The sequence below is a fragment of the Chrysoperla carnea genome, chromosome 1, assembly GCF_905475395.1.
Source record: "Chrysoperla carnea chromosome 1, inChrCarn1.1, whole genome shotgun sequence".
NCBI lineage: Eukaryota > Metazoa > Arthropoda > Insecta > Neuroptera > Chrysopidae > Chrysoperla > Chrysoperla carnea.
In genome coordinates this window covers 4,724,348-4,796,436 of record NC_058337.1, presented here as the reverse complement: position 1 = coordinate 4,796,436, position 72,089 = coordinate 4,724,348, and the positions used below count along the sequence as shown (strand labels likewise).

The 72,089-nt window shown below is 29.9% G+C and overlaps 6 protein-coding genes across 7 annotated transcripts in view; 2 read left to right on the top strand and 4 right to left on the bottom strand.

The window, feature by feature from the left end:
- Window positions 1–4,204, bottom strand: part of LOC123290558 (nose resistant to fluoxetine protein 6-like) — a 6,205-nt gene extending 2,001 nt beyond the window's left edge. The window contains exons 1-5 of the mRNA XM_044870784.1: window positions 3,916–4,204; window positions 2,236–2,659; window positions 1,198–1,274; window positions 611–738; window positions 145–305 (exon numbers count right to left, since the gene is read on the bottom strand). Of these exons, the coding sequence (XP_044726719.1) occupies window positions 145–305; window positions 611–738; window positions 1,198–1,274; window positions 2,236–2,659; window positions 3,916–4,204 (1,079 nt within the window). The remainder of the gene's footprint in view (window positions 1–144; window positions 306–610; window positions 739–1,197; window positions 1,275–2,235; window positions 2,660–3,915) is intronic.
- Window positions 4,205–28,592: 24,388 nt separating this feature from the next.
- Window positions 28,593–36,166, top strand: LOC123290836. Of its 2 annotated transcripts, none has more exons than XM_044871180.1 (11): window positions 28,593–28,774; window positions 29,049–29,137; window positions 29,209–29,407; window positions 29,584–29,795; window positions 30,756–30,914; window positions 30,998–31,762; window positions 31,996–32,642; window positions 33,167–33,544; window positions 34,039–34,171; window positions 34,650–34,905; window positions 35,270–36,166. In XM_044871180.1, exons 2-11 carry the CDS (start codon window positions 29,056–29,058, stop codon window positions 35,970–35,972), a joined length of 3,534 nt encoding a protein of 1,177 aa, XP_044727115.1. In that variant the 5' UTR covers window positions 28,593–28,774; window positions 29,049–29,055; the 3' UTR covers window positions 35,973–36,166. The 2 variants fall into 2 exon arrangements, with proteins under 2 accessions (XP_044727115.1, XP_044727114.1); XM_044871179.1 differs by having other exon boundaries at window positions 30,753–30,914.
- A 2,374-nt stretch (window positions 36,167–38,540) lies between these two features.
- LOC123300832 (transcription initiation factor TFIID subunit 5) lies at window positions 38,541–43,013 on the bottom strand. The gene is made up of 7 exons (XM_044883483.1): window positions 42,952–43,013; window positions 42,087–42,883; window positions 41,368–41,771; window positions 40,461–40,654; window positions 39,974–40,265; window positions 39,679–39,895; window positions 38,541–38,969 (listed from the first exon to the last, which is right to left on the bottom strand). The coding sequence occupies exons 1-6, from the start codon at window positions 43,009–43,011 to the stop codon at window positions 39,684–39,686; spliced, it is 1,959 nt and encodes a 652-aa protein (XP_044739418.1). The 5' UTR covers window positions 43,012–43,013; the 3' UTR covers window positions 38,541–38,969; window positions 39,679–39,683.
- Window positions 43,014–44,067: 1,054 nt separating this feature from the next.
- On the bottom strand, window positions 44,068–46,528 carry LOC123300843 (GDP-fucose transporter 1). Its single transcript, XM_044883494.1, has 5 exons — window positions 46,289–46,528; window positions 45,909–46,113; window positions 45,615–45,840; window positions 44,447–44,739; window positions 44,068–44,314 (listed from the first exon to the last, which is right to left on the bottom strand). Exons 1-5 carry the CDS (start codon window positions 46,360–46,362, stop codon window positions 44,114–44,116), a joined length of 999 nt encoding a protein of 332 aa, XP_044739429.1. The 5' UTR covers window positions 46,363–46,528; the 3' UTR covers window positions 44,068–44,113.
- A 13,361-nt stretch (window positions 46,529–59,889) lies between these two features.
- On the top strand, window positions 59,890–63,276 carry LOC123299744 (porphobilinogen deaminase). The gene is made up of 5 exons (XM_044882076.1): window positions 59,890–60,106; window positions 60,181–60,253; window positions 60,321–60,507; window positions 61,237–61,319; window positions 61,794–63,276. The coding sequence occupies exons 1-5, from the start codon at window positions 60,059–60,061 to the stop codon at window positions 62,951–62,953; spliced, it is 1,551 nt and encodes a 516-aa protein (XP_044738011.1). The 5' UTR covers window positions 59,890–60,058; the 3' UTR covers window positions 62,954–63,276.
- Window positions 63,277–67,246: 3,970 nt separating this feature from the next.
- Window positions 67,247–71,286, bottom strand: LOC123305385 (formylglycine-generating enzyme). Its single transcript, XM_044887086.1, has 4 exons — window positions 70,499–71,286; window positions 69,565–69,736; window positions 69,217–69,379; window positions 67,247–69,029 (listed from the first exon to the last, which is right to left on the bottom strand). Exons 1-4 carry the CDS (start codon window positions 71,058–71,060, stop codon window positions 68,889–68,891), a joined length of 1,038 nt encoding a protein of 345 aa, XP_044743021.1. The 5' UTR covers window positions 71,061–71,286; the 3' UTR covers window positions 67,247–68,888.
- Between the last annotated feature and the right edge of the window lie 803 nt (window positions 71,287–72,089).

Below are 72,089 nucleotides of genomic sequence, written 5' to 3'. Positions count from 1 at the left end.
ATATCGAAGATGATTTGAAGGTAGAAGGTTTTGAATAAATAATATTGGACTAAGAATTTAGTCCAATCTTCCAACCAGACACCTAGCTAGGTCACTTAGCGATGTAAATTTAGCATAATAAAAATTCTTGTGAATAAGACTTACCGTAAATAACGGTGTACATAAAATGAAAATAGATTAACTTTATTGTCACGATCCATTGCTTTAAAAAATGACATTAAAACTAGCATCCCACTGATTGTAAAAAATGTATCAACAGCTACGGTTGCGCCTTGAATAATCGTACTATGCATTTGTCTAATCCACTACAAGTATAAAATAAAGGAAATACTAGCGATGTAACTTAAAAAAATAAGCATGATTTGCTTTCTTTATTAAATATCTCAAAATATCAAATATAAATTATGAAACTGTTCAGGGGAATCCCGGAATAGTTTCAATTAATTATTTACAAGGGACCATAGATATGGTAAACTGGAAGAATTTGTAATTATCAGATGTTTACTTTGCATCTTATATGAACGTATTCTTTGGGCAGACGAAAAACCACGAGGGGAGAAAACTTTGAAGAAAGAATAATTTTTAATAGAATCCTATAAATTTTACTTACATCTTGTAAATCAACCGAATTAATGTTTGGTAAAAACATCATAACAAAAAATCGATGAAAAATTATTACCCAAGTAGTACTCAAAAATCGAATACCATTTAATACTTTCATACTTGCATTTCCTCCCTCTGTGTTTAAAAACATTCGTGTATTTTCAAAAATTGAAAAAGCTTTCATTAATTTATTCGATTTTTCTAAAAAAATATTTTTACTTTAATAAACAGTTTTATAACAGTTTATACATTAGTCATTATTTTAACAACAAATTTCTGACAAATACATTTTTGATTTTTATTATTTTTGCTGTGCAAGGGAAAAATGTTGTTTTGTTGATTTGAATGGCATTATCGAGAATAAAAAATTGAGTAAAAATTTCGATGTAGACATCATCAGTATTTAAATTTTTTGCCCCAATTACCCAGATCAATTTAGGTATTATATAGGTAAGTACGTAGTTCGATTTCGATGTAGACATCATCAGTATGATTTAGTTGAAACAATGGACTTGGATAAAGGACCTTTCAAAAAATTCAACCAAATACACTTACAAAAAATTTACCAAATAGACAGAAGGTAGTAATAATTACCTGGATCTTTATTTTGAGTAAACAAATCATACGAACTACTAAATATAACCACAATCACAATTGTAATACAGAACATGCTGAAAAAAAATATATATGTACCAATTATTTTATGTTCGATTCTAACTCGAAAAAAAGCGGTTTTTTCATATCCGAATCAAAGACGAACGAGGCACCCAGACTCCAAGCAAATAAAAGCGAGCTTTATCTCCACATTCTAGTGATTACTTATGTAATTCAGTAGCTATTGTGGGTTGTATAAAGCATTGCTATTCAAAAGTTCTTTTTTTTTTGTTCTGAATTTGAAAAATTGATTTATACGTTACCCTTATATCTGATTTCCCCAGAAAAATAACAAAATAGATACCAAGAAATGACCATAATCCATACTAATATTATAAATGCGAAAGTAACTCTGTCTGTCTGTCTGTCTGTCTGTTACTCTTTCACGCCTAAACGGCTGAACGGATTTTGATGAAATTTGGTATGGTGATAGATGATAACCTAGAAATGGTCATAGGCTATAAATAATCACGCCATCGTTCTTAGGGGGTAGGCAGTAGGCAGAAAACTGAATTGAGTTAGTGATTTTTTTATGGTTTTTGCTGGGAGTTTTGCTCTATCATGCCTAAACGGCTGAACGGATTTTGATGAAATTTAGTTAGGTGATAGATAGTAACCTAGAAAAGGATATGGAATATGGGGGGAGGGGTGAAAGTGGGAATGTTGCCCAGCAAAGCGGGTAGTTCACAGCTAGTGTAACATATAAATACAAATGTAAAACTTTATGCGTTTGCGATGCGCACGCAGTCGTCGAACGGCTATGACTAGAAGTAAGTAGTAAGGCGAGAGTGTGGTGGTGAATGTTTCGCTTTGGCTAACTTTGATGAGTATACTCGACGAGGATACTTCTCGAGAGTGTCGATCAGAGGTTATAGGAGTACTGAGCGACGAAGGGCATAGCACATCGTTTTTGAGCTCTTATTTCCACTGTAACAGGGCACTCGTTCATCCTTTAAAAAAAACCAATAAAAATCTTACATTGCCATCCAATCACTTGATCGTAACTTCAAATAAACATCTTTTCTCGTATTACATTTCGATTCTTTCACTTCAATCATTAATTCATTATGATTAATATTAATCATTGATGGTATATAATTTTGTAAATGTGTTTGTATATCATTTGCTTGACATGAATCTGGTACACAAATTGACCATGTAATACCAAAATCACCAGGACGTGATGATATATTTGCAATTCTATCCGATGGTAATGATAATGCTGATTGTATACGTTGTAATGTTTTATTAAATGGTTGTATCGATACAAAACAATGTTTACCATAAATTATATCATCTTTTAATTCTTGATTGATGATTTTAATACATTCATCAAAACTACCAAAATCAATTAGATTACCGAGTAAAATACCTGATTGTAATTTTGATGAGGCATCCATCACTAAAATCGTTTAAAAAATAAGCAAAATTAAAAACTAACATCCTCTTGTCAGCTTAGATCGGCGAAAGAAAGAAACTAGATCATCTACTTTAATTAATTTTGCTCTATCACATCCAAATTTTATCCAATTTAGATAAACCAAGTATGCAATCCTACTAAATTTGGGTCATACTTTTCAAATTTGTGGTCAAAATTAATCTAGCTATAAAAGATTTCAAGAATGTGAAGTCCTCGTCCCGGAATTAAGAACATAAGTGATAGCTAGCAAAAAACTAGCATCACAGCTGAAAAGAATGGCCCAAAATTAGTGGGTTTAAAAAAAAATTCCAATAAAATCGGATCAAATTTGACTGTGTTATCAAAAAAATCAAATTTTTCAACTTTATGACGTCATCAGAATCCAAAAAAATTAATTTTGCTCGATCACACCTAAATTTTATCCAATTTTGATAAACCAAGTATGTAATTCTACTAAATTTGAGCCATACTTTTCAAATTTGTGGTCAAAATTAACATAGCTCTAATAGGTTTCACGAATGCGGAGTCCTGGTCTCGGAATTAAGTATATAAGTGATAGCTAGCCAAAAACTGACATCACAGCTGAAAAGAATAACCCAAAAATAGTGGGTTTCAAAAAAAATTCCAATAAAATCAGATCAAATTTGCCTGTGTTATCAAAAAAATCAAAATTTTGAACTTTATGACGTCATCAAAATCCAAAAAATTTAATTTTGCTCTATCAAATCCAAATTTTATCGAATTTTGATAAACCAAGTATGTAATCCTACTAAATTTGGGTCATACTTTTCAAATGTGTGATCAAAAATAACCTAGCTCTAGTAGGTTTCAAGAATGTGAAGTCCTGGTCCCGGAATCAAGCACATTAGTGATACCTTGCGAAAAACTGACATGGCAAATAAAAAGAATTATCCAAAATTACTGGGTTTGATAAAAATTCCGATAAGATCGAAAAAAAATTTATGACGTCCTCAGAATCGGCCAGTAATCCTACTACTGGCCTCACCAGAGACTTACAGTTTCACTTGCTTATCCAACAGCACCTTTTACTACCGGTAGACATCTGAAACTCAAGATGCTCTCAAAGAAAATCAAAATGTTCTATATTTTTTATGGGAGATGTCTATGTACAAGGAGTTTCAAAACATTCCAAGGGCCTATATATTCTTATTTATTTATTTTTTTTTAATTTGCTTGATGAATTTGTTTAGTAAATAAAACATAGATAATTTGATTACTTTGAATTGCCCATGGTTTTCCATTTTGAAAATCTTGATAATAACGTGATGCATGATTTTTACATTTATCATTTAATTGAATTACATTATTATCATTGTCACCATTATCATTCTGTTGTAATGTATATAATTGAACAATTGTTTTTGATATATCATTATTCATGATAATTTTCTGATGATCATCATTTCGTATAAATTCACCAGAACTGATACATAAACAGCAATAATAAAATATATAAATTTGTATTATTAAATTATAACGGTTTACTGTTGTTGCAATAATCGACATTTTTTTATTTCAGGTTTTTTAAGCTTTTTATTATTTGTCAATTGTACGGAAAATTATAATAAAATAAACCAATAAATGACCGTGTAATTGTTTTATTTATAGCGAATTTTTTATTAAAAATATATGTTTTTTTTTTGTACTAAATATATTTCATAAATAATAATGTGAAAAGAGTAAAATATGTTTTTTTTATTAATAAATTTATTAAAAATGTATATTTTATGCAAGTAGGTGGAGCTGAACTATTTTTGTAAACTAGAGTTCGCTATAAGACTTCAAAACTGAGAAAAAGAGCGCCTGAACAGTATTCAGCCAATCAATTAAATAGCTAAGTACATAGATCAACATAGACTGAACATCGTCTATCTTTCCGTACAGTAAGATGTGTGCTCTGAGGTAATTGCTTGGGTCAACTAGGGACATTCATCAAAAGAATATAGAAACATTTATCCAAAAAAAATACATTGAATGTTAAATTTTCATATCACAAAATGTTTTACATAAAACATCGTGATTACACTGAACTTTTTCGCTCTTTGACTTAAAAAAATACTTATCACGAATAACTTTACATTTTTTTTTACGAATCTGCAATGACAAGTATGACAACAACACTTTGTTTGGAAATTTCTATATCGCCGCCATGATGGATTTGACCCAAATAATTACCTCAGATGTTGACATCCCTGATACAAAAAGGGTATTAATAAATTCGAATATTCGAATTAATAAATTCGATTTGAAAGCGATACAATTCGATTCATTAAAATTACAAATTTTTAAATTTTAGATTAACTAAAACTTAAAAAAAAGTTGGAGTTCTTAAAAATAAACCGAATTCAGGCTTCAATGCGAAAATAATTCGAAAAAATATTCAAACTTTTTTTAAAAATTTGACCTAAAATAAGACTTATATGCAATTTGTACATGTATATATGTTGTTACTGTTGCCTAGATATAGAGTAAACGAAACTAAAAAAATTAATACAATCCTTTTTACAAAATTTTGGCTAATTTTAAGACATAAAATAATATTTTTATGCAATTTGCACATGTTTATATGTTGTTATTGTTGCCTAGATATAGAGGAAGAGGAAATGTAAAGAAATGATACAATCCTTTGTACAAAATCTTGACTTTTTTTAAGACATAAAATAATATTTTTATGCAATTTGCACATGTTTATATGGTGTTTCTGTTGTCTAGATGAAGAGTCAAGAACCAAGCTATGAAAAATTTTCGATTAAATGACTTTGAAAGCGATTCAATAATGCAAACCTTTTATAAAGATCTACTTCCATTCAAAACGTAAAACAATTTTTTTATACAAAGAGAACATATCTATATGTTGTTAATGTTGGCTAGACGTAGAAGAAATTAAAATACTCTGTCTGCGAGAGAAATATAATAATTTTTAGCTTTGTGAGGGGATAAACCAAGAAAATCTTCCCATTCACCTCTCTAGAACTCTATGCTATACAAAACATTCTAACTGTTGTGGGAGAAATAAATTTAAAAATAGTTCTAAAATTTTAACCGTATGAGCATTTTAGGTGGATTTGTTTCAGTTAATTAGTGTTTAAGAAAATAAAATATTTTACTACAGTTGTATCATGCTTTATGACAGCACGTTCATTTCTTTCATTTTAGTAATTTATAACAATGTTGCATTTTATTTAAAAACTTCCCTCATATGCTGGAATAAAAGAAACTCCGGGAATGAGTAACTAATTATTCTTAAGCTAATTTCGTACAGGACTTGGGTAAAATATTACGCTAAATTTTCTTTACAATTATTTTATTAATACTGTTTTTATACATTCATAATAAATTTACATACTTAACACAATAAATTACATAAATTTTATAAATCAATTTTCAAAAATAATATAAATTTAAAATTAAGTTTTATTGAATAGACCGCTTAATACTAATTTTAATAATTAAAAGTAATAATTTATTTGGACTTGTTTTTGCTAAAATAATTAAAAACACATAATATTTAAAAAAAATCTTTTATTCAAATGAATATAAATCGCCTCTTTTCCCAAAATGAATTAATACCGTTTATTTCAAAAGCCAACTTGGACTATTTCTTAATCGTAGGACTTAAATCGAAGTAACTCTAAGAAAATGGATATTATAAAAAAAAAAAAAAAAAAAAAAAACAAAACAAAACAAATATTTACAACACTTATACAATTTTTGCTATTTGAAAACAATTTAATAGAATGTATGGTGAGAATGTATAAACATAAATCAGTAGATTCGGACACCTAATAAAAATTGATGTTAAATTTATTGTAATTAGTATTTTATTTCTATTATTGTACAATCTTAATGTCGTTTGTATTATTATTAATAATTAGTTATTTTATGGAAAATGTCAATGTCCAAACCCAAATGCAAGAACTGGCTACATATCTCAGGAGCATTTTACGGTTTAGTATTAACAAATTACATAATCGAAATTAATAAATATATACAAACATTAAAGATTCGTCAATTAATATGAAATAAAATTATAAATATTACTGAAACATTTAAAAATCATTGCACCATTGCGAAAATTCTCAATAATTTGACAAATTTTGAATCAGACAGCCAACAGACGGGTAGAGATAGCTATCACAAAGTTTTGATTATGACTACAAAATGACTATAAAAAAAAATTGCTATAATTAAAAAACTAATAAAAGTTGTGATAATTAAAAATTATTTTTAAACTGTAGTTTCGCCGAACACATACGAAAATTTACCATGACATATTTATTTATATAGATACTTTTTTTTCTATCATTGTACAATCTTAATGTCGTTTGTATTATTATTAACAATTAGTTACTTTATGGAAAAAATGTCTTTTTATTTCTTAATCATAGGACTTAAATCGAAGTAACTCTAAGAAAATGTATATTATTAACAAAAAAAAAAAAAAACAAAAAACAAATATTTACAACACTAATACAATTTTTGCTATTTGAAAACAATTTAATAGAATGTATAAGCATAAATCAGTAGATTCGGACACCTAATAAAAATTGATGTTAAATTTATTATAATTAGTATTTTATTTCTATTATTGTACAATCTTAATTTCGTTTATATTATTATTAATTGTCAATGATTTTATGCAAAATTGTTAAAATCAGTTTAAGATCCCGGACCTGACGACAGCAATGCGCTGATTTGTATCACTCGTAGCCAAATTGTACATTTTAAGAGGTCCTGAAACTATGACATTAACACTCCTCGTTTATTATGTATGCCATAAAGGCTGATTATAAACGACAATGTACGTTTGTCGGAGTTCATGACAGGTACCAGTATGCAAGAGAGCATTTTACATCGAACTGTTAACCATTTACATCAAAATCAAAATTAGTAAATATATATAAACATTTAAGATTCATCAATAAAAACGAAAGAAAATCATAAATACTACAAAAGTAACAAAATCATTGCACCGCTATGTATTTTCAGTTGTTTTTAACAAATTTTTAATGAAACAGACCGTAAACGGGTTGACAAAGTTATAATAAATTTTTGGTTAGTCCTGCAAATTTAATTGCAATGGCACATTTGTAAATAAACTTTTTATTTCTATCATTGTACAATCTTAATGTCGTTTGTATTATTATTAATAATTAGTTATTTTATGGAAAATGTCAATGTCCAAACCCAAATGCAAGAACTGGCTACATATCTCAGGAGCATTTTACGGTTTAGTATTAACAAATTACATAATCGAAATTAATAAATATATACAAACATTAAAGATTCGTCAATTAATATGAAATAAAATTATAAATATTACTGAAACATTTAAAAATCATTGCACCATTGCGAATATTTTCAATAATTTGACAAATTTTGGATCAGACAGCCAACAGACGGGTAGAGATAGCTATCACAAAGTTTTGATTATGACTACAAAATGACTATAAAAAAATTGCTATAATTAAAAAACTAATACAAGTTGTGATAATTAAAAATTATTTAAAACTGTAGTTTCGTCGAACACATACGAAAATTTACAATGACATCTTTTTTAATATAAATTCTTTTTATTTCTATCATTGTACAATCTTAATGTCGTTTGTATTATTATTAATAATTAGTTATTTTATGGAAAATGTCAATGTCCAAACCCAAATGCAAGAACTGGCTACATATCTCAGGAGCATTTTACGGTTTAGTATTAACAATTTACATAATCGAAATTAATAAATATATACAAACATTAAAGATTCGTCAATTAATATGAAATAAAATTATAAATATTACTGAAACATTTAAAAAATCATTGCACCATTGCGAATATTTTCAATAATTTGACAAATTTTGGATCAGACAGCCAACAGACGGGTAGAGATAGCTATCACAAAGTTTTGATTATGACTACAAAATGACTATAAAAAAATTGCTATAATTAAAAAACTAATACAAGTTGTGATAATTAAAAATTATTTAAAACTGTAGTTTCGTCGAACACATACGAAAATTTACAATGACATCTTTTTTAATATAAATTCTTTTTATTTCTATCATTGTACAATCTTAATGTCGTTTGTATTATTATTAATAATTAGTTATTTTATGGAAAATGTCAATGTCCAAACCCAAATGCAAGAACTGGCTACATATCTCAGGAGCATTTTACGGTTTAGTATTAACAAATTACATAATCGAAATTAATAAATATATACAAACATTAAAGATTCGTCAATTAATATGAAATAAAATTATAAATATTACTGAAACATTTAAAAATCATTGCACCATTGCGAATATTTTCAATAATTTGACAAATTTTGGATCAGACAGCCAACAGACGGGTAGAGATAGCTATCACAAAGTTTTGATAATGACTACAAAATGACTATAAAAAAATTGCTATAATTAAAAAACTAATACAAGTTGTGATAATTAAAAATTATTTAAAACTGTAGTTTCGTCGAACACATACGAAAATTTACAATGACATCTTTTTTAATATAAATTCTTTTTATTTCTATCATTGTACAATCTTAATGTCGTTTGTATTATTATTAATAATTAGTTATTTTATGGAAAATGTCAATGTCCAAACCCAAATGCAAGAACTGGCTACATATCTCAGGAGCATTTTACGGTTTAGTATTAACAAATTACATAATCGAAATTAATAAATATATACAAACATTAAAGATTCGTCAATTAATATGAAATAAAATTATAAATATTACTGAAACATTTAAAAATCATTGCACCATTGCGAATATTTTCAATAATTTGACAAATTTTGGATCAGACAGCCAACAGACGGGTAGAGATAGCTATCACAAAGTTTTGATAATGACTACAAAATGACTATAAAAAAATTGCTATAATTAAAAAACTAATACAAGTTGTGATAATTAAAAATTATTTAAAACTGTAGTTTCGTCGAACACATACGAAAATTTACAATGACATCTTTTTTAATATAAATTCTTTTTATTTCTATCATTGTACAATCTTAATGTCGTTTGTATTATTATTAATAATTAGTTATTTTATGGAAAATGTCAATGTCCAAACCCAAATGCAAGAACTGGCTACATATCTCAGGAGCATTTTACGGTTTAGTATTAACAATTTACATAATCGAAATTAATAAATATATACAAACATTAAAGATTCGTCAATTAATATGAAATAAAATTATAAATATTACTGAAACATTTAAAAATCATTGCACCATTGCGAATATTTTCAATAATTTGACAAATTTTGGATCAGACAGCCAACAGACGGGTAGAGATAGCTATCACAAAGTTTTGATTATGACTACAAAATGACTATAAAAAAAAATTGCTATAATTAAAAAACTAATAAAAGTTGTGATAATTAAAAATTATTTTTAAACTGTAGTTTCGCCGAACACATACGAAAATTTACCATGACATATTTATTTATATAGATACTTTTTTTTCTATCATTGTACAATCTTAATGTCGTTTGTATTATTATTAACAATTAGTTACTTTATGGAAAAAATGTCTTTTTATTTCTTAATCATAGGACTTAAATCGAAGTAACTCTAAGAAAATGTATATTATTAACAAAAAAAAAAAAAACAAAAAACAAATATTTACAACACTAATACAATTTTTGCTATTTGAAAACAATTTAATAGAATGTATAAGCATAAATCAGTAGATTCGGACACCTAATAAAAATTGATGTTAAATTTATTATAATTAGTATTTTATTTCTATTATTGTACAATCTTAATTTCGTTTATATTATTATTAATTGTCAATGATTTTATGCAAAATTGTTAAAATCAGTTTAAGATCCCGGACCTGACGACAGCAATGCGCTGATTTGTATCACTCGTAGCCAAATTGTACATTTTAAGAGGTCCTGAAACTATGACATTAACACTCCTCGTTTATTATGTATGCCATAAAGGCTGATTATAAACGACAATGTACGTTTGTCGGAGTTCATGACAGGTACCAGTATGCAAGAGAGCATTTTACATCGAACTGTTAACCATTTACATCAAAATCAAAATTAGTAAATATATATAAACATTTAAGATTCATCAATAAAAACGAAAGAAAATCATAAATACTACAAAAGTAACAAAATCATTGCACCGCTATGTATTTTCAGTTGTTTTTAACAAATTTTTAATGAAACAGACCGTAAACGGGTTGACAAAGTTATAATAAATTTTTGGTTAGTCCTGCAAATTTAATTGCAATGGCACATTTGTAAATAAACTTTTTATTTCTATCATTGTACAATCTTAATGTCGTTTGTATTATTATTAATAATTAGTTATTTTATGGAAAATGTCAATGTCCAAACCCAAATGCAAGAACTGGCTACATATCTCAGGAGCATTTTACGGTTTAGTATTAACAAATTACATAATCGAAATTAATAAATATATACAAACATTAAAGATTCGTCAATTAATATGAAATAAAATTATAAATATTACTGAAACATTTAAAAATCATTGCACCATTGCGAATATTTTCAATAATTTGACAAATTTTGGATCAGACAGCCAACAGACGGGTAGAGATAGCTATCACAAAGTTTTGATTATGACTACAAAATGACTATAAAAAAATTGCTATAATTAAAAAACTAATACAAGTTGTGATAATTAAAAATTATTTAAAACTGTAGTTTCGTCGAACACATACGAAAATTTACAATGACATCTTTTTTAATATAAATTCTTTTTATTTCTATCATTGTACAATCTTAATGTCGTTTGTATTATTATTAATAATTAGTTATTTTATGGAAAATGTCAATGTCCAAACCCAAATGCAAGAACTGGCTACATATCTCAGGAGCATTTTACGGTTTAGTATTAACAAATTACATAATCGAAATTAATAAATATATACAAACATTAAAGATTCGTCAATTAATATGAAATAAAATTATAAATATTACTGAAACATTTAAAAAATCATTGCACCATTGCGAATATTTTCAATAATTTGACAAATTTTGGATCAGACAGCCAACAGACGGGTAGAGATAGCTATCACAAAGTTTTGATTATGACTACAAAATGACTATAAAAAAATTGCTATAATTAAAAAACTAATACAAGTTGTGATAATTAAAAATTATTTAAAACTGTAGTTTCGTCGAACACATACGAAAATTTACAATGACATCTTTTTTAATATAAATTCTTTTTATTTCTATCATTGTACAATCTTAATGTCGTTTGTATTATTATTAATAATTAGTTATTTTATGGAAAATGTCAATGTCCAAACCCAAATGCAAGAACTGGCTACATATCTCAGGAGCATTTTACGGTTTAGTATTAACAAATTACATAATCGAAATTAATAAATATATACAAACATTAAAGATTCGTCAATTAATATGAAATAAAATTATAAATATTACTGAAACATTTAAAAATCATTGCACCATTGCGAATATTTTCAATAATTTGACAAATTTTGGATCAGACAGCCAACAGACGGGTAGAGATAGCTATCACAAAGTTTTGATAATGACTACAAAATGACTATAAAAAAATTGCTATAATTAAAAAACTAATACAAGTTGTGATAATTAAAAATTATTTAAAACTGTAGTTTCGTCGAACACATACGAAAATTTACAATGACATCTTTTTTAATATAAATTCTTTTTATTTCTATCATTGTACAATCTTAATGTCGTTTGTATTATTATTAATAATTAGTTATTTTATGGAAAATGTCAATGTCCAAACCCAAATGCAAGAACTGGCTACATATCTCAGGAGCATTTTACGGTTTAGTATTAACAATTTACATAATCGAAATTAATAAATATATACAAACATTAAAGATTCGTCAATTAATATGAAATAAAATTATAAATATTACTGAAACATTTAAAAATCATTGCACCATTGCGAATATTTTCAATAATTTGACAAATTTTGGATCAGACAGCCAACAGACGGGTAGAGATAGCTATCACAAAGTTTTGATAATGACTACAAAATGACTATAAAAAAATTGCTATAATTAAAAAACTAATACAAGTTGTGATAATTAAAAATTATTTAAAACTGTAGTTTCGTCGAACACATACGAAAATTTACAATGACATCTTTTTTAATATAAATTCTTTTTATTTCTATCATTGTACAATCTTAATGTCGTTTGTATTATTATTAATAATTAGTTATTTTATGGAAAATGTCAATGTCCAAACCCAAATGCAAGAACTGGCTACATATCTCAGGAGCATTTTACGGTTTAGTATTAACAAATTACATAATCGAAATTAATAAATATATACAAACATTAAAGATTCGTCAATTAATATGAAATAAAATTATAAATATTACTGAAACATTTAAAAATCATTGCACCATTGCGAATATTTTCAATAATTTGACAAATTTTGGATCAGACAGCCAACAGACGGGTAGAGATAGTTATCACAAATTTTTGATTACTCCTATATTAAATAAAATAAAATGGATATTATTTAAAATTATAATAAATTACGCCGATCTTTTAACCATTTACATAATCGAAATTACTATAGACATTTATCAATTAGTGATCCAAATCATAAATAATAGTCAAAAATTAAAGAGTCATTGCACCAATATGTATTTTCAGCTGTTGAACTAATTTTGGACGACTCAAGACGACATATACACATATATGAAAAATTATAACAAATTGTGGATTCTATCATTAATATTTCTATTTCTAAGTTTAGACTCAATTTAATTTAAAATTAATTTCAAAATTGTTTACCAAATTTTTTTTTATATTCTAATATATATTCAATATTAGTTAAGATAGATCTTTTATTGTCAGTATCAAGTTTATTTACTATATGTTATATGGGAATAACCCACTGGGAATAACCTGATCGCAATTATAGTATGTATACTATAAATACCTAGTTGAAATTATAGGAAACTACGTAATTATAAATCTTAAATTAAGTACACTCTGTCAGTTAAGCCTGTTTATGGTTTCACAGACTGTCTAAACATTGATCACTTTAACGTTTTGATCACTGGATGGCGAAATTTCTTCACGTTCTGTGGACACCATGATACTACGGTGAATGGCGTGATTACGCACAATACATACCACGGAGATTCACAATTTTTTATTGCACTTTTGATTGATACCGTTGAAGAATTTCGATGTTACTGTTGCAAGCACTTCCCCATAGTTGGATACCACCATAGGCCTAGCGAGTTTTGTGAAATTTTAATTCATTTGTTTTCTCTTGGATCAGATATGATTGCAAAAAAAAAATTAAAATGATACTTTTAATATAGCATCTGTACTGTTTCCATTTTCACGACCAATTTTATCTGGAAAAAAATTACCATTTAGTAATTAATTATTAAATAATTTGTAAGATATATTCATTGAAAATTTTCCAAAATTTAAGCAGAGTTATTTTCGACAAAAAATAGAAACTGACATTATTTTTAACATTAAATATGTTTCCTGCCACTGATCGCATACGGGCATCTCGAAGTTTCAAAGTTTATCTATGTGACCAATATGAACTATCAAGACATAAGAGGAATAACTGAAACTACGTACAGTAATTTTTTATATCTCATTTTCAGGAGAAATAAACAAGCTTTCGGCTGTTCTAAATGAATTTGTTTTAAAATAATTTTTTTAATTTGGGTACGCTTCTAAACTTTAAGGTAAATGTACATTATTACGGGATAGTACGTTATTCCGAGAGTTTTTTATTTTAATCAAAAAAATAAGAAACACTAAATAAATTTTTAAATTTAAAAAATACTAGAGCCTCTAGCACTAAAATATGAACAAAAAAAAAATCGACTTTTGAACAAATCAAATCACACTTAAATACTTATATCAATCGAAAAAGTGATCGATCGGTTAACATCTGGTTTTATAAAAAATATGTTGTCTGTAAACGTAAGATGACAGTGTTAGATTGTTAAGCTTTTTTTAGTTTACTGGTAAGTTTATCATTTTTGAATCTGTAAAAATATTGATTAGAATGAATAAATAAATCGTTTTAAAGCTTTTTCAAATTATTTTAATTAATTATTTTCTTTAAATTATGATTCCCGGAATTATTTACTTAATTCAGTGATAGTGAACTATATTACGGGAGTCTACCGTAATTAGGGAAAATAAGAAGTAATTATTTTTAACTCTCATTTTAAATTGGTGTTTTAATTATTAAAATATTTTATACCGATTGAAGCAGTAGATGCCGTAGATTTTTGTGAGGTAATTACGGGATGTATTTTTTTTTTTAATTTGGCTAATTTATGCTTAAATACTTGCTTTTTATGATAAGTATATAATGTGTTTTTAACTCCCGGAATAATGAGCAGAGTTTTTACTTATGTATACAATTCCGGGAATATCACATTGTAACGGAGAAAATTGAAACTTGAATTTATTTGTTATTTTAATTATATTTTGATGATTATTATTGTTAAAATAACGTTTACTATTATAAAAAGAATTTAAAAAAATAACAATTCTATTAACTTCATTAATTTAATAACGATAATATTTATAATACCAATGATTTATTGTCATTAGTATTCCGAAATATGTTATGATTTTTTTTTAAATTAAAAATTTTTATTTTTCAATCAAATTTTTTATGACAATACTCAATTGTCTTAAGTACATTAAACAAAAAAAATTTTTCATCTACCTATGTTAAGTGTGTGTATCCTGGAATTATGTACTTTCATTCCCGGAATCAGGTTCAAAGCCAAATTTTATAATGGAATTAGAGACAAACTCGAAGTCCAGAAAATTAACGTTTAATACTATAAATTAAAGACTTTGGCGTGAAAAAATGATCAAAACTAATTCTCAATAAATCATTTTGTACGACAAATCAATTTTTATAGTGGAAATATTTATATTTACTTCAATAATTAGCTTCAAAGTGCATTATGCCTAAATATCCCGTAATATGGTACATTTACCTTATATGAAAGTTAGAGATAACATTTCTCACTTTTTTAAATCTCCGTGTAAAGGGGAAGGAGTAAGAATTTTTAAGCCTATGTGACACATTTAGGTAAAATTTTTTTACTTAAAAATTTGGTTGTATAATTACGGGGTGTCTTTTTTAAGTTGGCATATGCTTGAAACTCGATAAATAAATTTAATCGAAGAAAATGCTTCAAACGAAAAATATTAGTTTTAAAGCCACAAATGTTATACCAACATGGATCGAAGTTTTAAAGTTCAATTAAAAGCTTATTTGATATTAATAACTAACTAATATTATATAAACGCTTTTTTAAAATATATCCCCTTTAGGACCCATAATGTTTTTTGTTTGAAATTTTTTTTTTGTAAAGCGAATAGTTTAGAAAAAAATATAGCTTTTTGTGTATTTGTTTATTCAATTTGAACAAAAGTGGTCTTCAAAGAAAAACAAACCACTTTGATCTGATTTATTCGAAAATTTTTGGCGAAGAGCGCCTAGATATGGCAGAAACAAATATACGAAATAACAATTTTGATACCAAAAAAAAAAAAAAAATTAATGCATTTTTATCGATAAAATTTATTTTTTTACGTTTCAAGCATATGTCAACTCAAAAAAACACTCTGTATATAGTACGGTTTACCAAAACAAAGTGTCGTTTTCGTGAAGCCTGTTAACAATTATTCAGATCAATACATAGGGAACTAAGAGATGTAAAAAATCGGAAATTTTTCGTAATGCCCTATTTTTTTACATTCAATAGGTTAGTGTAGTTAGGTTTTTAGACAAATAAATTACTAGCAGGCAGCGACTTGGTGGAAATGCTAGTTTGGGGTGTAAGTAACATAGTAAAAAACAATTAAACTCGAGAACCTTGGAAATTGTGAAATGAGGGTTGATTTCAGGGGTTGAAATTGTTTTTTGACGATTTAAGGGAAAAAATGACTTCCTATGGAAAAATGTTCAGCAAGAAACTTCGAGATAATAAAAAATTGAAAAATTTTTGTACTGAACTTTTTTCAACATAACCTCAAATTTTATGAGAAAATCGCGAAAAATTGTTTTTTTCGATTTTATTTTTTCTCGCGCAAAAAACATTCAATTTTTATGAAACATGGAGAGTGTTTCATTTGTATTACAGAATAAGCATGAATTTTTATGAAACTGAAAAATAATTTTTATAATTTTTATTAGATATTTTAAAATCCAGTAAAACCGAAAAAACTATTTTTCGTCCGTAAACACGATAACTCATGAACGAAAAGAAATGTCTAGCTGAAATTTTTATAGTGTGTTCAGGACGTAAAAAATGAGTGTGAATTCGTAAATAAGTCAATTATGCCTTGGATTCGTAGAACCCATTTTATAAACCGTCAGAGATAGAACAAAACTGTAAATATAAAAAGTGTTCCCTATCAAAAACTACTTGTGTTTGAAACATTTTTTCGTAAACATCACTGTTCACCTGTGAGGGCTAAAATTATGTTAGAAACGTGATATAATATGCATACATTACTGATATTGTATCAAGTATGCATGTATTTTATATATAAAAAAGAGATAAAAAGCAATTACAATGTCATGTAATGGTAGGGGTGACAAAAGTTTTCTCAAATTTTGGGCAAAGCTGAGACCACATTTTATCGATAGTTCTAACCCAATGAGTAAGCTATTGATTTTCCCGTATACGTTGCAAGGTCCGGTTGCATGGCTTGAAACGTCGTAAAAATTTAAAAATTTTTATAAATACAATTTGACCAAAGACGAAAGAAACTTACTTATAACGATTAATTAAGTCCAAAAAATGTGAAAATGTAAGTCTTCGAAAAATATTGTAAAATGCATCTTCCCAGTTGTTAGGTATTGTAAAAATAACTTTAAAATGTACAAATTGACCAAGGTTGAGCTTTTGAAGTTGCCATAATAAGTAAACAGAAAATCATTAAAGATCGTCTTTCTAACCTAATTTTCGGCCTCACGAGTGATGTTTAGGAAAAAATGTTTCAAACAAAAGTTGCTTATTTTTTTTATAGGAAACACTTTTTATATTTCAACTTTTGTTTTGTCTCTAACGCTTTACAAGATGGGTGCTACGAATCAAAAAACCCAATTGAACTATGTTGATTATTTACGTATTAACACTCTTTCCTGAACACGCTATAAATATCTCTTTTCGTTTTTGAGCTATGGGACGAAAAATCCTGATTTTCGGTTTTTCTAGATTTTAAGCGGTTTAGTAAACAATATACATAAATAGACCAATTTAAAACAGACATTTGTAACGGTTCAAGTAAGCTCTTTATATTATGTTACTTACACCGCCAACTAATATTTTCACCAAGTCGCTCAGTGTTATTAATTCATATAATTTGGACTGAAAAAATCTTAATTAAACTAGTGTAAAAGGGCCTTAAAAAATTATAATAAAAAATGGCGACCAAAGTTGGTGCAAACCGGTTTATTTAGTTTAAAAAAATAGGCTTTGTAAAAAAAAAATTTCGTACAAAATTTTTTTAACTATTTATTTCGGATCGATCTAGTCCAGGCCGATGTCAAAAAATTGTTAAATAAATTATTTATATAAAAAAAATAAATAATAAATAAAAAAAAAGTGAACTTTAAACTGGACAAATCATCACTCAGAGGCACCGATGCATTTTTTAGAATACAAAATTGAAATTATTTCGTATCCGACTTCAGCAATAACTGTGCGAGGTCGCCGTAACTTGTTTAAAGAAAGAGGGCGTTGTGTCGCAGCCTAATATATTATATACACTAGTCGAACGTATTGTTTTATATTTGAAAATTTGAAAAGTCCCAGCTATAGCATGGCCTTTAACACAATTTTATAAAAGAAGAAAACGGACTTTTTGAAAAAAAAAAAAAACAGACATTTCACATACATTACTGCAACTAAGTATGAAAATTTTAAGCGAAAAAACATTTATAAAAACGCACGGGGATGTGATTAAATTGGATTTTTAAAAACTTTTCTTTTTTTTTTTTAATCGATTTTCCAAAAATTTTGAATAATTTTCAAATTTTCAAAAGCGCTCTTCTTTGGCTTATTTAGAACTTTTCACCAAGTTTCGTATAAATTTTTTTTTTAAAGAGGTGCGCGCGTTTCTAAAAATCCCATTTTTAAGGATATTTTTTAAATTAATTTATTTAACAATTACTTGTACGGAACTGTTTTTGAAACAAATCCTTTTTTTTTAAACTAAGTAACCCGGTTTTACCAACTTCCGCTGCATTTCTACAAGAGCCCCTAATGCCAGTTTATAGAAAAATAGAGCATTGAATTCTCCAGAAAAATTTCCATTTTTATATGTCTCGGTTTCCTGTATATTGGTTACGGAAAATTAATATTTCGCTCAAAACAGAATGACTAGACTATATTGTTACATTAAAAAATTTAGTATTAAAGCAACTGATTTTCATTGTATTCTAGGTATAAAAACAAAATTCTCAATCAACTATTTAATAAACGATTTTACAATTTTCATGGTATTATCGGCATCCCATTCAAGTAAAAGCAAGTTCAATTCAATCGCTCAGTTAAGCTGCTTGCAGTTAATTTTAAATAAACGGATAATTAAAAATAAAAAGGAATATATAAAGAATATTTTCATATTGTTCACAAGTAGAATTCAAAATTATTCAGGTATTTTCTAAAATTAATATAATACGCACATATAAAACTAATAATTGAAAAATATTTACCTTATTATCGATCCATAATTCTATTTTCCATTCGTTCTCATTGTATCTGTAAAAAAGATTTTTGTTTTAATTTAAAATTATATTATAATATAATTATTAAAATATTTTGAAAATCTGAATATAATTTACTTACATTAAAAATTTTGTTAAATACACATGTCTTCACGTCACAAAAATTTCACAGGAACTAAACATTATATGAATGAACAATTGTACCTAGTATATAGTACGGTTTACCAAAACATAGTGTCTTGTTTCAAAACTAAACATTTATGAATGGACAATTGTACCTAGTATTACTATTCAATTTATTAAAAAACTGTACTTTTCTACCTGCTTTTGGTTAAGTAGATTTTTGGTAAAAATATGAAAAAAATGTTTATATCGTTGTACAGTGTTGTTCAATACAATTTTAACATGTAAATGTGAAATATATGGTCAAAAAAATTTTTCCACATAAATGCAAGATGTATTTTAAGAATATAGTATAAGAAGGAATGTTAAAAAATAGATCTCCAAACCATACAGTTAATATAGTATAAAAATAAAAATTATGTTAATACAAGTTGCTATTAAAAATAAAATATTAATTTACTGCTTAAAATAATACATGTCTTCCTCATTTAAATGTTAACATCTTGTTCAACAATGTTTTTCTGCCATTTTGAACAAAATGTCTCTCAGCTACTTGGTAAAATCTTATTGAACACACCTGTATTTTGAAGTAAACATTAATTTACAATTTATTAGAATAGGCTAGGAATATTTTTGAAAGAATTATAACTAGGAGTGTCCACTAAGAAAATACATCGATGTTTTCTTGAATGCAATACGTCGAGACTATTCATCGACATTTTTCAATGCATCGGTTAGAAATACCGATGTTTTCTCAAAATCGAGTACTTTAAATATCACACTACAAGGCTGTAGCCACTACCTAATTACAGCTTTCTGTGGAATACTTTCTTTCTTATGTAAAATAATAAAACATGTAAGGAAACGATTAGATTTTACTATAATAAGAATATTATATCCAAATCCAATCATGTTCCGTTCTGGTATTTCCTAAGAGATGTTGGAGACCGCTTCCTGCCAGAATTCTCTATCTGACACATTATATACAAGTTGCATTTAACACGACAAAAGTAAAATCAATGAAACTAAATGTAATTTAATGTTTTAAATTTTTTTATGTAAATAATATATTTGACCTAATCGATCGAAACAATTGTCACAGCATTAGGCGTTTTCCGAAATATACATCAATATACTATCCAATAATGACTTGATAAATCCGACGCCATATTATGCTGGTGAGAACAGTGTGACTGTTAACTATTCAGCCGGGGGTGTATGCATTAGAGTGTGTGGAAAATTAATAAAATAATAATTTTTTTTAAATTAAATTTTGAACAATAACAAGATATATTGTCGTAATAACTTCCAATCTTTTGAAAAAGACTACAGTTAAAGTTTGACGAAGATCACGATGAACGAAGATGACACAGAAAACAGTGCTAACACGATTCCATTAAAGGTATGGTCAACCCCGCGAATAACAGGAATAGCGTGTGATCTATGGGTTGTCCATGGCTTTAATTGGATCGTGTTAGTGTGGGTCCGCGGGTTTTTGGCCTTTACGTTTACTGTGTTTAGTCAAGTTTACCAAGAATTTACTTATGAAAGTAAAACACTAAATTTATGTACTTTTTGAGAATTCTTTGTATGATGGGACCACCCTGTAATTTATAAAGTAATAATTCTACATGGTAATAATATATTTTTGCCATACAAACTATATTTTTTCATTTTTGAATTTTTATACCTGAACTGTATGTATGAATATCAAGTAGGTATTATTAATTTAGAACAGGCGGTGAATATGGTTGAGTGTGTAAAATATGAGTACCACATTTTGTCAATTGTTTCTTGATTAGAAAAGCTTATAGATTAATATTGTGAATCTTGCCAGAAACCCTTTTGGTCCAAGTTTTGTATACACCCCCCCCCCACCCTCCAAAGAAAAAGTTAAATGAAATTTTTTTGAATCAAGTAAAAGTTATTCTTGATTCCATGGGTTATTTAACGTCAAAAAGGCTTTGTGATTTTTTCTTAAACTTCTTCGTTTTCGAGATATTAACAGTTTCATGTTCGGAAAAACTCCAAAAAGGCCATTGTAAAAGCTGAAAAACGGGTCTTCAAATTATATTTTAGCTTATCAAAATTCTAAAATAATGTTTGATTATCCGTGTAAATATCATTGTTTTTCCGTAAGGGTGCAAAATTTTGATGTCTAGTTTCTCCAAAACTATAAAAGATAGAATTGATTATAGTAGGAGCTTCAAATAACAAGTCTTGCAAAAGAATTTCTAAAACAAAAATATTTTTTTTAGAAAATTCTTCAAACTGCTGTAACTAGGTTGGTTTTTTAATTTATAAAAATAATGCAGGCACTGATCTTCAACTCTGTGTATACAGAGTATTATAACAATTACCTCAAAAATGATTTAAAATGACAATATACTGCGACATTTTATCATTGTAAAGGACAAATAGATAATTATATTATTTGAATAAAATTACGACATGTTTAGATTAAAAGTTCGGGCAGCAAAACTTTGGGGTTTTACTTTTCACATAAAAATAAGTTTTTTTTTTATTTTGTTACTTTCCCGGAGTGGTGCAAAATGTCTAACCAACAAAATGGCATCAAAAATGGCTTTTTTTCAGAAATTTTATCATTATACCATGTATATATGAAATATACATAGTATATTAAATTTAGTCCCAAGTTTGTAACGCTTAAAAATAATGATGCTAGGAAAAAAATTTTGTCATAGCTGTTCATAAAATCACCTAATTAGCCCATTTCCGGTTGTCCGCCCGTCCGTCTATACTTGATTATCAGTTATGTATGTGTCACATGTGTCACATGTGATAAAAAAATCAACTTACACTGATTATGCATGGTATTTCAACAATTAACTCAGTCAATTGTTTGTTTTCACTTGTTTTTATTTTATATTCGCAAGGGAAGACTTCGGTCCATATCCAAATTTGGTGGGTTTGTTGTAAAGATTCAAAACTACACCTCATATTTTTTTGGGGAAGTTTTGCCCCCTTCCCTCAAGTTATAGATATATGTATACATACAGATTTACAGATTTTAATGAAACTATCACCAAAAGTAGGTTGTAATACTTACAACTTTTAGTTAAAAATCCGCTAAATAGTTCAGCCAAAATTTTAAATTTATTTACATTTTGTCCTACGGAGTTGAATTTTTTTAAATTATAGCACTTTTTATTATCTTTCGATTTCATAATAGGTTGCATATCCGTAAAATGACTCCTTGACTCATATTTTTGCGAAAAACCGAAAATTTATCATTTTTTGAAAATAATTTTTTGCTGGGTGTATTGACTGGCGGTTTTTTGCTTTGGCTAAAAAAGTTATTCTAAAAAGGTATAAATGGTTTAAAGCGGAAATTTTGAGTTTTAACCTCCATGCTATTGGGGAAAAAGGTGTAAAGAATAAATACCTTTTAAAAGATTTTAATGATATTTTTATTAATATACTCTTTTTTACACTATCCACCCCCCTCCCGCCGTATAAGAGAATTTTTGGGTTGCTGATCTTGAAATTTCAGTTTAAGTGTTAAATTTGTTACTCTTCGTCCTCTGTTAGCCCACATTTACACTCCCTAAAAAAGTTACCATTTTTTTGAAAATTTAACCTTTTCAAGCCATGTAAGCGTTTTTGTATAGTCTTTGATCTCGAATTTATGATCAAATTGATACAAGTTTCATCCCCCCCCCCCCTTTGTTTAGTTTTAAAAATTAGACCCCCCCTAAATTGTTTGTACCATTTATTGGCATGAAATGCGCCAAGTTTGTTGTTCGTAGTAAGAAATAGGAACATACAAGCTATGATTTCAATGTATTGGTACTAGATTCGATAACAAAGACACAAAAAAAAACTTTTTTAAAAACCTAAAAGAAGATTTAATAGCAAAAAAATGGTGATTCTCAACGACTTTTTAATTTGAACTAAAAAAGAGGGAAAAAATCTGAAAATTGAAAAATCTCTTCCATAAACACGAGATCAGCAACTTTAAAAACTACCTTACATGCCTTAGATTTCTTCACCCCAATAGCGCGGGGGTTAAAACTAAAAATTTTTAAGTGAAAACAAACAATTGACTGAGTTAATTGTTGAAATACCATGTATAGACAGTGTTGATTACTCTATCACATAACACATATACCTATACATGTCACACATACATGACTGATAATCCCATATTAATACATACTATAAAATTTGCATCTAATGTGTGCCCTCGTGATTAAACAGTGATAACTACAAGAAAATGTTTAAAAAAAAGTTCTTTATTTTTTGATAAGGACATTTTTTATATTTAAACTTTTGTTCTATCTCTAACGGTTTACAAGACGGGTCCTACGAACCCAAGACCCAATTGACCTATGTTGCTCATTTACGAACTTGACCTCACTTTTTACGTCCTGAGTGCGCTGTAAAAATTTCAGCTTGATATTTTTTTCGTTTTTGAGTTATCGTGTTCACAGACGGACGGACGACCGAAAATGGACTAATAAGATGATTCTCTTCGAAACTTAATATATTATGTATATTTCATATATACATGGTATACAAAATGCCAGTCAATAAAACCAGCAAACAATTATTTTCAAAAAATGATAAAGTTTCTGTTTTTCAAAAAAAATGGGTTAAGGAGACATTATTTATTAATAGATTACGGATATGTAACCTATTATGAAATCGAAAGATAATAAAAAATGCTACTCCGTTGTAAAAAATGGCATAAAATGGCAGCCATTTAAAAAAATTTACTAAATTTCAAATTTTGGCTGAACTATTTGTTGGATTTGGCTAAAATTTTAATTGAAAGTTGTAAGTATTAAAACCTACTTTTGGTATTAGTTTCATTTAAATCAGTCAAATATTTTTTATTTACAATCAAATGAATTGTGTTTTACCTCATGTATGTAAACATATATTTATAACTCGAGGGGGCTGGTGCGAATGCTCCTATAAAAATATGGGGTTTACTATTGAAGCTTTACTACAAACCCAACAAATTTCTCCTCTTGCGAATAGAAAATAAAAATGATAAAATTTCAGAAAAAAGCCATTTTTGACGCTATTTTGCTAAAAATGCCTAAAATTATATAAAATTGTGCCATCTGAACGTGACAGCAGAGTACTAGAAATTTGCAATCTCAGATGGTAATGCAGAAAGTTATAAAATATTACACCAAACATGTAATTGGTGTTGCATAAACAAATTTTAAAATGAACTAAATTACTCAATATGTATAAACTGGGCCAATGTGAATTCAATCCCCTAAATTGTAATTTTAAAAACAAAAAAAAATTTTATGTGAATTTTCGAGTTCATTTCGCTTTGAATTTCTATTCCCTTTGAACTCGAAATCAAAGCGAAATGAACTCGAAAATTTTAATTCGAATTGAATTCAACTTTTTTATCAGGGCACGCTTAAATTCATTTGACCTCAGGCTATGTAACTTAATGGTCTAAGCTTTCAATTGATAACGATTGCAAATGAATTTTTATAAAATTATGTACAGGTTATGATTTAAAAAGTTAAAGAATATTTAACGTGCGAAACATTTGTATAGGATCTACAGGTGATTGTGAACTCAAATTCCGACTATTTATGCAAAGATATTTTTTAATTTTTCTTCACCGGATGTATATTTTGTAAGTGGAAACAAAATCTCTGTCGCGCTCATGTCCGGTATTTTTTTAATAAGATCACTTTAAGAATTCATAAATAATAATTATTTATATTAACATATGGTATATTTTTCAGATATCAATCATTTTCTTGTTATTTTTTAATATTTTTTTTTATCAAATGAATAATTAAATATTAGATTTGTGGACATGTAATTGTTTAATAAATAATAAAAAAAATTAAGTTACTTTATTATTATTGATATTTTTTTATTCTCATAAAATAAATCAAAATTAATTTGTTTCGAAAAAATATTTTTGGCTTTTTATTCATGAATTAATAAGAGTTTATACACAACAGTCATATCACTAATGTAATACACATTGCCTGAATTTTTTTGATAAATAGGAATTATTTTTAGGAACAAAAAGGAAAATTGAAGGGCACTAAAAAGAAAGGGAAAAATATTAATTTGAAACAAATACTATTAATTAATGATAGGTTTGTTTTTTCTATTCGACAGGAGATGGATCGACAAGAGAAATTTTCCAATTTTTTATCTTAATATTTTCTTCCAATTCGACATGAGAAAGTTAAGTGAAAATTTTCACTGCGTTCAATCTGTTTAGCAAACGTAAAGCACGAATTAGTTATTTCCATAGGCATAAATAGAAAATGCCCCGGTAGTAATGGGGCTCCTTTGGAAGTGGATGGATACTTCGCTAAAAAGAGACTGCTATTGTCTTTTATGTGTACTTACCATAGACATACAAATAATATTTATCGTGTTTCATGTATATCATAGACATATAAATAATATGCTTGCATCATGTCTCTTTTTTTAAAGATTCTTTTAATTTAATTTCTTACATTTCTTTTACTTTAATTATTTTTAAATATTTTTTATTTTAATTAGAAATAAAAAATTTGTTTATTAAAAAATGAACAAATTAATTTAAAAATCTGCGTTTGCGCATCAACGATCATTGTCAATTGCGCATCAACATGAGATATTTATGTATATTCTTAAAATATATCTGTGATAACAACTTCTAACACGTGGGTAGTTTTAAATGCTAAGACTTTGTTATTTGAGAATTATTATTATTTACTTATTGTTTTGTATTAGATAATACTGATCAAAATGACAAAAAAGTGTATAATATGTAAATCGACATCAGTTCCAAACTATGAAAAACGTAGTTTTCACATGTAAGTACTCTATCATAGACATAAAACCATATATCACAGCGGTGGGCGTGATATGTGATAAATCTATAAAAAGAGAACGAGTTTTAAGTGGCGAGGCTGTTCTTATCTTATATGTGTATTTACCATAGACATATAAGTAATATTCATCTTGTTTTATGTGTATGATAGACATATAAGTAATATGCTAGCATCGTCTCTATTTTTTTAAAGATTTGTTTAATTTAATTTCTTATATTTCTTATACTTTAATTATTTATAAATATTTTTTATTCTAAGTAGAAATACATATTATAAGATAATACTAGCTGGAAAGATCTCTCGTTCTTTTAATTAATCTGATAAATAAATCCGATTAAATTATTATTTATAAATTATTCATATTTTTTATACAGGTTTCCTAAAGATGAATTGGCAAGAAATAAATGGATTAAATCGTTGATGTTATCAAACGTAAATATAAACTTTAAAACTGCGTCCATTTGCAGTGATCATTTTGATAAAAAATTTATTGATCAAGATGAATTACATCAAAGACGTCGTTTATTTGCCAATGCTGTTCCACGACTAATAAATACAGTGAATCCATCAACAGCTGTTGTTATTGAGGATGATTCTGAAGAAAATAATACACAACAAGATACAAATGTTTTAGAAGACATAAGTTTTCAATCAAATTTAGATGAAAGTTCTGAAAGTTCCACATTTGAAGCAACTGAAAAATCTGAAAACAACTCAGCAAAGAGTAGAAAAAGGTAAGAATATTAATTTATAATATGTAATAAGCATTTCTACTCAAAATAAAATATATTTATAAATAATTAAAGTAAAAGAAATATAAAAAATTAAATTAAGTAATTAAATTAAAAGTATTAAAAGAATAAAGATAATACAAGCATATTACTCATATGTCTATGATATACATGAAACACGATAAATATTTCTTATATGTCTATGGTAAGTCCACATAAAAGACAAGGACAGTCTCACCACTTAGAACTTGTTCTCTTCGTATCCACTTACATGGTAGCCCCATTACTAGCGGGGTCTATCAATTATGTCTATGGTTATTTCTATTAGAATGGGTTTGATTGTTCCAATCAATCTTTGAGGGGTGGGGTGGGTTCTCCAAACGGTAGTGAACACATTATGACACGTAAATTGTACACTATCTATGGCCACGTCAATGATATGAACAATTCACGGATATGTAGCAAGCAAATGAATTTCTATTCCATTTCTTTTGTAGGTTCAATAAATTGCATTTCTTTTGCAATTTTGTAAACTGCTACATCTCCGAATATCATCCGTCGTCGGGTATTTTCCCACATTTTATATTTAATTACCGATAAATTGATTTCATTTTATCGATAATAAACAATATATCAAATTTGTTATATTCTTTAAATTTAGAAAAATAGTTTAATGCAAAACCTAATCTATCTATCATTTTTTCGCAAACCTCTTTTACATTTTCTAATTTAACTAAAGCTCGCTACACACGATACCTTTTATACAACAATAAAAGCTCTAACATTTTATGCTTTTATTAATAATTCTATCAAAAGACTTAAGAAAATCCGTATTCTTTATTAAGTATTCCAAAAATTTCCTTATCTCAATTTCCCTAAATTGAAAAGGCCAAGGGTGATTAGCAGAACGGTTATAAATAAATAATTAATGAACTGACATATCGACACCTAGATTTTTATTACAAAATTAGAAAGATAGGCGTCATATTTTATGCAATTGGGGAATGGAATCTCCCCCTTTTCAATACTTCGAAAAAGGGCTAATATCATGTAATTGATGAAAACATATTATGCTTCCTTCGACATGACAGTATAATTCAAGTCAAAATTTAAATATCTTTTATATTATTCCAACCATGCAATTTGCATAAATTTCGAACCTAAAGTGGCCCTGACGTAGCCATTATTTCATAGATTCCCATTACATTTTACTTTCATACAACATATACATTACCAACTTTAAAATAAATAAAAATATTATTCTTAAATTAATAAAAACTGATCTCAAAACTATTAAATTATATAATATTATATTTTTAATTAAATATTTTAAATATTATGAGTTAATTTTTTAATAAAATTATTGTGATTTAAATGTAATTTTAAAATAAAAATTATTAATTATAAGTGTTTTCAAAATATATGTAGTGGTACTATTTCATAGCCGGCTTTGGTTTAGCATTTTTAGAAGATGGTTGTTGTTTGTGACATTTTTCCAGTAATGTTCGTGAATAAACAAATAAATTTGTTATAAAATCGTGAATTTAAAATAATTTTTCTGTTCCCAAGACAATTGATCTAATACAGAGTGAACGTGAAGTGTTTTCTTACATATAAAAGTAGTGAATTTTTAATGTGAAAGTTAAGTAAGTATAACCATAAATCAAAATTTTCAAAACATATTTATTTGTGTTCCATAAGTCACTTTACTTAAATTAATTACACAATTAATATATTTGTTACCAATATTTCATAATTATTTTCAATTTGAAGTATTTTTTTTGAAATGAATTTTAAAATTACTCAACTTGACATATTGACGTAGTTCATACATTTAATGGCTACAGCAGCACTATGCATTTGCGTGTTCAAAAACTTTCCCGCTTAAAATGAAAACACAATTTTCTTTTTTTTCCACAGGATCAAGATGCCTTCGAAAAAAAGGTTAACACGTTTAGAGGAGCGGTTACAAAAAGAAGCACAAAAATTAAAAAGTCAATTAGAAAAAGGTTATTATCATAATTTCAGGTTTTTCCCCCGGAAATGTACTTTTCTAACATATATTTTCTGATTTATATAGAATTAGCTCCGAAAAGAGAACCATTACATTTACAATGTGTGGACGAAGATTTAACTTCAGCTCAACTTTCTTATCAAAATCGACTAGCGAAAGAGTTAAAAGATGCGACCCACAAATTGGAAAAGGCTATGGCAAGTGGGCCTAGTGAAATCATTTACAAAGGGGAATATGTTCAATCGTATCAAATCGGAAATGCAAAGTATGTTTTTTTATTGTCTTAATTTATAAGTTTCCTTGACCCATTTTCTAAAAAAATTTGTTTTCAAAATATTTTGCTCAGAAATAACATTTTTTATTAAATAATTTTCGTAGCAAGCCCCTGCTCGAACCCCAAAAAATTAAAAACTGAAATATTAAGTTAAAATTATTCTTTAGACCTCCATCGAACAGCTCATCGAAAGGTGGTCAAAATACGTATCAATTGGTTATGGATCCACGATCGGGCTTAATTGTTGGAGGAATGGGTCAAGCACAACTCATTCAAGCTGGACAACAAACACCCACATCAACAACTCCACCACCATCGCGATCAAGCAAAAAGAATTCAAGATCGTCTTCATCAAGTCGATCAAAACCTTCAACGCCACGTAAGTATTTTGTTTAAATTTGATTTCAAGAATCGTTAACAAAAATTTTTATAGTTCAAGACTGTGAGAAACTCCATTTTCTATATTGGAGACTATTCTTTACATGCCAATTTTAGGCTTTTTGTGGCCGTATTTTTTTCCGTGGAAAATTATTTATTACAGGAATAAAAGTCCTGAAACTCAAAGGTAGCACTAGACTGCCGAACATCCTTAAACGAGCTAGTGGAACAACTAGCTGTTGACCACCGGCCTCGCTGCGAAACTTCAAGTTAAAGATTATTGTGTTACAACCTTCACTTTATTTGATATCACTTATTACCCTTTTGTTCAAAATTTGGTTGGTTTTAATTTTTTGGTACAGGACCCTTATTTTTTTGAGAACAGCCAAAATTCAATTCCATTCTGTTAAAGAATGTTTATGCAAAATTTGAAGTAGATTGAACGAAGGAATCAAGTTCTCCCATACGCACTTTGTCCTCGTTTTTCATCCCTTTAAGGGTAGAATTTCGGAAAATCCTTTCTTATCGGATACATTCGTCATTCAAAGAACACACTGTACAAGTTTCAGGTCTCTAAGATCAATGGTTAGGCTGTGCGTTGCTCACTTATGCCAACCTTTCTTTGACGACCTCTCCGACCTTACCTTCGTTTATGCCAAAGAACTCGCCCTGTTCTTAAACACCTCCATATAGTTTAAAATGTAGTGGCAGGGAATGAGCCAATCCTTTTTCTTTGTGACGACCCATCGTTTGGTCTAAGTGTGTCTCTCCTCAAGACAGCCACTCCGACTTAACCGAAGTGTTCTGGAAAACATTGTCAAACAGATAAAAATAATCAGTTAATTTGATGAAAGTTCTCTTTAATCTCATGATTTTAAATCTATTGCACTTAGTATTCTGTCACCAACTAAGATATTTTCATTAGCCGAACCTACTTAATAATATTTTATTGTTAAAGAAGTAAATGCAACGCCACAAATACCTGCAAATATTCGTCCTACGGAAGGAACAGCTGTCGGTGGATTAGCAACTGGAAAACCACCACCAATTGTAGATTTAACAACGGATGATGGACGACCTGCACCTGATTCTCGTGAAGTTTCATTCAATAAATTACAAGGTATTTTCAAAACAGTTACAAAATACAATCGTCGATAACACGAAGCTTAATTTTCTTTCAATTATTTGTAAATTTGTCAACAGGTAAAACGTTCCCATCGTTAGTGGTTGTAGCAAGACCTCATCTCCGTGCGAAAGAAGTCGCCTCTGTAAACGATCGACCTGCCCTCGATGCTAAAGTGAAATCAGTTCTAATGCATACACCAACGAAATTCACCGAATGGTTAATTCAACAAGGTCTAGTACGATCCGAACAGACATGCGTTGTACATCCACAAACCAAACTAAAGTTAGGAATGTACAGTGATGTCTCGAAATTCCCCTACTCCGGTGGATACGTGTGGATCAGTGAATGTTGTCCGCAACGTTTCGTCTCTGTATTTAGTGGATCATTATTTGAAGCTGCCTCACATCCACCAAGTGTGTTGCTGAAATTAATTTACCATTGGGCATGCCAAACGAATGTCCAAAATATTGTTCAATGGGTTAAAGTTGATAACCTGTATGTGAAAGGATTATTCACGTGGTTACGTGCAGCTTGTACGACAGCTTTACAAAATTTCAATTTAATGGGTGGTAAAAATAAGCGTATTGAAGTGGGTGTTATTTCTTTGGGTACAACGTCTCAAGATGGCCATCAACGTCAAGTGAAAGTTGAAGTATTGGGTATTTTGGATCCAGAAGCGAAACAAATTCGTTTACGTGCGGTGGAACCATTGGCTGATAGTGATAGTCGAAATTATAAACGAAGATTTTCGAAAATATTAGAGCCATTAATTGCTTGGGTTCATAAAGATAGTATCATTATGACTGATTTAACCGTTGACAAAAGTTGTTTGAATTCACTAGGTAAGAGAATACAGTTTTTTTCTAGAAAAATTCTAATATTTTATGGTGGATGAATACATGCAATCGTAGAAATACGGCATTTCCATGAAAAACTTGGCATTTCATTTTTTTCATGGGAGGCAGTGAGGGAAACTTGTATTCTGTTCTTTTTCATAATTATTCTAAAATTCATCATAAAATATGTATTTGTCTGAAAATCGTGTTTTAATCGTAATTTTCTTCTCACATTTAAGGTTTCGAATATGTCGTACAATCTTCGGCCAGTGATGCAACCAGTGGTAATCAAACAGTTATGGAATATTTACGACGTATTGTACCACGAATGTTTCAAAATACTTTATCATTACTCAGCCATCAAATCATTCAACAATTTCTGGATGAATTAGTTTGGCGTGAATGGTATGGACCGACCGCAGCACAAGCTTTCGACAATATCGTATTACATTTAGCCGAACAAACACGACAAAATACACCGTACACATTAATCGTACGATTAAATAAAATTGCAGCGAATCCATTTAAAAATTGGAGTTTCTATCATCAAAACTATGAAAAACAACTTGATAACGATGAATTATTAGCACTTGCGAATAATAATAGTATACCAGCGACAACACCAACATCTGCACCGAAACAATATACAGCACGGAATCGTAAACGTAATTATAGTTCAATTTCGGGTGAAGCATCACCACAACCATCTAGTAAATCGAAGAAAACAGGCGCACAACAAGTGAATACAGTTATTGATCTGGATGATGAAACTGTTGATAATCGATCATCTGGTGCTTTAGAAAGTTATTATTATGGTACTTTAGATGGTAAAGAAAGTAATATGCAACAAAAAGTTAAAATTAATATTAAATGTTGTTCTTGTAAAGTAAGTGTGCATATTTGTTTGTTTTATTTAAAAGGGGTGATAAATCGGGGGGAAATCGGGAATTATCATAGAATTTAGTTGATCGGCATTTTTTTTCGGAAATTAGGGGAAAAAACTTGATGTTTTTTAGTTATTGTTACCCTTAAAAAGATATTCAAAAGTCTTTGTTATTAAAAGGTCCAAAAAATATACATATTTGTTTAATCAAAGTTGCCACAAATCGCCGTAGATTGGGAAATATCAAGGAAAATAATTGATCGAAATTTTTATAGAAATTAGACATAGAAGTGTAAAGTTTCTTACTTGGAAACCTTTCAATAGCTTTTGCTATCTCAACACATTATATTACTTAACATATGAGGAATAATACGACACAGAGAGTCAATAAATCAGAAGTGAGGGAGTTAAATACGTCCTAGACCGGATATCTAGAAGATTCGGGTTAAATTCCCGGCTTCTGTGTAATTTTTGTCGTTTCTTTCTATTTTTTCATATAAAAATAAATTCTTTTTTTTACTTTACAGATGACATTCACCAACAATATTCATTTATTAGATCATTTATTAGCACATGCGCACAATGTATCAACTGGTGCAAATGCCGTACAATGTCGTTTCTGTTTGGCTATGTTAGGATCAAGTGATGCACTAGAGAGTCACATAAATGAATCACATCCATGTGATACATTTGTATCGAATGCATTGATATGTGTTATTTGTGAGACACGATTTACAACCGCTAATCAATTAACCAAACATATGACGAATACTCATGTGGCGGCTGAACTACCATACGAATGTGGAACATGCTATCATCGTACATCATCACATCGTGCAGCTATTGAACATTTCTATAATGAGCATGATGGTACAGCTATGTTACAATGTCCATTCTGCTTGAAAGTAAGTTTAAATTTTCATTTATTCGAACAAACACAATTTTTGTATTATACAGGGTGTTCTGTTATTAATAGCAGAAAATTGTACCACTAAAGGGTAGTGATTAACTTTATGGCTCATTTATAAAAGCTACAAATTGAGCCTCGAACTTGGATTTCCTGCAATTCATACAAATCAAGAAAATAAATAGCGAAAAACGCAATTGTTTGCGATAAAACCGTCTTAACTTGCTGAGGACAAATCCCTTCGATTTTTTTCGTTTTTTATTATAATGTTTTTCCCGCTTTTTTTTTGCATTTTTCAAATTTTTTAAATAAATTCCTACACTCTTATTTTTTTCAACTTCTATTTTTGTCTTAATTATTGCGTCGAAAAACGGGATAGGTTAATATTTTTCATTACTGAGGTATTTTACGTCGCACATACTGTACTACAGAGAGTACTGGATAATACGACTTTTTTCAGCAAAATTTTGAATTAATTTTTATCTTTTACAGTCAATATCGGTTTGGAATATTGGACGCGCTTACAATCAAAATGTAACATTCTTCATGGCCCATTTACAAAAACATCAAAAGAAGGGTACAGCGAAAAAATGTAATCGTTGCGCTTTATGGTTTGTACATAAAGGTACGTAAATTTTTATATTTTGGTCAAAGGAAGCTTAATAATAATATTAAAATATAAGAGGGGTGCCGTAAATGGCTCCCTATCAAATAGACCCTCTTTTGAGAACAACCTGTCACCTGAAGGCGAGAAGTCTCCGGATAAGAGAGGCAATTTTAAGCAGATGAAGCTATATGATTTTGTCGTGGTTAAATTCCACGCAGAAAGACCACAACTTCTTCGCTGGAATTTCTCCTAGGTTGATGAATTCAATGTTTCGGATCTAAACATTCTGAATCCGACGTCCTATAGTTTCTGCAGGTACAAATACCATACATGGAGATTTCATCGTCCTTCATACAGGCCCTACAAGTAGGGTCATCAGAGATCTCCATGTTATGTACAAGACAAGGGTCCAACCACCCTTCCTAACTATGCTCTAGTAAATTTCAGACGAGCAAAATGAAGGCTTAATATGAAAATATTTGGTTTAATTTTACAGGAACATTGAAAGAACATCAACAACGTAGCCATAACAGTTTAATTGGTAAACGTAACTTACATATGTGGCAACCAACATCGAACAGTGTTATTTTAGCACGTGCTACAGCTCCACAACAATCAGCGTATTCAAGTCAACCATCCCCTGAACCAGAACCACTACAAGAACTATTTGATGATATGGTTGTTATACTTCCAGATGAAGAATTAAAATGTAAAGAATGTGATTTGGATGTGGGCGATGAAGATCATTACACGTAAGTCTCTTCAAATGTTTTTTAAATAAGCCTTTTTTTAGGATTCCGTTGCAAAATAGTAAAAAACAGTTTCTCCATGACCATCTATGTTTAAAAATCTAAAAAATTTTGAGATAAAATTATTATTATTGGAATTGCCCTTTTTTAGAATTTAGAAAATTTGGAAAAATTGTTGTCGATAGTACAGGGTGGGCCATCTTTTATATCAGTATGCAAGCATTAAATAATTTTGAGATTTGTCTGAAATGTCAATTCAATACAATTTTAACCAAGAATCGCTTTACGCCGAAACAACTTGGCGAAAAAATGACGCTGTATTTGAGTCGTATCACATTTTTTAATCGAATTTTTCCTTTTTTTACAGCGGTGTTCTAAATTGTAATAAATGTTGTTACGTCACATGCTGTAAACATGCAATGGACGATCATTCTATATCATGCAAAGACTCAGTGTTTGGAACAGTTACCCCAGCACCCTTACGAAATGAAATGCATTGTGTATGTGGTTACAGTAGCAACGACGGTAATATATTAGCTAAACATTTAGCATTATGTGAACGAAAATCAGCCTATCCATCTGTGGAAGCAGCGAAAGCAGCCATTGTCACACATAGTATGCTTGATGTATTAGGATTAGTACGTCGTCCAGAAGAACCAGGTGCTACTGAAACGAAAAAACCACTTGACTCTGAACTAGCTGTCAAAGAAGAAGCCGATATTGTAATTGAAACAGAAGGTGTACAAGATAGTGATTCAAATCTAGTTGAAATCACCGAGACCAGTGTTGAAACAAAAGTTGAAACACAATCACCAATTAGTCATGAAGTTTCCGATCTTGTGGAAGACTCTGAGAATATCGAGAATGTTGAGAATGTAACATCAAAAGATGATGAAGAAAACCCTGAGAATACTGAGAATACAACAAAAGTTGAAAATGAAAATGATGAACCTGCGGTGGTTAAAGATGGTGATGATGATGATGTTGAAATGGAGCCAGCTACTTCATTATTGGATAAACTTCCAACGAGCATTGAAGAGAACCTTGAAAGTATGGAAGTGGATGAATAAATTACAGTAAAAATTTATTTAAAAAGTTTTTTTATTATTATATAAAAATTATTCGAATATCTTCAGAATTGGTCAGAAATGAAGTTTCTTGAACGAAAAGCATATGTTAAGGGTACAAAAATTATCGTATCGCATGGGGTTTTGAGAGATTGGAATTTTTTTCTACGATTGAGCACTCTCTTAAGATGATATTACATAATATCATGTCTGATTTTCCCCAGGATAAAAATTGTAGCGACTCATCATTGGGTTTACAAAGACTAATCTCGAATTTTCTTAATGGACTGGGAGCGTACTGCAAAATCACTTGACCCATCAATAATCGGCTCAAACTTTGTAATAAAGCAGCAATCAAACCCATAAAAACAATGGGCTACGGCAATTTTATTAGATCGGGGGAGGGTACAGGAAATTTGTAATGCCATATTGGAATACCAAATAAAGGAAAGGTTGACAACATTTTTTCAAAAATTGCCATACTTTATCCACAAAGTGACCTGGAAACCTTTTATTTCTTGAAAAGGTAGATTGAAAGCTATAACACGTGAAAATTACCCAATTACCTTATGGGTAAAATTGGTATCTCAATATGTCGTTACGAATTTCCGCCTCCTCCCACGATCTGATAGGTCCGCTCCCGGACCATAACCTTTAAGAAAATTCTTCTAGTGACCTTATCAAATTTGAATCTTAGTATTGATTAGTACTTAAGTATCATCTAACTAAATCACGTCAGTACTCGAAAGGTTAATGGATAATGCCCCACAAAAAAATGATGCACTTAGAAAACTTTTACTCGCCGAAAAATGACTGAATCTGATTGAAGTATATATGATCCGATAGCTTGAACCGTCTAGTTTTTGAATCATTGTCTCAAAACATTTTAACATCCCTTAATATTTTATGCGCAGGGTTGAAACTCTGAAAAAATTGATTTATTTCAGTCAATTCATTTGAGGACTAGATACGTAGTTCTCGAGATATTAGTGAAAATGTAGGGCCTCATATTTGATTTCGAGCAAAAAAATATCCCTTTAAACACATGACAAAAATCACAGAGAATATTTTACTCTTAATTTCGATAAAAGTCTGTAAGTACGGTAATTACGACCCAAATAATCTAAAAATGAAGTTTATTTGATTATATAAATAATATTTTTTGAGAAATCGATCAAAATTCCGCATTGATAACAATTTCTCTGATTGATTTTAACCAATTTGTTAGAATAAATAATCTCTCCAAAAGCCATACTGGATTTTCGTGGTTTGAATAAAAATTGTATGTAATTATATCGTTTTAAGGGAATTTGCTATGTAATGTAATGAGAAGACGAAACAAATAATTTGCGATACATTTCAAAGTTTCCCATTCTTTGGTGATTGAAAAGTACACGCCACAAAAATAAAAAGGCGACACTTTTTGTTTCCTTAAAAATTATATTTGTAAGTATGCAAAATAATTCACTTCTTTACACTTAAAAGTAGGCTCTTGTAGAGTCTAAAAAGGCAAAGATAACAAAGTTACATGCTGACAAACAGGCTTGTGCACAGGAATCATCCAAGGGGGTGGGGATTCGAACTTATGTTCATCATAATCGGTCATAAAGTCAATTAAAACAAGAAACTCTTTTTCGAGTTAGAGAACAAACATATTATGTCAAAATGTGATATTCAGTCACTTCTGCGAGCTTCAGAAACAAAAAACTTACAAAACTGTGTGCGCATCGATCTATACACCGCGATGTATATTGAGCGAGAGCGTTTAGCCGATCTTTAGACATTATAGAGCTAAAGTATGTTTTAAGACAACTTTACTTTAAGTGAATTTTTGACGTCCTGCTCGAAAATCATCGTGCAAAATTGGAGTATGTTTTTTAACGCGAGCTTTGGTTTCTTCAGTTCCATGTCATATTAATCATAGAAATCGCTCACATTTCGATAGACTCGTCATAATCCTGGTTTCCTGTTTGAAGTAACTCGACTCAAAAACTAACTAGTTAGTGGAAATGCGTTTCGTAAATGGCTGAATTTACAGAACTGTATTGATAGTTCAAATTTATCTGGAGAGGTTCTCAATTAAGAGTTTGATAACCAAACCCCACTTCCTGCGCACAGGTTTAAAGAAATAAAGTGTCTGGTTTTTATTTTTGCATAGTGTACAAATAAATAAATCCAATTGCCCAATTTATAAATAATTGTTTTTATTTTTCCATTTTTTGTGTTAAATGTTTTGTCATTTTAAGCTTAGAATTACTATGTATAGATTTAAAATAAAAAGAAACAAGCAAAATATATAAATACACAATCCAAGGCAATCCTCCCTCTTCTAACCCTTGACCCTAGTGTATCTTTACGATCATAATCTTTATTTAAAAATAAACAACAGATGAAGTAAATGTTTAAAAAGTAATTATTAATAAATAATAAAGTAATATTACATAATTAATTAAGAAGTATACATATTTTATTTCGTAAATTGATTTATTTTGTAATTCCATAAAAATTGTAACAAATAAAATGAAAATATTTGAAAAATGGTTTCTTTTTTTATAATTTAAAGTTTGTCCTTTTGTCCTTAATTATTAAATTTTTTTTTTAATTTATAATAGTTCTGAGGCCAGGCATGTTATTTTGATGATGGATTTCAAAAGAGAGATGGAAAATTGATGAATGTACGAAATATATAAGCATTTTGTGAACCTCTATAAAAAATATACTATGCCCGATCCTTAGATCTTCAATGACACCTAAAAAAGTCGTTCTTTCATTTAGCTCTGACATTTAACGAAGATCGAGTTTTTCACTTATTCACCTTGTAATACTTCACTCTGAAGATGACAGCAAAAATTGTACTAGGTTATTAAAAATCACGACAGTTTTATTTACAGCCATATTTTTTTAACCTTTATTAGAAAATTTTGATCTGAAATTCACTTAAATCCAAAGATATTTGCTCTGAATCTTCTAAAACCATCGTTGAGAGAAGTTGATTATATCCTGAAACCGAAATTAATTCTGAATTTTGATAGTCTTGTAAAAATTACGAGTGAAATTTTACAAAATTTAGAAAAACACCCAGCGCTTTATCCATGTAACTCTCTTTAAATTATCGGTTGATCCGTTGAAAGGTTCATCCGTTTAGGAGCTACGATGCCACAGAGAAACACGCTAAACTTATAAAGTGTAGTCCCCTTTGTTTAATTATTTTAGTCTTTCACAACAATTAAATATTTTCTGGCCCCTCTGAAAGAGTTCCCGGCTATGAGATTTTCGTTTAAAGAAAATTTGCTTGATGCGACACCTCATGAGGCTATCTCTATAAAAAGAATTTTTATGCTGCGGGAAACTTTTTTTGGTCGGCCAAGTCAATCTTCAATTCGCGGAGACCTTTATCGCTACAATTTAGGGACTCCATGGAACTCGAAACCCTGGACACTTTAACACAGTGCTTGATAATATCTAGAAATCAGATTCCATTGTGGATGTGTACCTTTCGCCCTTATGCTATAAAAATTTTCCAGGGGGTCTTTGTTGGGTCAATTCAATCTTCAGCACACAGATCTTTTATTAAGGTTCGGCCATCTGCGGATCCTTCTTTTACACTCAATCTTGAAGTCATTTGGAAGTAGTTTAAGAATTTGGGGAATCCTTTGAATAAAGAAGGGCCTGAGCCCAAAAGCTTTATAAAAACAAAAATTGTACAAACCTTAGTTATGATTGTTCATACATTCCAATCGCTAATAAAAGATTACGTCTAGTAAAATGTAAACACAAAATCGGTGAATTTTTGGTCGAATATGATCGTAATAAATATCCATCGCCCGCTCGAACATCTGGATTATGTGAAACATTTACATCTTCGCTGTTTGTTTCTTCTAATAATTTTCCAAAATCCCACATTTTTAATGTACTATCCAATGCTCCTAATAACAAATTAATTGTCTAAATACTCTGTGTATAATTCAAAACAAATTTTCAAACAAAAGTTGAAATATTTTTACCTGATGCTAAAATATTTCCACATCGACTAAATGCCAAAGAATGCACCGGTTGTGTATGCGCACACAGTTCAGCAACTAAATGTCCATGTGCTAAATCCCAAACTAAAACACGTTTATCAGAACCAGCCGATGCTAGAAATTTCCCTTCGATTGAAAACGCTAACGCATATATTGAACCTTTATGGCCAGTCATTAAACGTACTTGTACACCCATTACACAATCCCAAAGGCACACGGTACGATCACTTGAACCGGTTGCAATGTAATTCGAATTTGGATGAAATAAAACAACCTAGAAAATCAATTTTTATTAGTTCACAAACAATAATTTCCTTGTAGCTCTATCCGAAGTGAACCAATTTTCTTGAAACATAGTTAAGAACACTCTCCAATAAATTATCTTTCAAAAAAATAAAATTCGGTTCATCCGCTTAGGAGCTACAAAGCCAACACCCCTCTTTTTGCCTGGGTGGTTACAAAAACTTACATCAACATCTGAATAGTGACCAGCGAATATATGTATTGGTTGATGACGATCTGTTGCCCACAATCGAGCTGTTTTATCGTGTGATCCAGTAGCAAAATAATAACCATGCGGTGAAAATCGTACATCCCAAACAGGGAAAATATGACCTTTGTAACATACCACACATGTCCAAGTATGTAAACTCCATAATCGAACTGTAATTGGAGAAATTTTTAGTTTTATTGCCTCTTGAGGAATAAACGTGAAGGGAACCTAGAGGTATGCAGATGGGCGAGGTTTTAATGAATTAAAATAATTTATAGCAGTTGTGATCAAGAATTGACAGTTATGAACTCAGATAGATCTTGGTAGAACTAGACAAGGTATGCTCTTTTGTAGGTAGGAGTAAGATGGGGACATTCTCTCACTCTCTTGCACGGTACCCAGTCAGCGCCATAATCCTTATTTATCTATAGTGTAGGCGCTGAGTATACATTTAAAGGTTCTACCGAACAAGCAGTGTATTGTATTTTGTAAAGACGTATTTTGACCCGCTGACTTCATAAGAACTTAAATCTACATGCCCTGAGAAAATTAGTCGACATTGTCACAGAAAAATGAGCTAACCTAAAAATTGGATGGAAAAATCGATCTATTTAGGTTTCATTTTTAGAAAATGTCGTTTTATCCGTGTTTTCAGGAAAAACTGAAACTTTGACTGTAAAATATGACTCTTCCTGTCATCTATTGGCGACGAAATAAAGTACATTACCGGGACATTCAAATTGGTATCTGTGTGGAGACATTTTAAATGGTTCTCTCAAATAATGATCTTACAAAAATAAACCTCAGGCTATTGATAGAACGAAGTGATGGGTACACGTCAGATCTAAAATAATTTAGGCATGGATTTTAATGTACTACTTACTAGTTCCATCTTCTGAACAAGACAACACCAACGTCTTATCATTTGAGAATGAAAGACGATAGACAGGACCACTATGTCCGAATAATGTTCGACATTTCTCAGCATTCCTTTCATCCATCATCCGTACAAGAACATCGTCCGCTTCACGATCAATATCTTGTAATTGATCCGCTGATTTCATTGCTTTCAATTTTTGTGGTACAAGTGTCCATACTTTAATCATTGATTCACTAAATCCAACCGCTAATAAACTTGAATCTTCTGATATTTCTGCGCATGTCACACTATGTACACTATTTAAGAGTGTATAAAAGCATGCTGATGGTAAACTTTCTGGTCCGAGTGTAATTCGTTTGGATGCTTCACGTAAAGCTTTTACTTTTTCCATTTTATCCGTATCTTTTCTAGAAATAAAAACCCCCAGATATTAACAGATTGGCTATCGCGATAATTTTGTAAAAAACCTTAGGTCTTTAATAGATCTTCCAACAAGAGGTGTCATTTTAAATTTGCCACCTTTTCTTCAGATGTGAATGATTTGCCTTGCCCTTATAAAGGATTACAGAAGATAAGGGAAGGACAGGAAAAAACTTAATAATAATATGTAAGATTGCGTCTTTTTTTTAAATTTTAAACGACACCTCTTGTTGAAAGACCCTGTACTAAAAGAGTATCGAATTGAGAGTAGATATCTAGAAATTTAAATAGAAAACACTTACAAATCAGGCAATGGTATTCGATCCGGTGGCGGAGCATTAGGATCTGATTTAGTTTTCTTCGAAAATAACGGATCTCGTCGCATTTTCTTCTTTTTCGGTTTATCCGGTGTCTCAGGATCACCATCTTCATCCTCCTCAACCGGTGTGGCCATTAAAGCTTGTAAATCGGGTTCTTTCGGTAATCCATAATATACTTTTGTTTTGTTTGCTTGACGTGTTGCCTCTCCCAATACCGAACCGGATGTTGCATCAATTTGTGATTTATTTCGTGCAACTCCTTCATACATATCAAAATATAAATGTTCTTGAACGATATTCAAGATAACAGCAGCGCGTTTCTCTTGAAGATGTCGTTTTAATAAAGACAGTGTATCACGAGACATTCGAATTACGAATGAATTCGATTTAAATGTATCCGCTAATTCGTTACTTTTCATATGTTCTTTTGTTGTTACTTGCATTAATTTCTTGATATCATCCTGATAATATTCATCTTGTTCCGGACCAAATTTCTGCATTAACGCAATTGCTTTCGTTGAATGCCCATTATAAACGAGCTCCAAGTACATATGAACTAATACGGGATACAAAATCATTCCTAATTCATGTTTGTAAATATCTAATGATCCTTCGACGAATTTTCTTAGTTCAATGTAAGCACTTTCGTAAACTTCTGGATCACCTTCACTCTTGTACGCTGCTAATACGCTGGTTACATCGGAATCGGAGCTGAAATGTTCACTGTTTAATGCATCTTCTGGTATATTTGCTTCTTTTTTCAAAAGGTCTTCGGTACTCTGTGCGAATTAACAAATTTTATCGTATGAAATAAGTTCTCAAAGAAATGTTCATTATATGTTTTTACCTTTAAGTTATACTTTTTGAGTACTTGCAGAACTGCTAATAGAGTTTGTTTATCTTCCATTTTAAATTAAGTTAATTCCAGAAAATTATTCAATTTACAGCAAAAATCATCACTTTCTGAATAGTCCCAAAATACAAACAATAAATTCAAAACTAGATTTTGACAGTAACCATAAATGCTTTATATCAAAGAGAACAACACACGCTTGTGTGAGCTTAGATCACAGACTTCATTAAATTTATAGTCACGTTAGTGATTCGAAAGGACAATTATCTAGTTATTTATCGGTAAGTTATTTGGTTAATTAGCTGGTAAAATAAAGGGCTCACACAGAATATATTGATTATTCAAAAACTCTTCCCTTCCGAGCTATGCCCTTTCAAAGATTATGCCCACATGAGATATTGATTTCTTGTTTCGGTTAAAATTTTTGAAAACTATGGATAAAGGTAGTTTTGATCATGCTGATCCAAAGTTATTATGGACTCAACCTTCAAAAAACTTTCTCTTTTGAGCTACGGTCCTTCAAAAGTTTTGCCCACATCGGGCTGTAGCTCGGAAGGGTAGGATTTTTGGAGGTTGATCCCAAATGAACTTTTGATCAGCATGATCAAAACTACCTTAATCCAAAGTTTTCAAAAAATTTTAACCGAAAGTGAGTGATTGTAATGTTTCATCTAATTCTTTAGCTGTCGGTAGTAAGCTGGATGCTTACTACCGACAAGACCTAACGTAATCGATAATGTTATAGCGTAGGTATTCGTAAACACTCGTTGTAACAAGATGCTTACTGCCACCGGTAATAATGTCCATTAAGACGATTGATAAAATCGAATATGTTATCATTTTAAAAATTTCGTAAACATTTGAATAATTTACAAAAATAAAACGAAAATTAAGAAACTATATTTAATTTCGATGAGAAAAATTTTTTAAAAATTTATTACGTTTATAGTATTTAAGCTTGGTACCGTAACTCGTTTTCAAGTAAAAACCAATCACGTGATGGAATCCATCAAGTTTTAACTACGATACCATATAGAAAAATCCTCTACAGTAATGTTGTTTTGACAAGGACCAATACTCAAATGATTTTACAACAGGACGTATTTTATTAAATAAATAATTATTACACATAAAAAAATATAAAAGTCAATAAATTTTATTTGTGAAGAAGCAATTGATGTTTAGCTTCCATTTCCAATTGTTTAAATCTTGCATACGCTGCACTACCAAATAATACAACAAAATTTGAAAACCACCATAAAGTTGATCTTGTCTCCTGAAACCAATAGCTTGCCATAACTGTTTGAGCACAAGCTTTAGCTGTCCCCGATATGTTATGCGTAAGCGGTGAGGTTACCTGATCAACAAAACATTAAAAAAAATTTTAATTACGATAAAAATCAATTATAGTGCAATAAAATGAACCTTCGAATCGGGCTAGAAGGAGAAAAGGAGGCTCATTTCATTGAACTATACTATTGAAACGTACTTTTATTTGAAGTGCTGTTACAAAACCAATAGAAAATCCACAAATACCACCAATGAATAATGCAATCCAAAAATATGAATCTGATAAATTTGGATAATCTATAATTTCACCTACTTCACCCGTGAATATAATTAACGGTAAAAATAGGAAACAGGAGTAGACATTGTTATAATACGATAACAGCCATATTTCATGATTAACATATGGTAAAATTTTCTTTGTATAAATCGAATATAACGATAAAGACAGTGATCCAAGGATACCAAAAATTGTACCCATTATTGATAAACTTCCTAAAAATATTCTTAAATAAGTATTAATTATTCTAATTTAATATCGAAAGACGGAGAGTATCCAAAAATTGGGTAGGAATACCTTCCAAATGTGATTAAAAGTTTTAAAATCTTGAGTACACAGAAAGCGATCGGTCGTTTGGAATATCATTGCTTAATGATCTGACTAACATCACTTGAGAATCAAGAGGTACAGTACGGAAGATCAGGAATCTGAAATTCAATGTTATACGGGCCTGTCTTATTTGGCCAGAGGTACTTGTTTGAATTAGAGCATTGATCAGTGTTGTCAACCGAAATTTTGTCTAGGTGGTAGATATGATTTAAAAAGTTGATAGTTTTCAGCAAATCTTGGTTAAAAGTTGGTAGATCTGATCTTCCCTTTTTTCTGCGCAATCCACCGTGGTGTCTTTTTGTCAGTTTCGGTCGTCTTGAACCAAAACTGGACTTTTCACCTAATATTTTGATTTAAAAAATTTAGAACTATTCTTGAAGGTTGGTATTCTCGATCCTAAAAGGTTGGTAAATTTTCCTTGCGCGGTAGTAGATTTGTGATACTCAAAGTTGGTAGATTTGGCAACACTGGCATTGACATTGTTTTTTTTTCTATCGCTGGTACTACGCAGATGGCGCACATCTTGACGTGGCGGGAGATTTATAATTATATGTTATTTATAATTAAATACAATTAATTACAATTACATAGAATCATATGCACTCAAGTGCCATTTACATCATTAGGGAAGTGCTACATCTGTCAGACACTGTATTTCATTATTTTAGACAGTTGGTATTGACTATAGACCCTGACATTTAAGAGACCCCCCTATTGAAATCTTAGACCAATCGCTTTATGTGCCTCAAATTTGAATTACCCGCAACATTTTCTTGATCAACACCTAACATAAAGCCTCCAATAATTAACAAACAACATAAAACACATCCTTTTGAGGTAGTCTGATGTAATACTAAATAACTAAAAACTACATTAAAAATGGTCGTTAATGATCGACCCACATAATAAAATGAAATATCTACATGCTTTAAACATAAATTATTTAATGCAATCATTGCTGTAAACAGTAACGATAGTGGAAGAACCTAAAAAACATGAAAAAATACTTTATAAAACATTTATTAAATTTTGTCTACGAATATGATATGCATACCTTAACAAATGCATGTCTATCAAATGGATTCCCATCTGGAAACTTAATTGTTCTGGGAAATATTTTACTTAATTGACTTAATGTTATACAAATTCCTGCAGATATAATACACTGGAACCATGTTATAAATAGTGGAGCATTTAAATTTACTCGATTACTGCTTAGTAATTCTTTATTTACGAATACAGTTATTATAGATACAATCCTAAAAATAAGAAGCCATTTTGATTATTATGATGACGTAAATCTTAAAATTTTAAATCGTTCGTGATCTTGCAGAATATAAACATAGTAAATTTTATCAACATTTATTGTAACCTCAATTAAATATTATAAATTGTTTTATTAGGTTTATTAAATAAGAATAAAGTTATAAATACCAATATAATGCAACCACGAATGTAATATATATATATTTAAATGCTAAATTATCTGAACCCATTTTTCTTTTCATGGGTCTTCTTTTTATATTCACAATATACGTCCGCCACGCATAGTTTTTATTGTTGATAACAACACTTCGCCTTATTAAAGGGCTTTATTATCAATCATGTAATCTTAATATATTTTTTTAATTCATTATTATTTTCATATTTCAAAAATGTTAATTGGTACTTGGTACAAAATAATACTTATTTAATGACAGAGTATTTCATATTTTTGACACTACGCCGGAGCAGTAATCCACCCGGCAGTTACTTTATAATTTGAAAAGTTATTTTAATCATTCTGTAAATTAAACACTATTAAAATCTACATCACGTAGATTTGAACAGAGGCGAATTAAAAAATTTATAATACAACAATACTCTGAAAATTTTATAATAGTAGTTTAAAAATAAAAGAACCAATGTGAGATTTCGCGGAAATTTTTAAACCTTGTAGAGCATAAAATTCTGCGTCAATACCAATCATAAAATTTCATGAATGTACACACACGTAGCCGTACTAAATTTGGCTTTTTAAATCATGTATATTTGCATACCAAGTTTGTAACGCTTAGAAATATTGATGGTACGAACGAAATTTTGATATTCGTTGGGTGCGTAGTCATGATAGGTGTACATTCAAATCTACGCCAGCGCTTCCAGTGGGTAATTTTGGCGTAGAAAGTGCTGTTATGACCATGGTCACAGAATAAAAGTAAATGGTACAACGTTGTCGCTTGTATAATTCGTTTCTGAATTAGACTAAATATTCGTCAAAAAATAATCTTTGCTTATTGTTTTTTGCAAACAAAACAGTCAATTACATCCCTATTTAAGCTCAAAGCATCCCTAACTTGTATATTTACATGTTTCTAGGTCTGTTTTAAAAGTTATTTTCTATAGCAAAAAACCGCGATTTAAAACTTTTCCAAAATATATTATATAAGACAAATATAATGTCACTAACTCGATCCGTGCGGAAAATTAACATGTTTGCCTAATAAATTATTTAAATTTCTGATATTTTTTTCGTTCAAATTATTTGTCTAGCGTGTTTTTTTCTAAGCGGTACATTTACCGTTAGTATATTTTTCGTCAAACTTAGACATAATAATCTTGAAAAAGAGGGGTGAATCATAGAATTTGATAAAGGAAGATAAGGGTAGGACCAAAAAAACTTGCTAGAGTAATAATAATATATAAGATTAAAATTTAATACATATAAACAATAATTAAAAATCATAAAAATATATTTAAAAATTCGGTTGACTAAAATTTAAATGTCAAAGTTAATAATCAGTTTTTTATGTCGTTGAAAACCACCTTTTTGGAATATTACTTTCTATTAAATTTTTAACGCAGTTCAATAAAATTTAATATGTATTCATAATAATTAAAAATCATAAAAATATATTTAAAAATTCGGTTGACTAAAATTTAAATGTCAAATTTAATGATCAGCTTTTTATGTCGTTGAAAACCACCTCTTTGGAATATTTAGTGAAAACCTACTTTTAGTCTTGGTAGAAATAGATTCTAGTTCTACCAAGCCTTTAGTCTCGTTAGAAATTCCTGAAATAATTAATTAATAAAAATAATCACTAATTCGTAGTTTGAGCTATTCCGTTTTAATTCACGAATCATATTTTTAATTAAAATTTAGGTCATTTGATGATACGAATATGAACTTTTTATGAATCCCCTTTTTTAATTTTAATAATATTTGATCCTGCAAAAGGTAATTGAGTGACCCAACTAGGGGCAGGCGTTGGTATAACATTATTTTCTATTAAATTTTTAACGCAATTCATTATATTTGGTGAAGTTATTCGTATTTGCATATCAAATTCCTCCGGTAATTTATCATCGTTTAATAATCGACGAAGATTTATTGATTTTTTTGGTTTTAAAGTTAAAGTTTGTAAAATTGCTGGCTCTTTTCCAATCACCGCATTTGCATATTCGTTTAGAAATTTTGTCTTTGTAAAATCATAACCAAAGTCCGTTTTTGTAAATGAATTTTTTTTATCTGGCAATGCAAAATCGCTTTCCATTCCATCCAAGTTTTGTGTTTTATTTTCTTTATTCTTTATCAACTGAATTAACGATTTTATTAGACGTCCATTTAATGGCCTTCCTTTAATTTCTTTCGAAAGTAAAGCATCTTTTAAAGCATCAATTACAACAGGTTTAATTGTTTTTGTTGTAGAAAAAATATAATCGTCTTCTAGTACAAAAGCAAAATAATTTTTATTAATTTGTGCCCGTTTTGATTTATTTGAAATAAAAATTTGGATCCAAACGATACCATCGTATCGATACAAGTGTATTTGATGCGAGATATTTTGACGATGAAACGACATATTTAAAGATTGTCGAATATTTTCTAATTGTAATAAATTTGTATCTCTTTTTTCCAATTGGAAAGTATGCCACATTTTTCGATATGAATATTTTGCTGTATCTGTAAAAGTAGGTAGCCATAAATTAATTTAACATATTTACTAAAGTAAACGCGGGTAAAACTTGGGATTAAGCTTTGTCCATTTACTAGATCAAAAGTTATATAGTACCTAGTGGTGCTTAAAAAAATGAGCTGGTGGAGCAAATGAATGTAAACCTGATATGGGCACCGGGACACAGACATTTCAGGAACTTATAAAGCTGTCGACCTTGATAGAAATGGCGCAATGCTGGCAAACACAAGCATCAATAGGAATCCGGGAGTTCCGTTTTGCGAACTCCAAGCTGATCCTTAAAGAGGATATCTTAAAAAAGGCCAATCTTAGATGGGGGAGGAACGTATTTCTGGTACTACAAGAAGATATGGTCTGAGTACAATCGTAAGCGTTCCGAAGATCTTATATTCCTCCCATGGGCCTCTATTAGCAAAGTTGTTGCGGCTATTACAGGACACTGGGTGGACTAGACTATTGCAGGAGCTGTCATAGTATGGAGGAGGAGGAGATGTTGTCTCATCTTCTCTGCCCAGCTACTGCTATTGGCAGCTCCAGCTATGAAAAGATGGACTTAAAAAACGTCAAATTTTTCAGGTATTTAACGTTAAATACTCCGAATTTCAATCGCCAATAGCTCAAAACGTATTGACTTTTCCAAATTGACACTTTTGCTTAGATTTTATCGCTCTATCGATTTCCGTTACCATCTTTCCACTACCTAGAAGGAGAAGTTACCACCCTTTGGGCAAAAGCACCACTAGGCACCATATAACTTTTGATCAAGAGGGTGAACAAAGCTTAATCTCAAATTTTCCTCAAAATTTAGAGATTTCATCTTTTTTTCTTCTCGTTTATTGGAGTAAAATGTGTACTAATTAACTTACAAACTAAATCCGTAAATGTAATCAATTCAATTAATTTCTTATTATCACATTCTTCGGGTTTTGAAACATGTTTACAGATGATACTAGCTACGTTTTCTGTTGTAAATCCAATTTTTTTCTGGACAGCATGTTGTTTTATTTTTTTCCATGTAAGATGTGGTATTTCTTTAATGATATCCGTATACATACATTTTAAACCTACTCTCTTTAAAACTATATTGAATTGTTTGATTAATTCTTCCCCTAAGAAAACATAACATCTTAAATCAGTGAAATATTTAATAAAAAAACAAGTGAAAACAAACAATTGACTGAATTAATTGTTGAAATACCATGTATAGACAGTGTTGATTACTCTATCACATTACACATACATACATGTCACACATACGTAACTGATAATACATACTTTAAAATTTACTCCTAATTTGCGCCCTCGCGGGTAAACAGTGATGTTTACGAAAAAATGTTTCAAACAAAAGTTGTTTATTTTTTGATAAGGAAGATTTTTAACATTTAAACTTTTGTTCTATCTCTAACGGTTTACAAGATTGACCAAATTGACCTATGTTGCTCATTTGGCGAACTTGGTCTCACTTTTTACGTCCTGAGTACGCTGTAAAAATTTCAGCTTGATATCTTTTTTCCTTTTTGAGTTATCGTGTTGGCAGACAGACGGACGGACAACCAAAAATGGACTAATTAGGTGATTTTATAAACATCTATACCAAAATTTTGTTCATAGCATTAATATTTTTAAGCGTTACAAACTTGGGACTAAACTTAGTATACTCTGAATATTTCATATATACATGGTATAATAATAAAAAGAAGTAAACATTAAACTTACGACTTAGTTTATCCATTTTTATAAATTTTATTTAATTCAAGAATCAATCAATACATTTTAAATTGAAAACTATAAACTCGAAATTGTATATATTTATATGTTTGTGTACTAATTGGCGGTTATTTTTGACGTCTACTGCAGTGCCATCTTTAACAATTCTGACTCTTCGATTTGAATATTCATTATTCGAGTCATGTGATTCCGAGTCCATTTAAATTTAAAAGAATTTTTAACCGACTTCAAACAAAACAGAAGGAGGTTATCAATTCGACTGTATTTTTTTTTTTTATGTTTGTTACCTCAGAACTTTTGACTGGGTGAACCGATTTCTATAATTCTTTATCTATTTGAAAGCTAGTGCTTCCCGTGTGGTCCCATTTTGATTGAGTTCTGATAACGGCATCCATGAGAAAATCATAAAAGTCTTAAATTTGCATTAAGTATGCACGACAAGAGGAGGAATAAATCACGCCAACCGATTTCGATGATTCTTTTTATACCATGTATATATGAAATATACATAGTATATTAAGTTTAGTCCCAAGTTTGTAACGCTTAAAAATAATGATACTAGGAAAAAAATTTTGTCATAGGTGTTCATAAAATCACCTAATTAGTCCATTTCCGGTTATCCGTTCGTCCGTCTGTGGACACGATAACTCAAAAACGAAAAAAGATATCAAGCTGAAATTTTTATAGCGTACTCAGGACGTAAAAAGTGAGGTCAAGTTCGTAAATGAGCATCATAGGTCAATTGGGTCTTGGGTCCGTAGGACCCATCTTGTAAACCGTTAGAGATAGAACAAAAGTTTAAATGTAAAAAAAACATTTTTTCGTAAACATCACTGTTTACCCGTGAGGGCGCCAACTAGGCGGAAATTTTATAATATGTACTATATTTGATTATCAGTTATGTATGTGTCACATGTTTGTATGTGTAATGTGATAAAGAAATCAACACTGACTATGCGTGGTATTTCAACAATTAACTCAGTCAATTGTTTGTTTTCACTTGTATCTTTTTTGTTATTCCTATCGCAAATAATTATACTTTTGATTCTTATTCTTGTAGTGAAACTTTTGTTAATGAATTATTTTCAATTAATTTAAAGTATGACCATATATAAAATTAAAATTTGTAAACAATTGATAATTTTGATTTTAGCTTTAAAATCGGTTCCATATAACAATGTGCTTACAATTTATATAAATGAAATCGATTTTTATGTAAATAAAAGGCTTTGAACTTTAACATTTTGTTAAATAAAAATGACAACTTGCTCGGTATATACATTATGGAAAAATTAAATTTAATATTATTTTAAAAAAATATCAATCAGTAGGTATTATATGTGCGTTCACACTTTACACGCGGTTTAATTGCCGATTAGTTTTGTTTAGAGTTTGTCATGAGTGAAAGGAAAAAAATTGTTACTGTTGGCTCTAGAGATAGTCAGGTATGAAAACTGGTTTTTCTCTATTGAAACTAGACCATTGTTATAAAATTCATTTATTTATTTATTCAAGTGCTAACAATTTGCTATTTTAACAAGAAAAAATAATATTGCATGATATATGATTGTTGAAACAAAAAATTTAAGCTTATATACTAAAAATTTATTGATCCCATAAATCCGATCGGAAAATTACCACAGGCATCGGTGTAGTATAAGAGTTTTCCTAGGCTGGTAGCGACCAGATTTCCTCAAACAATTTTCAATAAATGTGAAAAAATCGCTTCTGTTGAGTTAAAAATATATACCGAATTGAAATGATGCATATTAGAAAAATAATTGATTTAGAAATATCTCGTCCACAGTGCGAGGACCCGATTTTCCACTGCGCTAAAGGTCTCTGTACATTGACTTGATCAAAAAAAGAATCCCCGGGGATTGAAGGTTGGTTGAATTAAAAAAAGTTTTTGTGGCATGATCCAAAAATGTCCGGGGTCCCCAATAGCCCTGGATTTATACTAGGGATACTCAGGAGTGGCGATACCTGTTCAGGAGTGGCTGTTTTGAAAAGCAAGGCAGATATCGAAAAATGTTATTCTTATTTTTCGTCTAAATTCATGAAGTTATAATAAAATTCATCATCAAAGTTGAGAATAAGGTACAAATAATTTCAACCCTTAATCTAAAATTGCCTTGGTGCACGTACTAATTAATGTTTAGTTATTGAGATATTTACTCTTAAAAATGTCACTCACTTCTGTTGATATAATCAAAATAAAGTGATAAAAAAGAAGATGGTTATTTTTGCTTTGTAATTGCTTTATACTCAAAATTAAATATCGTATTACTGTTCAAAAATTAGACAGTATTTTTAATTAGGCAAAAAATTAAATTAGCGAGAATCATTATTCAAAAAAAAAAAAATGATAACAAAAAATTATGAAATTAAAATTTTTGATAACATACATGATACTTAAATATGAAATTATTTTACAAAATTTTTATCTGCAATTAATTTTAATTGGGGAAATATTGAACCGATATCATGCTTAAATTATAAAGCACCATCGCAGCCAAGAAAAGTTTAAGCAAAATTAAATTTTGAACAAAAACCTTGCTTCTATATTAAATTGATTTTTCATGTGATTTTACATTTGAAAATAGTTTTTCTAAACTATAAAATCAAGCGGCAATGACGTCAACACATCGCTTACGAAACGCCATCGTACGGATAAATGATAAAATAACATGAATAATGATAAATGGTTTGTCACTCAAACTGGCTTTGACTATATTATAACGCAATTTTCCATAGAAACAAGCCTAAAAAAATGTGAATTTTACTTGATTCCAACTGGCTCGCAGCCTCAGCGGATGTAAATACGTCACTGCCGCTTTTGTTTTATTCAAAAATCGAAAAAAAAACAGACCCTGGAAATGTTCAGAGAAGTCTAAAGTTATTTGATGCAGTAGACTCGCGGTAATCCGGTCTCTGTCTAATTCGGCACCTTTTGTTATCCGACATTACTATTAGAATGCAAATTTTTTATACATTCATGAATTCTTCGTGGCTAAAATAAGCAAATGATTGAAATCTTATCACTTTGACATGGAATTTCTCGGATTACAAGATATTCTTTTTCAAAAAGATCCGGACTACAGAGGGTTTGTGACAATACGCCATCTATAGTCCAACAAATTCGATAATTCGACACCACCTTGCAAAACGTTCGTCAGATTATCGCGGGTCCACTGTACTACTTGGAGCTTAATTTAAAATTTATTTTTTTAATAATAATTTTTTGATATTAATCGATAAAGATCAATTATAATTTGAGTTTGGCATTCAATTTTCAAATTATCAATAATTTTAATTATCAAATTATCCACATGTGGAGTGAATACTTACGTAATTTAAATAAATAATAGACTTTTTATTTTAATATCCAACACTTGTAGACTTTTTAGGGTTCCGTAGTAAATAATAGTTTTTAATAATGCTATAATATTACAAGAAATAAATTAAAAGTATAGAATGTTTTCAATATTGTTTCACAATAAATTACTCAAAAAGTTATTGGTCTGCTGATTGCTTTAAAGCCGTGGTGTGGATGATTTGTTAATTTTATTTTTAGAATACAGAACCTTTTACGATTATGTCTACATTTTATATACGTTTCATGAATTTTAATCGATATATTGAAACAATTTATTTATTCAGGTGTGGAATGAAAATAAAATATATTTATTTTAAGTTTAGAGTAATTATTTTACAAATATTAATAAAAGTCATTAGCCTTCAAATTAAAAAATCAATAAATAACTTCATAGGCGCACACAGATTTGACTTAAGCGTGGAGGTGAGAAACGTTTATTCAGAATTTTTAGTTTGGGGAGCAAATTAAAAATTGTTTGGGCATTTTTGGAGTATTTGGTATAAACACATACGTCTCCAACTAAATCATTGACAATTTCCATGTACAAGGGCGGGGGAGGGGCAGTTACCCTGATATACCCTCCTTTTGGTACGTTTATGAACATCTTGTAATTATAATTATAATTAAGTAATCAATTAAATTGATATTTTTAAAGTATCAAATTAAAAAATTCGTCACGTAAAAGCTTCGTAAACTAAGCGAATCATTTCTTGCAACGAGCAGACGGACGGGTGGACAGACGAACGGACAACCGGAAATGGACTAATTAAGTGATTTTATGAACACCTATACATCTGTTATTTCAAAATTTTGTTCGTAGCTTAGGACTAAAATTAGTATACCTTGATATATATATTTCATATTCAGGGTAGTAAAATATCTGGGGAACTAATATGGTGAATTTTAATTAACGTGGGAATATGTTTTTTATGTATTGTAGCATGTGAATAGGTACACAGAATGGTAAAAGAGCTGGCAACGTACAATAGAGATAAAGTACCTTTGCGTTTAACCAAAAAATATATTATATTTAATAGATTAGGTTATTTTGGCTTGTCCACGAAGGCCACACTTAGGCTATAGAAGCCCATTGTGATACCATATGTGTTTTACCATCTTTCCGCTGATAATTTCATTTATCAGCTCCTCAATTTCAGAGTCTGAGTGCACCACCTTCATGCATATACCATGCACTACACCATTCTATCACAAATATTAATTAAATTAATTTTGTTGCGACGGCGGGAATCGAACCCGCTACCCTAAGCATACCGCGGACGGAATTGGTTACGCCTTAACCAACTGAGCTAATTTAATAAAAAGTATTCAAATCATTTTAGTGTGATTGTAATATTTTATTATGATTTAGTTTTATAGTTCAAAAAATATAATTTAAATTTGCTAGACAGAAATTTGGTTGCTTTAACTATCATGCAACCCACGTTAATTATCGAAACCTGTACTTCATCTCTACCCTAAATTCAATCAAGAAATGAATATCAGAAATTTAACCTTCTTAAAATAAACTCTCGCAAAACGGTTGCCAGCTCTCGTCCCATAACATTTTAATGATATTCATACACACTTATTGCAAAATAAGAATTTTTCATTTAAAAAATTCATATTTATTCAATAATCAAGCAATGCGTATTCTACAATGAAGTTTTCCTTGAGTTATTAAATAATACCGGGTGGACTAGTTACTATTTCTACCTTAACTATTTACGTGTATCTTAAAAACGTACTGCAGTTTCCCCAACTGTACAAAATAGCCCCCTTTTTCTCGTAAATTTTGGTTAAACAAGTTTTTCTCTAGTAAGATAGTGGAACTAATGATGGCCAGGATCTTATTATAGCCCACAATTAATAAAAAAATAAGTAAAAGCTAGATCAAATTATTTCACCAATACAGAGACTCTGATGTACAGTAATACATATGTTGATACTTCCCACATCTAAGTGTCTCTGTATTGATAAAATAATTTGATAAATATGTGTATTTTTTTTTCTTTGTAAATTAAGACAACAAAATAGTTTTTTTTAGTATTCGCTACCCAATTAAATCAATTTACAATAAATTATTGTTTTTTGATAATCTCATCTATATTCTAAAGTGACACCAACTTTGTTTAATGAGTTTATTAGATCTGTGAATGCACAAATCTTTCTATTTTTCCCATGGTCACATCCTCCGAATTAGGCCTCAGATCGAAATTTGGTCAAGAGCTTTTCCATTTATCTTGATAAGTTTAAATTACTGGTATAATTTTCTGCTACCAATAATAGAACACCATGTATTCGCTTCGTGCGTGAATTTCGTTTCCATGACAACGATACACTACTTTAATTATAGAATTGTATGGATGCATATATAATTGTATGGATTGCATTGAAAACTTACATTTAAAATTTAATATTCTTGTTTCACAAATTTAAATAAATAATTATGATAATTTACATTTGAAAAATAATATTTGTACAATTTGATTTCTTATTTTCACAATTTTTAATGCATTAAGTTTAATTAATTAGTGTTTTTCAATCATTTTAATTTGACAGTTTCTATATCATTAACATGTAAAGAATTGCAAATTAGTCATAACAGCCTCCTTTATCTCCAAAATTTTTCACTTAAAGCGCTGGCATCGATTTTATTATCCCTACCATGACTACGCACACAACGAATAAGCGAATTTATGGTATTTTGAAGTTAAGAGGGCCTTATTTATGATTCCAGTACCTTACTTCTAGATACGAGGGAGAAAATGAATGTTAATAAAAAAAAGTATGATAATATTTATCGGTCCACCCGGTTTTATAAAAAAAAATTATATTGAATTTATTAGATATTAAATTATAAATTGTTGCAATCAACTTCTTGATTTAAACATAATTTTTATATGAATTAAACAAGAAATGCAAACGAGGTGAATGCATTTAATTAACTCAAAGATAAAGATTAGATGCTTAAAAGTGGAAAAAATGCAATTAAAATCGTATGATATTATAAATAAACTGGATTTGTTTCCATCTCCAGCCGGCAACGAATATTTTCAAATGACTTGCTCTTAGTCTTGCATATAACTAACCATAGTTAGTTTTGATCTCGCGAAACTGAAAATATGGCGAAAATGTTTTAAGTTAGAAAATAAACATTTTAAGTACCATGACTGGTTAATTTGGATAACAGATAGATAATGTGTTTTTTATAAGTAGAATTTGTAAAATTTAATTTAAAATTGGAGTGGTCAAAACATTCCCATTGTTTACAATTCATTCCAAAACAGTTCAAGAATCTTCTGTTCATTTTAGCCTCAACGTATACTCCGCCAAGAATAAATCTGTTGGATACAAGTTTCTAATGATTAATCATAGTATGTTAGACAACAAAACATAAAATTAATTTTTATAAAATATAAGGATTATTAATATTTTTACGTAACAGCAAACACCAATCAGATGTACTTTCATGGTACTACGACACAACACATGAAAGACTATGTAAGCTTATACAAAAACAAGTAACTTGCAAATACTTGTAAACACGCATGTACAAAAATAATTTTATGTCACATTTCTAAACGACCATTAACATTCCTATCGAACTTTTTCAATTTATGGACACCCTGTACCTACATTCGATATCAATTGTGAATAACTGAATGTTATTATTTCCGAAATCTGAGATTTTTTTATAGAATAACTTTTTTTCGAAACTATTAACAAAAAAAAAGTTTGCATAATGTAGCCAACTAAATTAGGACACTCTGTATATAGAGTATTAAAAAATATTAGATAAAAATAATCTTTATTGTTGTAGAGATCTTCATAATTAAGATGATAAAGCAAAATAAATCAATAACATGCTGAATTGTACAATTTTTATTAAAATTAATTTTACATATTGATAACAGAAACGTTCGTGTCATTCTATCAAAACAAATAGTCAAAGAGCCTGTAAATATGCACAAGTTTTCTTTAACCGAAGAAGGACATGAATTGAATGATCTGTTTCCAAAAAATAAAAACTCCATGAAAGAAATAATATTTGGAAAAGTTGAAAAAAAAGCTTTAGCTCTCCAAACATTTCCCATAGACATTGATTAAGATAGACTTCGTGTGATCAATAAAATTTTTATTTATGATAATTTGTAAATTTGCCAAGGGCTATTTGACTATAAAATTATTTAATCTTAAATTGTACCTAATTTTAAGTGAAATTAATCGCTAAAATTACGTTTTTGTATTGGTTTATTATTATTAAAGGTGTGTTGGGTTTGGCTAACGCATAACTTAGGGTTCCGTAGAAGGTCTCAAAATTTCGTAAATAGTAAGAAAATTCGCATGGAGCTAGCGGAAATATCTTCTTCAATTATTAAAAATTAATTTAGTAAGCAGTATCGTTTAAAAATTTTCCAATGTCTGAATGAGGTCTACACATAAATATAAAATGATTAAGCATATTTTACATTTACAACCTTTGAATACAACAGTGAAAGTGTTTAATAAATTCATTAAATTTGACGTCACAATTCGCTAAACGGATCATGGTGCTAGTAAACAACGGTGTGACAATGTACTCCGTATGTTCTGACATTGAAATCAGCACTCAGATCATCACAAGTTACTTTGGCAATGCGACTTAATAACCAATCAGGTCATTGCATTTGAAATGTGACCAGTCTGCTGAATTGATTTCACAACACATCTTTGTTTTTTTGGTCCAAATCTGCGTTAATCATAGACTATAATGACTAAAAGTCTATCTCTCTTGAATCTACCGTTCCTATAGCAAAAATAGCAAGATGCTTCACAGTTTACCGAAACAGAGGGAGTTATAGCCTACAAGTCTTGATTACTTGCATTTTGGATATGCACAGAGACGGGTTATGGCCTACGCCAACAATGCCATGGCGTAGACGTTGCAGGTAACAAGGCACTGCAAACATGTTAAATTTTATTTTTCCTATTATTTTTTAATTAAGAAAGTGGAAGGAAATAGACAAATTTTTGGTCAAAGGTAGGGAGCCCTAGGTAGATTTACGAAGACTAAAAAAGAGCGGCAGTTAACCCCGTAGCATAGAAGTTAAAAAAAATTAAGCTCGTCTCTGGACATGTCTAAGTTAATAAAAACATCTAGATCATTTGGCTGTGTTCGGTTGAAACAGACTAGAATACGGTTGAGAAGCATAGTGAGTTTTTTGACAAGACATCTTTATAATTTGTTGATCTCATATTATCCCACTTGTATAAAAGACGATGGAATGCATGTTTTTTGCATCTGTAAAAACCTGCAGGTCCAGGTAATCGGATTTATAATGTTTGAGCCCCAAACTTTATACCCATTGATCTTGGGAGCAATCACGGCAAAGTAGCTGTGGGCTTTCTACACTACCTCTGGTCTCGACAAAGCCTCATGATATGAGTACGATAACTGTGGAATCGTGATTTGGCATTCTAATATTTCAAAAAAGTCAAACTGAACAATACAAATGAAGAATACTAACTTCTTGAATTTTTACTTGAGTTTCAAAATATCGAAGGTTTAAAATGTTATTAGAGATTGATCTCTAATAACATTTCCCCATTTTTAGTCATCTCCTTGCGGATTGCCACACCGTTTTTTGCTAGCATCATGAAACGGATATCTAAGTGACATGCGTGAAATTTAAGTGCATGGATCGAGATATGACGTTTATATTTTCAAATTACGATTACATGTACAAAAAAATGAATATAATTTAAATTTTCATTAATTTATGAGAGAATGTTATGTCGTTATTGTGTTCATTTAATTTATGTTTATTAATTAATAAAGTTTTGTTGTTAAAAATTATAAAAATGAGTATTTTTAGTTAACTATGAATCTGATAAACGTGTGATTTATTCTAATTATCCCTTCTTCTCTCATTAAATGATTTTAATAAATTAAAATTAATATTTAAATCGATAATATATTATTTATATTTATTGAATTTAATATTTGGAAAAAAGTTCTAAAAAGCTACTCATCTAAATAACCTTAGAGCTAACTATTGTAACATGGTGAAGGGAAAGTTATAGAAATTAGGGCAAATAGAAAGTAAAAATTTGCACACACAAAAAAAATTGATCTTAATAATTATTACGAAATTAATAATGAGTGGAGATCAAAAAATAATTAAAGTTGGCTCCAGGAAAAGTGAGGTATTATCACGTTTAATTTGTGCTTACATAATTCAATATATGTAATACAGTGATGTTAAATTTTCTCTTTACAGCTGGCGTTAATTCAAACTCGATATGTAATTTCATTGCTTAGTAAAAAATTTCCTCATTATGATTTCCAAATCGGTAAGTAAATTGAATTTTTTATACAATTTTGGGAAAAATTTAAACGATATTTTGTTTGATTTTATAGTTAGTATGAGTACCATGGGGGATCAAGTATTAGATAAACCGTTGCCGAAAATTGGTGAGAAATCATTGTTTACCAAAGAATTGGAAGTTGCGTTAGCTGCAGAATGTGTAGATTTTGTTGTACATTCTTTAAAGGATTTACCCACTGTTTTACCAGAGGGAATGGCTATTGGTGCAGTTTTAAAACGGTGAGTAAATCATATCTTTTAGTAATCCTTATAATCCAGGAATATGGAAAATAATTTGTATTTAAGTTTGTTTAAGTTATATTTTAATCGTCAAAAAACGACGCCGGTTCTCTAGTGGTTTTAGATGACCCGTTTGAAACTAGGATAAACCTCGTAGTTTCTGCGGTGTACACTTCTTTGTAGAATTGGTATTTTCACAGAGTTTAAGTGGAGTATATACAGGGTGCCCATGACTCTATGGATGTAGCTTAAGAGCGTATTCTTTGGACAATTTTAAGTCGAAAGTGCCTTATATATTTTTGTCCAAAACCCAATAGTTAAGGAGCTCTGAGCACTATTGTATTTGATCAATAAAGTGAAGTTTAATGTTTTATTAATTACAAATTTTTCTTCGCATATTAATTTAACTGGTGCCCCCGCCAGTCCTTTCATATTCCTGAGAATACTGTCAATACCCTACGGAAAATCAGAGAATAGGCTGCAGGAACTTCGTGTCGCAACTGCATATAAAGTTGCGCTTAAACTCCTACTTTCAGGCAACATTTTTCGGAGTTTTTGTGGTGGCGTTTAAACCTCTAGGGTTGTTGATAATTGCAATTATCTGATGAAATGCAAGGAAATGTGAAAACTCTTTCTAACCAAGGCTATATATATACAGAGTGTTTAAATAATTAACACTGTTACTTGTTACATTTTTTAATTTACAAACTTTTAACTTTTATATTTCAGTGAAGATCCTAGAGATGCTTTGGTATTGCGGAAAGATTTGAAGATCAATAAATTATCGGAATTGAAACCAGGAAGTGTAATAGGTAAGAAAAAATTGTGTTAAAGAGATTCCCGTTAACTCCAGAGTGACCCGGTCAGATATCCCCTTGTTTTGAAGTGAGTAGTTCAATTGACAGTGTCCTAAGAGTTTCGCCACCTTTCTTAACTGTGCTCTAGTGAGTTTTAGGCGAGAACAGTTGAATGGTCTAGCTATGGTTATACACAGTTTGACCTGTCGTACTTCCTGCGCAAAATCTCTGTAATCAAAATGGGCTAGCCGTAGATGAAAGGGGCGTTTCATTCTCCGTAAAGGCTGGGTGATCTGGTACCCAGATTAGTCTATGTTATTCAGTGCCAGGCGAGTGAGTCTCGAAGCATTCATAGACTATCCTCGATTGGAATCTTGACGTTTTAAGGGCATTGTTGACCACTGAGTTAATTAAAAAGTTCTTGAGTTTTGAAGTGGCCTGGAATTTTTTTTATTTGTTTCTCTATTTAAAAATAATAAATATTTACAGGTACCTCAAGTTTACGACGAACAGCTCAGCTAGCTAGATTATATCCACATTTAAAAATCGAAAATATTCGTGGTAATTTAAATACACGTTTAAAAAAACTGGACGATTTAGGAACATATTCAGCAATCATATTAGCAAAAGCAGGTCTTATTCGAATGGGTTGGGGTTCACGGATATCTCAAGTACTAGATAGTGACGAAATATTATATGCGGTTGGTCAAGGCGCCTTAGCTGTTGAATGTCGTGAGAATGATGTAAAAACACTTGAAATGTTATCAACATTACATGATCCCGAAACGTTGTTAGTAGTTCTAGCAGAACGGAGCTTTCTAAGAACATTAGAAGGTGGTTGTAGTGCTCCAGTAGCAGTTTGTACGAAATTGAATGAAGGTTCGATGAATTTAATTGGAGCTGTTTGGAGTTTAGATGGTAAAACTATTGTAACGGATTCCGATTCTTGTTTATATGAAGTTCAAGATAAAAGTGCTCCGAGTTCATCAGATAATAGTCCAACTAGGGAATTTCAATTATTAGCAAGTACATTTAACCGAGATTTACCTTCGGGAAGTTCTCAAACAGGTTCAGGCGATACAGTTGTACGTAAATGTCCTTATGATTGTTCTTCAAATGGATCTCCGAAAAAGAAGCTAAAATTCGAAAGTGAAAAATCAGAAACGGATAATGGATCCACATCGAATTTATCCGAAATCAAACGATGTCCATTCTCTGGTCAAGTATCTGAAAATGGTTGTCCCATGTCTTCCCTACCAATCGGTATTGATTTTATGGGAAAATGTCCCTACTTAGATAAACATGAAATGTCTAAATGTCCTGTAAATGCTGAAATTTTAGCTATCAATTCCGAAACACCGAAATTACCTTTAAAATGTCCATTTTTCAATACAGAAAATAATACGTGTGGTAATTGTGAACCGAATTTATTAAGTGAATGCCCGTTTAAGGGGAATAATGATGTAGCGAAATTATTTTGTGGTTTAAATGGTTCAAAATATGTGTCAAATGATTGTTTGCGAAAGGTGGAACAATTAGGTATTAATTTAGCGAAGAAATTAATTGATAAAGGTGCTTTAACTGTTATGGAACAAGCAAAAGCTCATATACATGGGACAGCTCATGAAATTAATAAAGTACGTGCATAATTTCGCGAAATCGATTGTAAATAATTTTTAGACCTAGAGTGGCAAATTTAAGATTCCTTTAGGACCCCTCAGGATCCGGGAAAATCTCTTTAACGACCGTTCTGAAGGGTTAAACTTGACTTACTAAGTGTCTTGTTAGTATTAGGTAAATTAGGGACTAGGAGAAATTAATTGCTTTGCAAAATACCAGGGTGGCGATCGATCTAGAAAATTTTTAGTATCCATCAGAATTAAATCGTGAAGACTTAATTCTTCATCGATATCCCTTAATGATAATTATGAATCAATTTTAACCATAGAACCTTCGTTTTAGGCTCGAATTTCATAAGAACAATTTGATCGTCACCCTGGATATCGTTAAACTAATTTTCTAAGTACTCTAGAAAAGAAATTGGTATTTTACTTTAGTATCAAAATAAATTATTTGTTTTGTCCACGGATCGTTTTAGTTAAATTGACATAAAAAAGACTTGTAATTTTGTTTTGAAAATATAAAGTTTTAATAATTGTAATGGATGTTAAAACGATAATTTCGGGCTCGGATTAAACAAATCCAGTTTTGATGATTGAAAGAACTCGTGAATCGGATAATTCACTAAATATTTTGGACATATCTGTCGATTAAAACCGATTCTATCTTGTCTGGAATCACTTCAAACTTGAGACAGACAATACATATATATTTCGCAGTCTATTAGAGCCAAAGAGCCCTTTGGGATCGCAGAATAGGCTTCCAGTTTTTCTGAAATGACTCTTTAAATTTCGATTAACCGCAGGCCTATAACTATTACTTTAGAAACTACTCAAAATTGTCTCTTAAAAAAATAATACATTTTTTAAGAACTCATGAGCCAGGAGTTCCCACTATTGCTCTAAAAGTCTAAAGAATGAACTACTTAAAAGTATCTACAAAATAAGTAGGAGAAGTATCTACTTAAAGATAATTAACGAGTGTTGCTTCAAGTGATTAAAGGATTTTAAAGTGACAAAATAGTCCATTATTCGAACTAGTTTGAATGATTTATAATTTATTTTTACATCGAATTGAGATTAAGGTTGATCGGGCAGTACACTCTAATTTTATACCTTGATTATACCTGATCAAAATAATTGTTTTAATGATTATATTGTTTTAAATATAATTTTTTTAATTATTTTAATTTTTAAAATGACTGAACTAATTTGAGACAAATTCACAACTTCTAGAGCCAAACATCTAGAGCCCAATAATCCTGAACTTGTACGAAATAAATATGGGTTTCTAGTTATATACAAGTTCCTAATCAGAAATAACTTAGATTATTTGTAGACAGTCTTAATAAACTAAGAAAATCACAAATATTGTTTAGAAATCAGCAAAACTATTCAAAAGCTGTAAACTTGCTCTGAATTAGGTGTTAAAACAGAAATCGGTTCATAGTTTCTCATTACTTAGTACCAAGTTTTATTTTGTTTGGTACTATCATATCGCAACTAAGTTTGCTGTAGTTTGTACAGATTACAAGAAAAGATCCTAGAGATAAAACCATAGAGTTGTATAGACATAAGAAACGCAATGAGTGAATTCTTGACCGAAGTGCAGGAGGTAGAAAGACGCGGGAATAATGGGGCTTATCAGAGAGGCGAAGACAGTTATACGCGCCTGCTTTATCTGTATTCCTACAACTATACGCGCCTATTTTATCTGTCTCTCTCTGTCGCGAGCAATCGTTTGAGCGGCGACTTTGTAGCTCTATGGAAAAAAAAAAGACTTAAGATTAGTGAACAAGATGGAGAATGTTACAATGTGCAGACATATCATTTACAATATTATTAAAAAGTACACACCAGTAGCACAATTTTTTTTATAGTTTTATTTTACAATTTACTATCAATTTTCGAAGTACATTTAAAAATAATTCCGTAATATTGAAAAGTGAATTCGAATTGATAGTAGCTAAGTGTTACGAAATTGATATAATTAATTTCTAATCACTGCCATTTATAAATATTTTTTTTACTTGTGCGCTCAGTTTATGAGAGCTTTAAACAACGAAGTACGAAGTTCATCCAGAATGAATAATAAAAGTTTCTAGTCAAATGAGATCTGATGTAAAGGGTTTGTACAGTAGAAAAAAATTGTCTACATGTTCTGGCAAAGTGGCACTCGTTATAAGAGATAAATAATGTATGAGAAGGATAAATTAACAGAGAGTGCGGGCTTTTTTTTTGTTTCTGATGTACAAGCCCAATATAAATAGCTCAACCCTCAACTTAAAAAAGTTTTAAATAATTTGCTTTTAATTTCTTTTCTATTTAACAGCTAAAAATTAACTATTGTAAGAGCAAATTTTAAACTTTGAGAATCGAGCAAAATATATTTAACAAATTGTATTTTTAAGTGAAATAATATGTATGCAGACTGTTACCATCAGCCATTAATTTTTCCCAAAAAAAAAAACTTAGTTCAAATTTGCCAGAGGGGATCCCAAACTATATTATCTAAAAAAAAAACTCGTTTCCATTTATTAGCATCGGTGATCAGTTCTAATAGTAACAGTCTGAATTCAAACATTATCCCGAAGAATCCCCAGTTATAATTTTAAATAACAACTCTTCCAAGCTGAGAAAGACATTCTCAAGATAAAAACTTTCTTCCAAAACAATATAGAACAAGAAAAAAAACTGTTTAAAGGTGTACGAGCACGGTATGATAGAGGGTAGAGATAGTAGCTGTCACGCGATATAGGGGAGGAAACGTAATTTTTCGGATAAAATCATTTCATGAGGCTACTGTGCTCGAACATTTTTATCCCTAGCCTTTTAAACCAAATTAAGGTGCCATTATTTTGGAGATTGTCATTATTTTTCGCTTTTACCATGGGCTTATTTACTATCAAGTCGATGTCTTGTAACATAATTTTGGTTCAGACGATAATATTTCTGTTACTAAATGTGGCCTAACTTTAATAAATAGCCTTGTAAATAGTGTCACTAATCGCAATTATTCCGGACATTATTAACGGAATGATTACGATTAATTCCTTATTGTTAGATTGTAGAACATAGAGATAATACCATAAAGCTTTACAGACAAAGGAAACGCAATTAGTGAATCCTTGACCTCAGTCAGAGAGGTAGAAAAAGACAGGCGTAAGAGAGACGAAGACGAGACTTTGCAACTCTATGATATTATCTCTATGTTGTAAAAAGCTTTTATTTGTACTGAGTGTTCGGGCATAAGACCAACGTGGTTTAAACTGACGGTTCCTACTGGAGATTTTTCATATTTTCTCCGATATTTCATAATTTGGGTATATTATAAGTGCAGCTAGTGTCATATGACCGAACACCTTGTATATTTATTTAAAAAGTATGCAAAAGTGTTTCGATAAATCTTTTGGTCGCATTCAGAGACTTTTTAAACCGAAACTAATTCTTAGTTTGTTTCTAGTTTAGATTTAACAAGTCATATCTAGCGGAACTTGGTTTTATACAGGATATTTAACTCGAGAGAAATTAAAATAAACCATTCTGGCATTAAAAAAATGACAATAAAGTGTTTGCTTTAATTGAAGGGAGCGTCCATAAACTACATGGCTCAATTCTAGTCTCTCCCGGAACCTTCCAGGAAACTCTACCTGGAACGTAATTTTCTTATTCTTAAGTCAAGAAGACATTTTGTATTTTCTGAAACACTGGCATTGTAAGAATATAGTTTGTAAAATAAAAATTTTGAATTTAATAAATCCATTGTTACTCTCCCCTGACGTAGCTTTTGAACTAAAGCACTATCCCGCTAGACCGAATGTGATGGAAAGTGTGTATTTAATAGACTGTCGCTAACCCAAATCTTTTACATACAAACTTAAGGGATTTTTCTGAATGCGACCGTTTATGTTTGACGTAAATTTAAATAATTGTTAAGTTTAAGAGATATATATTTTATAAATATTTATTATATAAATATGGTATTTAATGTATTGTTTGGGTTGTAAACATTTTATTTTAAGGTTAAGGAAAACAAATTGTTGATTATTTTTAATTTAAAAAAAAAATATAATAAATTACTTTTACAGAAAAAATTTTAACGATTATAACGTTTATTTATTTAAACCAACTTTTAAAATAAATTTTTTTGTTAAATTTTACAAAATACATCACAGATAATTATAATATAAGTACAAATATAATAATATAATAATTATTTTGTTTAAAAATTAATAATATTTTTTATTGTTTATTAATTATTGTCCTTAAATTTTATAATAATGTATTATTTATTCAAAGATATTGATTCATTTATCCTGATTATTTCGGAAGACTCTTTATAAAAAATCCATCATATATGGCTTTGGCGCATTTCGAAGAAACATAAAGGTTATTTATTTGCTTTACCTCTTGTTATTTTAAGAAAGCTCGATTTTATAAAAAGTGTAAATCGAATCTAGCAATCATAATTTGTAGTGAAATTGATACTGAATGTTAGATTCCGAGATGTCGACAAAGAATGATATGTGTTAAATCTAAGAAAAAATATTTTAAGACGAGACAAACATTTTCCTTCTAGGCCGATACTGTTAAATTATTCGTCAAGAAATGGGTAGCCATATCAAGACAAACATACAGCATCCCCCCTTTAAGTTTGAAATTGAGCCAAATTATACGAGTCTTACGAAATAACTGCTGTTCGGTCAAATTTGATTAAAGTTAAAAAGATATCTTGATTCGGATCACGAAATTTAATAATTCATAGCTGTAAGTACGTTTATATTTCTGTCAAGTAGTCAACGAAACCTCAAAATTGGAGTTTATTACGATTATTTCGTGTCTTAAATGGGTATGAATCTAATTCCAGGAGGCAAACATGGTAAGTTATGAAATAAATTAGTAGGATTGAGTAAAAAAGGAGATAACAGAGAAAATAAGGCTGCGGACACTAGCGAGGTCGCACTGTGTTTTATTTACCTTGGAATAAGATGTAAGAAATTTGTCTAATCCATAAAAATAACCTTAAAATATTGTAGGTAAGTAATGGTAGAAGCCTAGGTTTTTCCTTAAGCGAAAATCTTTCAACTTTGATTTTCTTTAATCAAATTTGTCCGCCTTTTATTAAGTATATATTGTCACAGAAAATGCTCGTTGAGCATAAAAACAGAAACACTAGGGCACTATAAATATGGTTTTAACATTTTTTTTCTTCCTTGAATAGCTAGCCATAAATAAATACTGGAAAAGTTTAGACATTATAACTTTGCAAACTTCTGTTTGCCATTCATGATCCGCCATTTTATTTTGATATTTTGACTTTGAAGGGTATCTTAAATGGTTCAAAGTAAATAGTTCAGCTGAAAGCTAATAACAGTTCTAAAATTGACCAGAATGGCGCTTATGTAGTAAAAGAGTGATTTGAACATATCTCTATCCTTCTCAATTGTTCGTTCTCTATCTCACTCTAATTACTTCGATAAAATAAAATGTTCCTATTTACCTCTACCCTCCATAATTTTGACCAGCTTTTTCAATTTGAACATCAAAATTTTTAAAGACAACACTTCATATTTTTAGTGCCTTAGTTATAAGCATTAAGGTGAATTTCGTAAATTTATTTTTCAACCTTATTTGATTATGAAAAAATGAGTGAGCGGATAAATTTGTAAATTTTGTTCCGTATAATATTTGAACTATAATTATTTCCGATAGGCCTTAATGGCAAAGAATTTAACTTACGATTTTCTTAATATTAAGTTTTATACCAAACCGTCTAATATAAAAATTTCTAAATGCAAAAATTTATGGAATAATTTTATAAATTTGGAGGAAAACAATGAATTTGGCTAGGAATAAGGCCTCATTTTATGTAGAAATAGGAGGACGGAGATGGTTTTTTTAAACCAAGTCTCTTGAGGCCTGTAAAATTATTAAAAAAAAAAACTATAAAATTATTTAGGTATTCCTATTCAATTGATTTAGCACAACGGAATCCTAAATTTGAAGCAGTACTATCTTCTGTATTGTAGGAACGTGCCGCACATCTGTATCGATAGCAGTATGTAAAATGACACATAAAAGATCCACCTTTTTTAATACGTTCCGTCTGTAACAAAAAAGTTATTCTTAAACAGATCCAAATGGTTCAAGGATAGTAGTGGTCGGGGATAGGTCAATCCTTTTTCGGTACCACAACGGACCTTAAGACTAAGTGTGTCTCACTCCCAGAACAGCCACTCTAACCTTACCTAAATATCAAAAATTTGAAAAACTAAATATAAAAATTATTTTACCGTTGATTGTTTTAAAGCTGCTGTCGAAGTCCATTCCCAAACATTTCCAACCATATTGTATAAACCATAATTATTAGGCGGAAATTTATCAACTGGACATGTTCCAAAATATCCATCGTCCATAGTATTATTGGTTGGAAAATGGCCTTGCCAAATATTCGTCCTGAAATATTTTAACTTATGAAATATATTTTTCGATACATTAAAAAGCTAACTATTCCGGAATTTTAAAGCATTTTGAAGATAAAATCTATTTGTTGTGGAAGTAAAATGGATTCTTATGTGGTTTTTTTAATGCTTTTTCCAGATTTTTTAACTGTGTCGAAGTTTTGATATAAATTAATTTACCTGTGAGTATTATTGGGGTTGATTTTATTACCCCATGGATATAATCGTTGTCGTAAACCACCACGACAAGCTCTTTCCCATTCTTCTTCAGTTGGTAAACGTTTCTTATAATATCTACAATATGCAACTGCATCCCGCCATGAGACATGGACTACTGGATGATTCATTCTATCTAAAAAGTTTTTCACGAAATATTAAGATAAATTTGCCTTTTAGCACTCTTAAACGTCAGGAAAGAAACCAAATTAAAGTATTTTTTTTTTACATAGATTACGAATTTGAAAAGCGTGTTTTTGCTTTAATGATTAAATTTGTGCAGGCCCGTGTTTTTGAGCTGACAAAAAACACCAATATCGTGCCAAAAACACGCAGACCCCATGAGATTCATGGCTAATCTGTGAATCAAGAGGATGAACACACTCATAGTGTACATTCAAGGTGCTTTAAAAATGAACACCGTGAGTTCAAATTTTGAAATATTCTTTTTTCGAGATAAATAATATTTTTTGTACATTTTAAGCATATTTAATCGAGTATTTATAAATAATAATGTACGCCTATAACAGAGGCCACCCACATCATTATTTATTTAATCTTTATTTATTTAATTACAAACATATTTACAATTACATTTTGATGTGGGTGGAGACAATGTGATCAATTCTGCACTCCCATTAATTATAATTTGTTCACAATGCCGCTGCCTGGATTCGAGCCCGCAACCAAAGTCTAAATCGACAAACAGTCAAAGGCCTTAAACTGCTCGGCCATTAAGGCTATCATTCTTTCTTCGAGTATTTTTGAAACCTCGCCAACGGCTTCATAATCTACTTAAAAATGCTATAATTTGATATTTTCCTAACATTCTAGGCGTATTTTTTAGGAAAAAGTCGCTAAAGAACAAATTTAATGCCGAATTAAAATAATTAATTACCTTTAATATTACTTTCGGGTCCTTCAGGATGATCCCACGTAGTTTTATCTAATTTAACCCACCATTGAGCTTGAACCGCTCTCAAATCTGGATGAATATGTTTTTTATCATCCGGTAAAAGTTGATCAAACACAAAACTATTACCAAATTGTTCAGCATCCGTTAAAAACCCTGTACTATCGATAAATTTAGCAAATTCTTCATTACTCACAGCATATTTATCCAAATAAAATGGTTGTATTGTAACATTTCTAATCGGATTTTCACCATCTTTACGAAATCGTGTATCATTCGAACCCATTTCAAATGTTCCACCTTCAATTAAAACCATATCCTCGTAATTCGTATCAATTGTGTGCGTATTAAGTTCATTTTGTTGTATTCCTGAGTCGATTTTATCACGATTTAATGCCGATGAACAACTTTCTGAACATGTTTCGTCATTATCCTTGTATTTTGTTAACAAAGATTCATCGTGCGTTAAGTGATTTTCATTTTCATGATTTTCTTTTGCGTCGATTATTAAACAGAGGTAGAAAAAGTAGATGAATTTTAAGTACATTTTTTTTGATATGCGTTTTAAGTATGCAACAACAGTGAAGTCATCACGCGAGGAGTTTTATTATTTTTTATTTGCTTTTAATCTACACAAAACTAGGCTAATAAAATGATTTCAAACACTTTATAAAATCATTATAAGAGTGTTTTTTATTCGTTTCATATCCTCTTGGAATAAAAATCATTCAATTGTAAACTTTAATTTTTATTTATCGATACACTTTCACACAATTTTACTTCTAAAAATATTGTAATCATTTGACGATTGACGAATTGAACACAGTTAGTTAACTGTCATCAAATTTGCTCTCATTCTAACCTCTTAAATTTATTAAACATAATTATTTTTTTTAATAATCTAGATTAGATAATAGTAGTTAATCGATTTTTTATTGGTATTGTTATGAAATTACATATTTTTTTCTTGCATGATTGAAGATAATCAATTTAAATTTGAATGCATTTTTATACCCTGTGTATCCGGGAACTGCAAGTTACTCCTGAAAGAGGATATTCTGAAAAAGGCCAATCTTAGATGGAGGGAAGAACGTACTTGTGGTACTACAAGACAGATATTGGTCTGAGTAAAATCGCAGGCGTTCTTCCGAAGTTCTTATATCACTTCCAAGGGCCTCTGTTCGCAAAGTTGTTGCGGCTATCACAGGACACTGGCTGGGCGGCAAGCATGCTGAACGCTTAGATCTGGCAGTGTATCACGACTACTGAAAGAGCTGTCACAGTGGTGACGAGGAGGAGATAATGTCTCATCTTCTCTGTCACTGCCAGGTTCTTGTCATGAGGAGATGGACTTACTTGAGCTAGCCTCTCTTTGACGACTTCTCCCACCTAAAGTCAGTTGACGTCAAAGCCCTCCTGCTGTTCTTAAACAGCTCCAAATGGTTCATGGAATAGTGGCCGGGGATGGGCCAACCCATTTACGGTATCATAACGGACCCTATGGTCTAAGTGTGTCCCACTCCAGGACAGCCACTCTAACCTAACCTAACCTATACCTGTGTATAAAGTATGTCAA

Coding starts and splice junctions, on each gene's coding strand:
- LOC123290836 (XM_044871179.1), top strand. CDS start 29,056: ATGCCTTCGAAAAAAAGGTTAACACGTTTAGAGGAGCGGTTACAAAAA. Junction 29,138..29,208: donor AAAAAGTCAATTAGAAAAAG/GTTATTATCATA, acceptor TGATTTATATAG/AATTAGCTCCGAAAAGAGAA. Junction 29,796..30,752: donor ATCAAAACCTTCAACGCCAC/GTAAGTATTTTG, acceptor TTATTGTTAAAG/AAGTAAATGCAACGCCACAA.
- LOC123300832 (XM_044883483.1), bottom strand. CDS start 43,011: ATGGAAGATAAACAAACTCTATTAGCAGTTCTGCAAGTACTCAAAAAG. Junction 40,655..41,367: donor TTGTTCAGAAGATGGAACTA/GTAAGTAGTACA, acceptor CTCCAATTACAG/TTCGATTATGGAGTTTACAT. Junction 39,896..39,973: donor TGGAAATATTTTAGCATCAG/GTAAAAATATTT, acceptor ATTTGTTATTAG/GAGCATTGGATAGTACATTA.
- LOC123300843 (XM_044883494.1), bottom strand. CDS start 46,362: ATGAAAAGAAAAATGGGTTCAGATAATTTAGCATTTAAATATATATAT. Junction 46,114..46,288: donor TTCGTGGTTGCATTATATTG/GTATTTATAACT, acceptor TCTTATTTTTAG/GATTGTATCTATAATAACTG. Junction 44,740..45,614: donor TGATCAAGAAAATGTTGCGG/GTAATTCAAATT, acceptor GAATATTTTTAG/GAAGTTTATCAATAATGGGT.
- LOC123299744 (XM_044882076.1), top strand. CDS start 60,059: ATGAGTGGAGATCAAAAAATAATTAAAGTTGGCTCCAGGAAAAGTGAG. Junction 60,107..60,180: donor TTGGCTCCAGGAAAAGTGAG/GTATTATCACGT, acceptor TTCTCTTTACAG/CTGGCGTTAATTCAAACTCG. Junction 60,508..61,236: donor ATTGGTGCAGTTTTAAAACG/GTGAGTAAATCA, acceptor TTTATATTTCAG/TGAAGATCCTAGAGATGCTT.
- LOC123305385 (XM_044887086.1), bottom strand. CDS start 71,060: ATGTACTTAAAATTCATCTACTTTTTCTACCTCTGTTTAATAATCGAC. Junction 69,737..70,498: donor ACCCGAAAGTAATATTAAAG/GTAATTAATTAT, acceptor AAAACTTTTTAG/ATAGAATGAATCATCCAGTA. Junction 69,380..69,564: donor AACCCCAATAATACTCACAG/GTAAATTAATTT, acceptor AAAATATTTCAG/GACGAATATTTGGCAAGGCC.